This window comes from Aphelocoma coerulescens, unplaced genomic scaffold (assembly GCF_041296385.1).
Source record: "Aphelocoma coerulescens isolate FSJ_1873_10779 unplaced genomic scaffold, UR_Acoe_1.0 HiC_scaffold_39, whole genome shotgun sequence".
Lineage (NCBI taxonomy): Eukaryota > Metazoa > Chordata > Aves > Passeriformes > Corvidae > Aphelocoma > Aphelocoma coerulescens.
Genome location: NW_027183733.1, coordinates 4,514,082 through 4,585,236, shown reverse-complemented (window position 1 = coordinate 4,585,236; position 71,155 = coordinate 4,514,082).

Genomic DNA, 71,155 nt, shown 5'->3' with positions numbered 1-71,155 from the left:
TCCACCAGGTCCTGCTGTGTCACAATGGGTCCTGTGGTCCCTGAGGCCCTCCAAAGTCATTGTGGAGGCTTGCTTCCATGAGGTTCCATTATGTGCCAGTGGTCATCTTGGTTCCAGGAGTTTCCTTAGTGTCACAATGCTCTCCATGCTTCCATTAGGCCCTGCTTTGCCACAATGGTCCCCTTGTTTCCATGAGGCCCCGCTGTGTCACAATGGACCTATGGTTCCATGATGTTGCGTGGTGTCACCGTGCTCTTCTTGAATCCGCAGTGTAACCATGGACCATTGGTTCCATGCAGCGTGTCACAATGGGCTCCTTGATTCCATGATTCCCCACGGTGTCACAATGGAGCCTTGTTTCTAGGAGGTTCTGTACTGTCACAATTGCCTCCTTGATGCCATCAGCCCCTGCAGTGTCACAATGGCTCCTTGGTTCCATGAGGAACACAATAGCTTGGCATAAGCATTGAGCAACAGCTGCTGAACACACCTGGCAACATCTGCTTGCATCAAAAGAGGGCTTCAAGCTGACAATGGCACCAGCAGCTTCCATCTGCAACAGAGACCCAGGAAAGGACAGGCTGTGCCGGTTTGGACAAATGTGGAGGAAAATATCCTCTGATAGAAGGCAGGTTACACCCAGCCCTCCCCCACCAGGTTTTTGGAAAAAAGAACTTTCCTGGGAAGAAAGTGAAAGAGATAAAACCTATTTTTTTAACAAACACACAGGAAAAGGATAGCAATGCTAAATATTAAAAGCTCTCGCTGTGCAGAGAAAGCTGGGATAATTTGAGAGTCCTTCCGTGTTTCGGTGGGGTCTCCTGAAACATCCATAGACAGCGAGGCCCGTGCAAAGAAACAGGGAGTGATTCTTGAGAGAAGTTTCAGAGCTCTTTCTTCTCCAGCCACATGGGCGGGGCACTGCCAAAGAACTGAGCAATCACAGCACAACCAGGGCCCTCCTCGCACAAGGCAACACAAAATAAGCAGTGCTGAACAGGGTTAGGGCACATGTGAGCAGGGAGCAGGGAGACCCCCGTGCCCAGGCCATGCCTCTACCCCAGGGTCCCCTCTCCCATGACCTCATGGCAGGGGGGAGGAACCCCAACACTTCCGTAGGTGTAGTCTCTCTCCTCCTCCTTGCAGCTGGCTCATGGGCCCACATTCAGGGCCCCCACCTCGGGAGAAAATTCTCCCAATGTGCTCTGATGTTGAAAGAGTCAAGAAGAGAAGAAGGGAAAAAAAACCCCCGAAGTCCCAGGAAAACAAAGTTCAACTCTCCATCTCCTCCCAGAGAAAAGGAGCTGAAAACTGGCTAAAAAGAAACCAAGTTGCTTCCTCTGCTCTTGCTGCAAGCAGGATGCAGAGGAGTGTGTATGTGTGTCCTTGAACAAACGCTCTGAGAAGTTTGTCCGGTTTTTTTTCCTCTCCCCCCTCTCAGGCTCAGTTGAAAGGCACAGAAACGCACAAAGTTCACTTCTGGGCATAGAGCAGCAATAGGGGATACACACAATAAAGTCACCCCAAGACACAGGGACAGAGAATTCAGTGGAAAGACTCCAAGAATTCTGCTCCCAGAGATCATTCATTCCTGCTCACACTGACCCTTGTAGAAAGGGGACATCGTTCCAGGCAGCCTGTACTGAGCATGTGGCTCCTGAGTGGGGTTTGTTGTTTAGGAAACCTGCTCCGGCTTTTCCATTCTTTCCTTGCAAACAGGAAAACTTCTCCTGGGGCTGTGTGCAGGCAGAGCCCTGAGGAGAGCAGGTGGCACATGGTGCGCTGGGCTGGGACAGCCAGCTGCAGAGCTCAAGGGAAGAAGCCCAAAGTGTCACAATGGCTCCTTGCCTTCACATGCAACACCTGGGTCACAATGGTCTCCTTGATTCCATGAGGCCCCACTGTGTCACAATGGCTCCTTGGTTCCATCAGGTTCCGCAGTGTCACCATGGTCTCCTTTGATCCACACTGTCATCATGGACAATTGGTTCCATGAGGCCCCGCAGTGTCACAATGGTCCCTTGCTTCCATAGCTTTTACGTTGTAACAATGGACTCCTTGCTTCTATGAGCTAGCCTGCTTTTTGCAGAGGTGTCTTTGGTTCCAACAAGGCCCCGCTGTGTCTCAGTGCACCCTGGCTTCCATGTGGATGTGGAGTATCACAAAGGCTCCTTGGTTCCACCAGGTCCTGCTGTGTCACAATGGGTCCTGTGGTCCCTGAGGCCCTCCAAAGTCATTGTGGAGGCTTGCTTCCATGAGGTTCCATTATGTGCCAGTGGTCATCTTGGTTCCAGGAGTTTCCTTAGTGTCACAATGCTCTCCATGCTTCCATTAGGCCCTGCTTTGCCACAATGGTCCCCTTGTTTCCATGAGGCCCCGCTGTGTCACAATGGACCTATGGTTCCATGATGTTGCGTGGTGTCACCATGCTCTTCTTGAATCCGCCGTGTAACCATGGACCATTGGTTCCATGCGGCGTGTCACAATGGGCTCCTTGATTCCATGATTCCCCACGGTGTCACAATGGAGCCTTGTTTCTAGGAGGTTCTGTACTGTCACAATTGCCTCCTTGATGCCATCAGCCCCTGCAGTGTCACAATGGCTCCTTGGTTCCATGAGGAACACAATAGCTTGGCATAAGCATTGAGCAACAGCTGCTGAACACACCTGGCAACATCTGCTTGCATCAAAAGAGGGCTTCAAGCTGACAATGGCACCAGCAGCTTCCATCTGCAACAGAGACCCAGGAAAGGACAGGCTGTGCCGGTTTGGACAAATGTGGAGGAAAATATCCTCTGATAGAAGGCAGGTTACACCCAGCCCTCCCCCACCAGGTTTTTGGAAAAAAGAACTTTCCAGGGAAGAAAGTGAAAGAGATAAAAACTATTTTTTTAACAAACACACAGGAAAAGGATAGCAATGCTAAATATTAAAAGCTCTCGCTGTGCAGAGAAAGCTGGGATAATTTGAGAGTCCTTCCGTGTTTCGGTGGGGTCTCCTGAAACATCCATAGACAGCGAGGCCCGTGCAAAGAAACAGGGAGCGATTCTTGAGAGAAGTTTCAGAGCTCTTTCTTCTCCAGCCACATGGGCGGGGCACTGCCAAAGAACTGAGCAATCACAGCACAACCAGGGCCCTCCTCGCACAAGGCAACACAAAATAAGCAGTGCTGAACAGGGTTAGGGCACATGTGAGCAGGGAGCAGGGAGACCCCCGTGCCCAGGCCATGCCTCTACCCCAGGGTCCCCTCTCCCATGACCTCATGGCAGGGGGGAGGAACCCCAACACTTCCGTAGGTGTAGTCTCTCTCCTCCTCCTTGCAGCTGGCTCATGGGCCCACATTCAGGGCCCCCACCTCGGGAGAAAATTCTCCCAATGTGCTCTGATGTTGAAAGAGTCAAGAAGAGAAGAAGGGAAAAAAAACCCCCGAAGTCCCAGGAAAACAAAGTTCAACTCTCCATCTCCTCCCAGAGAAAAGGAGCTGAAAACTGGCTAAAAAGAAACAAAGTTGCTTCCTCTGCTCTTGCTGCAAGCAGGATGCAGAGGAGTGTGTATGTGTGTCCTTGAACAAACGCTCTGAGAAGTTTGTCCGGTTTTTTTTTCCTCTCCCCCCTCTCAGGCTCAGTTGAAAGGCACAGAAACGCACAAAGTTCACTTCTGGGCATAGAGCAGCAATAGGGGATACACACAATAAAGTCACCCCAAGACACAGGGACAGAGAATTCAGTGGAAAGACTCAGAGAATTCTGCTCCCAGAGATCATTCATTCCTGCTCACACTGACCCTTGTAGAAAGGGGACATCGTTCCAGGCAGCCTGTACTGAGCATGTGGCTCCTGAGTGGGGTTTGTTGTTTAGGAAACCTGCTCCGGCTTTTCCATTCTTTCCTTGCAAACAGGAAAACTTCTCCTGGGGCTGTGTGCAGGCAGAGCCCTGAGGAGAGCAGGTGGCACATGGTGCGCTGGGCTGGGACAGCCAGCTGCAGAGCTCAAGGGAAGAAGCCCAAAGTGTCACAATGGCTCCTTGCCTTCCCATGCAACACCTGGGTCACAATGGTCTCCTTGATTCCATGAGGCCCCACTGTGTCACAATGGCTCCTTGGTTCCATCAGGTTCCGCAGTGTCACCATGGTCTCCTTTGATCCGCACTGTCATCATGGACAATTGGTTCCATGAGGCCCCGCAGTGTCACAATGGTCCCTTGCTTCCATAGCTTTTACGTTGTAACAATGGACTCCTTGCTTCTATGAGCTAGCCTGCTTTTTGCAGAGGTGTCTTTGGTTCCAACAAGGCCCCGCTGTGTCTCAGTGCACCCTGGCTTCCATGTGGATGTGGAGTATCACAAAGGCTCCTTGGTTCCACCAGGTCCTGCTGTGTCACAATGGGTCCTGTGGTCCCTGAGGCCCTCCAAAGTCATTGTGGAGGCTTGCTTCCATGAGGTTCCATTATGTGCCAGTGGTCATCTTGGTTCCAGGAGTTTCCTTAGTGTCACAATGCTCTCCATGCTTCCATTAGGCCCTGCTTTGCCACAATGGTCCCCTTGTTTCCATGAGGCCCCGCTGTGTCACAATGGACCTATGGTTCCATGATGTTGCGTGGTGTCACCGTGCTCTTCTTGAATCCGCAGTGTAACCATGGACCATTGGTTCCATGCAGCGTGTCACAATGGGCTCCTTGATTCCATGATTCCCCACGGTGTCACAATGGAGCCTTGTTTCTAGGAGGTTCTGTACTGTCACAATTGCCTCCTTGATGCCATCAGCCCCTGCAGTGTCACAATGGCTCCTTGGTTCCATGAGGAACACAATAGCTTGGCATAAGCATTGAGCAACAGCTGCTGAACACACCTGGCAACATCTGCTTGCATCAAAAGAGGGCTTCAAGCTGACAATGGCACCAGCAGCTTCCATCTGCAACAGAGACCCAGGAAAGGACAGGCTGTGCCGGTTTGGACAAATGTGGAGGAAAATATCCTCTGATAGAAGGCAGGTTACACCCAGCCCTCCCCCACCAGGTTTTTGGAAAAAAGAACTTTCCTGGGAAGAAAGTGAAAGAGATAAAACCTATTTTTTTAACAAACACACAGGAAAAGGATAGCAATGCTAAATATTAAAAGCTCTCGCTGTGCAGAGAAAGCTGGGATAATTTGAGAGTCCTTCCGTGTTTCGGTGGGGTCTCCTGAAACATCCATAGACAGCGAGGCCCGTGCAAAGAAACAGGGAGTGATTCTTGAGAGAAGTTTCAGAGCTCTTTCTTCTCCAGCCACATGGGCGGGGCACTGCCAAAGAACTGAGCAATCACAGCACAACCAGGGCCCTCCTCGCACAAGGCAACACAAAATAAGCAGTGCTGAACAGGGTTAGGGCACATGTGAGCAGGGAGCAGGGAGACCCCCGTGCCCAGGCCATGCCTCTACCCCAGGGTCCCCTCTCCCATGACCTCATGGCAGGGGGGAGGAACCCCAACACTTCCGTAGGTGTAGTCTCTCTCCTCCTCCTTGCAGCTGGCTCATGGGCCCACATTCAGGGCCCCCACCTCGGGAGAAAATTCTCCCAATGTGCTCTGATGTTGAAAGAGTCAAGAAGAGAAGAAGGGAAAAAAAACCCCCGAAGTCCCAGGAAAACAAAGTTCAACTCTCCATCTCCTCCCAGAGAAAAGGAGCTGAAAACTGGCTAAAAAGAAACCAAGTTGCTTCCTCTGCTCTTGCTGCAAGCAGGATGCAGAGGAGTGTGTATGTGTGTCCTTGAACAAACGCTCTGAGAAGTTTGTCCGGTTTTTTTTCCTCTCCCCCCTCTCAGGCTCAGTTGAAAGGCACAGAAACGCACAAAGTTCACTTCTGGGCATAGAGCAGCAATAGGGGATACACACAATAAAGTCACCCCAAGACACAGGGACAGAGAATTCAGTGGAAAGACTCCGAGAATTCTGCTCCCAGAGATCATTCATTCCTGCTCACACTGACCCTTGTAGAAAGGGGACATCGTTCCAGGCAGCCTGTACTGAGCATGTGGCTCCTGAGTGGGGTTTGTTGTTTAGGAAACCTGCTCCGGCTTTTCCATTCTTTCCTTGCAAACAGGAAAACTTCTCCTGGGGCTGTGTGCAGGCAGAGCCCTGAGGAGAGCAGGTGGCACATGGTGCGCTGGGCTGGGACAGCCAGCTGCAGAGCTCAAGGGAAGAAGCCCAAAGTGTCACAATGGCTCCTTGCCTTCCCATGCAACACCTGGGTCACAATGGTCTCCTTGATTCCATGAGGCCCCACTGTGTCACAATGGCTCCTTGGTTCCATCAGGTTCCGCAGTGTCACCATGGTCTCCTTTGATCCGCATTGTCATCATGGACAATTGGTTCCATGAGGCCCCGCAGTGTCACAATGGTCCCTTGCTTCCATAGCTTTTACGTTGTAACAATGGACTCCTTGCTTCTATGAGCTAGCCTGCTTTTTGCAGAGGTGTCTTTGGTTCCAACAAGGCCCCGCTGTGTCTCAGTGCACCCTGGCTTCCATGTGGATGTGGAGTATCACAAAGGCTCCTTGGTTCCACCAGGTCCTGCTGTGTCACAATGGGTCCTGTGGTCCCTGAGGCCCTCCAAAGTCATTGTGGAGGCTTGCTTCCATGAGGTTCCATTATGTGCCAGTGGTCATCTTGGTTCCAGGAGTTTCCTTAGTGTCACAATGCTCTCCATGCTTCCATTAGGCCCTGCTTTGCCACAATGGTCCCCTTGTTTCCATGAGGCCCCGCTGTGTCACAATGGACCTATGGTTCCATGATGTTGCGTGGTGTCACCGTGCTCTTCTTGAATCCGCAGTGTAACCATGGACCATTGGTTCCATGCAGCCGTGTCACAATGGGCTCCTTGATTCCATGATTCCCCACGGTGTCACAATGGAGCCTTGTTTCTAGGAGGTTCTGTACTGTCACAATTGCCTCCTTGATGCCATCAGCCCCTGCAGTGTCACAATGGCTCCTTGGTTCCATGAGGAACACAATAGCTTGGCATAAGCATTGAGCAACAGCTGCTGAACACACCTGGCAACATCTGCTTGCATCAAAAGAGGGCTTCAAGCTGACAATGGCACCAGCAGCTTCCATCTGCAACAGAGACCCAGGAAAGGACAGGCTGTGCCGGTTTGGACAAATGTGGAGGAAAATATCCTCTGATAGAAGGCAGGTTACACCCAGCCCTCCCCCACCAGGTTTTTGGAAAAAAGAACTTTCCTGGGAAGAAAGTGAAAGAGATAAAAACTATTTTTTTAACAAACACACAGGAAAAGGATAGCAATGCTAAATATTAAAAGCTCTCGCTGTGCAGAGAAAGCTGGGATAATTTGAGAGTCCTTCCGTGTTTCGGTGGGGTCTCCTGAAACATCCATAGACAGCGAGGCCCGTGCAAAGAAACAGGGAGCGATTCTTGAGAGAAGTTTCAGAGCTCTTTCTTCTCCAGCCACATGGGCGGGGCACTGCCAAAGAACTGAGCAATCACAGCACAACCAGGGCCCTCCTCGCACAAGGCAACACAAAATAAGCAGTGCTGAACAGGGTTAGGGCACATGTGAGCAGGGAGCAGGGAGACCCCCGTGCCCAGGCCATGCCTCTACCCCAGGGTCCCCTCTCCCATGACCTCATGGCAGGGGGGAGGAACCCCAACACTTCCGTAGGTGTAGTCTCTCTCCTCCTCCTTGCAGCTGGCTCATGGGCCCACATTCAGGGCCCCCACCTCGGGAGAAAATTCTCCCAATGTGCTCTGATGTTGAAAGAGTCAAGAAGAGAAGAAGGGAAAAAAAACCCCCGAAGTCCCAGGAAAACAAAGTTCAACTCTCCATCTCCCCCCAGAGAAAAGGAGCTGAAAACTGGCTAAAAAGAAACAAAGTTGCTTCCTCTGCTCTTGCTGCAAGCAGGATGCAGAGGAGTGTGTATGTGTGTCCTTGAACAAACGCTCTGAGAAGTTTGTCCGGTTTTTTTTCCTCTCCCCCCTCTCAGGCTCAGTTGAAAGGCACAGAAACGCACAAAGTTCACTTCTGGGCATAGAGCAGCAATAGGGGATACACACAATAAAGTCACCCCAAGACACAGGGACAGAGAATTCAGTGGAAAGACTCCGAGAATTCTGCTCCCAGAGATCATTCATTCCTGCTCACACTGACCCTTGTAGAAAGGGGACATCGTTCCAGGCAGCCTGTACTGAGCATGTGGCTCCTGAGTGGGGTTTGTTGTTTAGGAAACCTGCTCCGGCTTTTCCATTCTTTCCTTGCAAACAGGAAAACTTCTCCTGGGGCTGTGTGCAGGCAGAGCCCTGAGGAGAGCAGGTGGCACATGGTGCGCTGGGCTGGGACAGCCAGCTGCAGAGCTCAAGGGAAGAAGCCCAAAGTGTCACAATGGCTCCTTGCCTTCCCATGCAACACCTGGGTCACAATGGTCTCCTTGATTCCATGAGGCCCCACTGTGTCACAATGGCTCCTTGGTTCCATCAGGTTCCGCAGTGTCACCATGGTCTCCTTTGATCCGCACTGTCATCATGGACAATTGGTTCCATGAGGCCCCGCAGTGTCACAATGGTCCCTTGCTTCCATAGCTTTTACGTTGTAACAATGGACTCCTTGCTTCTATGAGCTAGCCTGCTTTTTGCAGAGGTGTCTTTGGTTCCAACAAGGCCCCGCTGTGTCTCAGTGCACCCTGGCTTCCATGTGGATGTGGAGTATCACAAAGGCTCCTTGGTTCCACCAGGTCCTGCTGTGTCACAATGGGTCCTGTGGTCCCTGAGGCCCTCCAAAGTCATTGTGGAGGCTTGCTTCCATGAGGTTCCATTATGTGCCAGTGGTCATCTTGGTTCCAGGAGTTTCCTTAGTGTCACAATGCTCTCCATGCTTCCATTAGGCCCTGCTTTGCCACAATGGTCCCCTTGTTTCCATGAGGCCCCGCTGTGTCACAATGGACCTATGGTTCCATGATGTTGCGTGGTGTCACCGTGCTCTTCTTGAATCCGCAGTGTAACCATGGACCATTGGTTCCATGCAGCCGTGTCACAATGGGCTCCTTGATTCCATGATTCCCCACGGTGTCACAATGGAGCCTTGTTTCTAGGAGGTTCTGTACTGTCACAATTGCCTCCTTGATGCCATCAGCCCCTGCAGTGTCACAATGGCTCCTTGGTTCCATGAGGAACACAATAGCTTGGCATAAGCATTGAGCAACAGCTGCTGAACACACCTGGCAACATCTGCTTGCATCAAAAGAGGGCTTCAAGCTGACAATGGCACCAGCAGCTTCCATCTGCAACAGAGACCCAGGAAAGGACAGGCTGTGCCGGTTTGGACAAATGTGGAGGAAAATATCCTCTGATAGAAGGCAGGTTACACTCAGCCCTCCCCCACCAGGTTTTTGGAAAAAAGAACTTTCCTGGGAAGAAAGTGAAAGAGATAAAAACTATTTTTTTAACAAACACACAGGAAAAGGATAGCAATGCTAAATATTAAAAGCTCTCGCTGTGCAGAGAAACCTGGGATAATTTGAGAGTCCTTCCGTGTTTCGGTGGGGTCTCCTGAAACATCCATAGACAGCGAGGCCCGTGCAAAGAAACAGGGAGCGATTCTTGAGAGAAGTTTCAGAGCTCTTTCTTCTCCAGCCACATGGGCGGGGCACTGCCAAAGAACTGAGCAATCACAGCACAACCAGGGCCCTCCTCGCACAAGGCAACACAAAATAAGCAGTGCTGAACAGGGTTAGGGCACATGTGAGCAGGGAGCAGGGAGACCCCCGTGCCCAGGCCATGCCTCTACCCCAGGGTCCCCTCTCCCATGACCGCATGGCAGGGGGGAGGAACCCCAACACTTCCGTAGGTGTAGTCTCTCTCCTCCTCCTTGCAGCTGGCTCATGGGCCCACATTCAGGGCCCCCACCTCGGGAGAAAATTCTCCCAATGTGCTCTGATGTTGAAAGAGTCAAGAAGAGAAGAAGGGAAAAAAAACCCCCGAAGCCCCAGGAAAACAAAGTTCAACTCTCCATCTCCTCCCAGAGAAAAGGAGCTGAAAACTGGCTAAAAAGAAACAAAGTTGCTTCCTCTGCTCTTGCTGCAAGCAGGATGCAGAGGAGTGTGTATGTGTGTCCTTGAACAAACGCTCTGAGAAGTTTGTCCGGTTTTTTTTCCTCTCCCCCCTCTCAGGCTCAGTTGAAAGGCACAGAAACGCACAAAGTTCACTTCTGGGCATAGAGCAGCAATAGGGGATACACACAATAAAGTCACCCCAAGACACAGGGACAGAGAATTCAGTGGAAAGACTCCGAGAATTCTGCTCCCAGAGATCATTCATTCCTGCTCACACTGACCCTTGTAGAAAGGGGACATCGTTCCAGGCAGCCTGTACTGAGCATGTGGCTCCTGAGTGGGGTTTGTTGTTTAGGAAACCTGCTCCGGCTTTTCCATTCTTTCCTTGCAAACAGGAAAACTTCTCCTGGGGCTGTGTGCAGGCAGAGCCCTGAGGAGAGCAGGTGGCACATGGTGCGCTGGGCTGGGACAGCCAGCTGCAGAGCTCAAGGGAAGAAGCCCAAAGTGTCACAATGGCTCCTTGCCTTCACATGCAACACCTGGGTCACAATGGTCTCCTTGATTCCATGAGGCCCCACTGTGTCACAATGGCTCCTTGGTTCCATCAGGTTCCGCAGTGTCACCATGGTCTCCTTTGATCCGCACTGTCATCATGGACAATTGGTTCCATGAGGCCCCGCAGTGTCACAATGGTCCCTTGCTTCCATAGGTTTGATGTTGTAACAATGGACTCCTTGCTTCTATGAGCTAGCCTGCTTTTTGCAGAGGTGTCTTTGGTTCCAACAAGGCCCCGCTGTGTCTCAGTGCACCCTGGCTTCCATGTGGATCTGGAGTATCACAAAGGCTCCTTGGTTCCACCAGGTCCTGCTGTGTCACAATGGGTCCTGTGGTCCCTGAGGCCCTCCAAAGTCATTGTGGAGGCTTGCTTCCATGAGGTTCCATTATGTGCCAGTGGTCATCTTGGTTCCAGGAGTTTCCTTAGTGTCACAATGCTCTCCATGCTTCCATTAGGCCCTGCTTTGCCACAATGGTCCCCTTGTTTCCATGAGGCCCCGCTGTGTCACAATGGACCTATGGTTCCATGATGTTGCGTGGTGTCACCGTGCTCTTCTTGAATCCGCCGTGTAACCATGGACCATTGGTTCCATGCGGCGTGTCACAATGGGCTCCTTGATTCCATGATTCCCCACGGTGTCACAATGGAGCCTTGTTTCTAGGAGGTTCTGTACTGTCACAATTGCCTCCTTGATGCCATCAGCCCCTGCAGTGTCACAATGGCTCCTTGGTTCCATGAGGAACACAATAGCTTGGCATAAGCATTGAGCAACAGCTGCTGAACACACCTGGCAACATCTGCTTGCATCAAAAGAGGGCTTCAAGCTGACAATGGCACCAGCAGCTTCCATCTGCAACAGAGACCCAGGAAAGGACAGGCTGTGCCGGTTTGGACAAATGTGGAGGAAAATATCCTCTGATAGAAGGCAGGTTACACCCAGCCCTCCCCCACCAGGTTTTTGGAAAAAAGAACTTTCCTGGGAAGAAAGTGAAAGAGATAAAAACTATTTTTTTAACAAACACACAGGAAAAGGATAGCAATGCTAAATATTAAAAGCTCTCGCTGTGCAGAGAAAGCTGGGATAATTTGAGAGTCCTTCCGTGTTTCGGTGGGGTCTCCTGAAACATCCATAGACAGCGAGGCCCGTGCAAAGAAACAGGGAGCGATTCTTGAGAGAAGTTTCAGAGCTCTTTCTTCTCCAGCCACATGGGCGGGGCACTGCCAAAGAACTGAGCAATCACAGCACAACCAGGGCCCTCCTCGCACAAGGCAACACAAAATAACCAGTGCTGAACAGGGTTAGGGCACATGTGAGCAGGGAGCAGGGAGACCCCCGTGCCCAGGCCATGCCTCTACCCCAGGGTCCCCTCTCCCATGACCTCATGGCAGGGGGGAGGAACCCCAACACTTCCGTAGGTGTAGTCTCTCTCCTCCTCCTTGCAGCTGGCTCATGGGCCCACATTCAGGGCCCCCACCTCGGGAGAAAATTCTCCCAATGTGCTCTGATGTTGAAAGAGTCAAGAAGAGAAGAAGGGAAAAAAAACCCCCGAAGTCCCAGGAAAACAAAGTTCAACTCTCCATCTCCTCCCAGAGAAAAGGAGCTGAAAACTGGCTAAAAAGAAACCAAGTTGCTTCCTCTGCTCTTGCTGCAAGCAGGATGCAGAGGAGTGTGTATGTGTGTCCTTGAACAAACGCTCTGAGAAGTTTGTCCGGTTTTTTTTCCTCTCCCCCCTCTCAGGCTCAGTTGAAAGGCACAGAAACGCACAAAGTTCACTTCTGGGCATAGAGCAGCAATAGGGGATACACACAATAAAGTCACCCCAAGACACAGGGACAGAGAATTCAGTGGAAAGACTCCGAGAATTCTGCTCCCAGAGATCATTCATTCCTGCTCACACTGACCCTTGTAGAAAGGGGACATCGTTCCAGGCAGCCTGTACTGAGCATGTGGCTCCTGAGTGGGGTTTGTTGTTTAGGAAACCTGCTCCGGCTTTTCCATTCTTTCCTTGCAAACAGGAAAACTTCTCCTGGGGCTGTGTGCAGGCAGAGCCCTGAGGAGAGCAGGTGGCACATGGTGCGCTGGGCTGGGACAGCCAGCTGCAGAGCTCAAGGGAAGAAGCCCAAAGTGTCACAATGGCTCCTTGCCTTCCCATGCAACACCTGGGTCACAATGGTCTCCTTGATTCCATGAGGCCCCACTGTGTCACAATGGCTCCTTGGTTCCATCAGGTTCCGCAGTGTCACCATGGTCTCCTTTGATCCGCATTGTCATCATGGACAATTGGTTCCATGAGGCCCCGCAGTGTCACAATGGTCCCTTGGTTCCATAGCTTTTACGTTGTAACAATGGACTCCTTGCTTCTATGAGCTAGCCTGCTTTTTGCAGAGGTGTCTTTGGTTCCAACAAGGCCCCGCTGTGTCTCAGTGCACCCTGGCTTCCATGTGGATGTGGAGTATCACAAAGGCTCCTTGGTTCCACCAGGTCCTGCTGTGTCACAATGGGTCCTGTGGTCCCTGAGGCCCTCCAAAGTCATTGTGGAGGCTTGCTTCCATGAGGTTCCATTATGTGCCAGTGGTCATCTTGGTTCCAGGAGTTTCCTTAGTGTCACAATGCTCTCCATGCTTCCATTAGGCCCTGCTTTGCCACAATGGTCCCCTTGTTTCCATGAGGCCCCGCTGTGTCACAATGGACCTATGGTTCCATGATGTTGCGTGGTGTCACCGTGCTCTTCTTGAATCCGCAGTGTAACCATGGACCATTGGTTCCATGCAGCCGTGTCACAATGGGCTCCTTGATTCCATGATTCCCCACGGTGTCACAATGGAGCCTTGTTTCTAGGAGGTTCTGTACTGTCACAATTGCCTCCTTGATGCCATCAGCCCCTGCAGTGTCACAATGGCTCCTTGGTTCCATGAGGAACACAATAGCTTGGCATAAGCATTGAGCAACAGCTGCTGAACACACCTGGCAACATCTGCTTGCATCAAAAGAGGGCTTCAAGCTGACAATGGCACCAGCAGCTTCCATCTGCAACAGAGACCCAGGAAAGGACAGGCTGTGCCGGTTTGGACAAATGTGGAGGAAAATATCCTCTGATAGAAGGCAGGTTACACTCAGCCCTCCCCCACCAGGTTTTTGGAAAAAAGAACTTTCCTGGGAAGAAAGTGAAAGAGATAAAAACTATTTTTTTAACAAACACACAGGAAAAGGATAGCAATGCTAAATATTAAAAGCTCTCGCTGTGCAGAGAAACCTGGGATAATTTGAGAGTCCTTCCGTGTTTCGGTGGGGTCTCCTGAAACATCCATAGACAGCGAGGCCCGTGCAAAGAAACAGGGAGCGATTCTTGAGAGAAGTTTCAGAGCTCTTTCTTCTCCAGCCACATGGGCGGGGCACTGCCAAAGAACTGAGCAATCACAGCACAACCAGGGCCCTCCTCGCACAAGGCAACACAAAATAAGCAGTGCTGAACAGGGTTAGGGCACATGTGAGCAGGGAGCAGGGAGACCCCCGTGCCCAGGCCATGCCTCTACCCCAGGGTCCCCTCTCCCATGACCGCATGGCAGGGGGGAGGAACCCCAACACTTCCGTAGGTGTAGTCTCTCTCCTCCTCCTTGCAGCTGGCTCATGGGCCCACATTCAGGGCCCCCACCTCGGGAGAAAATTCTCCCAATGTGCTCTGATGTTGAAAGAGTCAAGAAGAGAAGAAGGGAAAAAAAACCCCCGAAGCCCCAGGAAAACAAAGTTCAACTCTCCATCTCCTCCCAGAGAAAAGGAGCTGAAAACTGGCTAAAAAGAAACAAAGTTGCTTCCTCTGCTCTTGCTGCAAGCAGGATGCAGAGGAGTGTGTATGTGTGTCCTTGAACAAACGCTCTGAGAAGTTTGTCCGGTTTTTTTTCCTCTCCCCCCTCTCAGGCTCAGTTGAAAGGCACAGAAACGCACAAAGTTCACTTCTGGGCATAGAGCAGCAATAGGGGATACACACAATAAAGTCACCCCAAGACACAGGGACAGAGAATTCAGTGGAAAGACTCCGAGAATTCTGCTCCCAGAGATCATTCATTCCTGCTCACACTGACCCTTGTAGAAAGGGGACATCGTTCCAGGCAGCCTGTACTGAGCATGTGGCTCCTGAGTGGGGTTTGTTGTTTAGGAAACCTGCTCCGGCTTTTCCATTCTTTCCTTGCAAACAGGAAAACTTCTCCTGGGGCTGTGTGCAGGCAGAGCCCTGAGGAGAGCAGGTGGCACATGGTGCGCTGGGCTGGGACAGCCAGCTGCAGAGCTCAAGGGAAGAAGCCCAAAGTGTCACAATGGCTCCTTGCCTTCACATGCAACACCTGGGTCACAATGGTCTCCTTGATTCCATGAGGCCCCACTGTGTCACAATGGCTCCTTGGTTCCATCAGGTTCCGCAGTGTCACCATGGTCTCCTTTGATCCGCACTGTCATCATGGACAATTGGTTCCATGAGGCCCCGCAGTGTCACAATGGTCCCTTGGTTCCATAGGTTTGATGTTGTAACAATGGACTCCTTGCTTCTATGAGCTAGCCTGCTTTTTGCAGAGGTGTCTTTGGTTCCAACAAGGCCCCGCTGTGTCTCAGTGCACCCTGGCTTCCATGTGGATCTGGAGTATCACAAAGGCTCCTTGGTTCCACCAGGTCCTGCTGTGTCACAATGGGTCCTGTGGTCCCTGAGGCCCTCCAAAGTCATTGTGGAGGCTTGCTTCCATGAGGTTCCATTATGTGCCAGTGGTCATCTTGGTTCCAGGAGTTTCCTTAGTGTCACAATGCTCTCCATGCTTCCATTAGGCCCTGCTTTGCCACAATGGTCCCCTTGTTTCCATGAGGCCCCGCTGTGTCACAATGGACCTATGGTTCCATGATGTTGCGTGGTGTCACCATGCTCTTCTTGAATCCGCCGTGTAACCATGGACCATTGGTTCCATGCGGCGTGTCACAATGGGCTCCTTGATTCCATGATTCCCCACGGTGTCACAATGGAGCCTTGTTTCTAGGAGGTTCTGTACTGTCACAATTGCCTCCTTGATGCCATCAGCCCCTGCAGTGTCACAATGGCTCCTTGGTTCCATGAGGAACACAATAGCTTGGCATAAGCATTGAGCAACAGCTGCTGAACACACCTGGCAACATCTGCTTGCATCAAAAGAGGGCTTCAAGCTGACAATGGCACCAGCAGCTTCCATCTGCAACAGAGACCCAGGAAAGGACAGGCTGTGCCGGTTTGGACAAATGTGGAGGAAAATATCCTCTGATAGAAGGCAGGTTACACCCAGCCCTCCCCCACCAGGTTTTTGGAAAAAAGAACTTTCCTGGGAAGAAAGTGAAAGAGATAAAAACTATTTTTTTAACAAACACACAGGAAAAGGATAGCAATGCTAAATATTAAAAGCTCTCGCTGTGCAGAGAAAGCTGGGATAATTTGAGAGTCCTTCCGTGTTTCGGTGGGGTCTCCTGAAACATCCATAGACAGCGAGGCCCGTGCAAAGAAACAGGGAGCGATTCTTGAGAGAAGTTTCAGAGCTCTTTCTTCTCCAGCCACATGGGCGGGGCACTGCCAAAGAACTGAGCAATCACAGCACAACCAGGGCCCTCCTCGCACAAGGCAACACAAAATAACCAGTGCTGAACAGGGTTAGGGCACATGTGAGCAGGGAGCAGGGAGACCCCCGTGCCCAGGCCATGCCTCTACCCCAGGGTCCCCTCTCCCATGACCTCATGGCAGGGGGGAGGAACCCCAACACTTCCGTAGGTGTAGTCTCTCTCCTCCTCCTTGCAGCTGGCTCATGGGCCCACATTCAGGGCCCCCACCTCGGGAGAAAATTCTCCCAATGTGCTCTGATGTTGAAAGAGTCAAGAAGAGAAGAAGGGAAAAAAAACCCCCGAAGTCCCAGGAAAACAAAGTTCAACTCTCCATCTCCTCCCAGAGAAAAGGAGCTGAAAACTGGCTAAAAAGAAACCAAGTTGCTTCCTCTGCTCTTGCTGCAAGCAGGATGCAGAGGAGTGTGTATGTGTGTCCTTGAACAAACGCTCTGAGAAGTTTGTCCGGTTTTTTTTCCTCTCCCCCCTCTCAGGCTCAGTTGAAAGGCACAGAAACGCACAAAGTTCACTTCTGGGCATAGAGCAGCAATAGGGGATACACACAATAAAGTCACCCCAAGACACAGGGACAGAGAATTCAGTGGAAAGACTCCGAGAATTCTGCTCCCAGAGATCATTCATTCCTGCTCACACTGACCCTTGTAGAAAGGGGACATCGTTCCAGGCAGCCTGTACTGAGCATGTGGCTCCTGAGTGGGGTTTGTTGTTTAGGAAACCTGCTCCGGCTTTTCCATTCTTTCCTTGCAAACAGGAAAACTTCTCCTGGGGCTGTGTGCAGGCAGAGCCCTGAGGAGAGCAGGTGGCACATGGTGCGCTGGGCTGGGACAGCCAGCTGCAGAGCTCAAGGGAAGAAGCCCAAAGTGTCACAATGGCTCCTTGCCTTCCCATGCAACACCTGGGTCACAATGGTCTCCTTGATTCCATGAGGCCCCACTGTGTCACAATGGCTCCTTGGTTCCATCAGGTTCCGCAGTGTCACCATGGTCTCCTTTGATCCGCATTGTCATCATGGACAATTGGTTCCATGAGGCCCCGCAGTGTCACAATGGTCCCTTGGTTCCATAGCTTTTACGTTGTAACAATGGACTCCTTGCTTCTATGAGCTAGCCTGCTTTTTGCAGAGGTGTCTTTGGTTCCAACAAGGCCCCGCTGTGTCTCAGTGCACCCTGGCTTCCATGTGGATGTGGAGTATCACAAAGGCTCCTTGGTTCCACCAGGTCCTGCTGTGTCACAATGGGTCCTGTGGTCCCTGAGGCCCTCCAAAGTCATTGTGGAGGCTTGCTTCCATGAGGTTCCATTATGTGCCAGTGGTCATCTTGGTTCCAGGAGTTTCCTTAGTGTCACAATGCTCTCCATGCTTCCATTAGGCCCTGCTTTGCCACAATGGTCCCCTTGTTTCCATGAGGCCCCGCTGTGTCACAATGGACCTATGGTTCCATGATGTTGCGTGGTGTCACCGTGCTCTTCTTGAATCCGCCGTGTAACCATGGACCATTGGTTCCATGCGGCCTGGCTGTGTCACAATGGGCTCCTTGATTCCATGATTCCCCACGGTGTCACAATGGAGCCTTGTTTCTAGGAGGTTCTGTACTGTCACAATTGCCTCCTTGATGCCATCAGCCCCTGCAGTGTCACAATGGCTCCTTGGTTCCATGAGGAACACAATAGCTTGGCATAAGCATTGAGCAACAGCTGCTGAACACACCTGGCAACATCTGCTTGCATCAAAAGAGGGCTTCAAGCTGACAATGGCACCAGCAGCTTCCATCTGCAACAGAGACCCAGGAAAGGACAGGCTGTGCCGGTTTGGACAAATGTGGAGGAAAATATCCTCTGATAGAAGGCAGGTTACACCCAGCCCTCCCCCACCAGGTTTTTGGAAAAAAGAACTTTCCTGGGAAGAAAGTGAAAGAGATAAAAACTATTTTTTTAACAAACACACAGGAAAAGGATAGCAATGCTAAATATTAAAAGCTCTCGCTGTGCAGAGAAAGCTGGGATAATTTGAGAGTCCTTCCGTGTTTCGGTGGGGTCTCCTGAAACATCCATAGACAGCGAGGCCCGTGCAAAGAAACAGGGAGCGATTCTTGAGAGAAGTTTCAGAGCTCTTTCTTCTCCAGCCACATGGGCGGGGCACTGCCAAAGAACTGAGCAATCACAGCACAACCAGGGCCCTCCTCGCACAAGGCAACACAAAATAACCAGTGCTGAACAGGGTTAGGGCACATGTGAGCAGGGAGCAGGGAGACCCCCGTGCCCAGGCCATGCCTCTACCCCAGGGTCCCCTCTCCCATGACCTCATGGCAGGGGGGAGGAACCCCAACACTTCCGTAGGTGTAGTCTCTCTCCTCCTCCTTGCAGCTGGCTCATGGGCCCACATTCAGGGCCCCCACCTCGGGAGAAAATTCTCCCAATGTGCTCTGATGTTGAAAGAGTCAAGAAGAGAAGAAGGGAAAAAAAACCCCCGAAGTCCCAGGAAAACAAAGTTCAACTCTCCATCTCCTCCCAGAGAAAAGGAGCTGAAAACTGGCTAAAAAGAAACCAAGTTGCTTCCTCTGCTCTTGCTGCAAGCAGGATGCAGAGGAGTGTGTATGTGTGTCCTTGAACAAACGCTCTGAGAAGTTTGTCCGGTTTTTTTTCCTCTCCCCCCTCTCAGGCTCAGTTGAAAGGCACAGAAACGCACAAAGTTCACTTCTGGGCATAGAGCAGCAATAGGGGATACACACAATAAAGTCACCCCAAGACACAGGGACAGAGAATTCAGTGGAAAGACTCCGAGAATTCTGCTCCCAGAGATCATTCATTCCTGCTCACACTGACCCTTGTAGAAAGGGGACATCGTTCCAGGCAGCCTGTACTGAGCATGTGGCTCCTGAGTGGGGTTTGTTGTTTAGGAAACCTGCTCCGGCTTTTCCATTCTTTCCTTGCAAACAGGAAAACTTCTCCTGGGGCTGTGTGCAGGCAGAGCCCTGAGGAGAGCAGGTGGCACATGGTGCGCTGGGCTGGGACAGCCAGCTGCAGAGCTCAAGGGAAGAAGCCCAAAGTGTCACAATGGCTCCTTGCCTTCCCATGCAACACCTGGGTCACAATGGTCTCCTTGATTCCATGAGGCCCCACTGTGTCACAATGGCTCCTTGGTTCCATCAGGTTCCGCAGTGTCACCATGGTCTCCTTTGATCCGCATTGTCATCATGGACAATTGGTTCCATGAGGCCCCGCAGTGTCACAATGGTCCCTTGCTTCCATAGCTTTTACGTTGTAACAATGGACTCCTTGCTTCTATGAGCTAGCCTGCTTTTTGCAGAGGTGTCTTTGGTTCCAACAAGGCCCCGCTGTGTCTCAGTGCACCCTGGCTTCCATGTGGATGTGGAGTATCACAAAGGCTCCTTGGTTCCACCAGGTCCTGCTGTGTCACAATGGGTCCTGTGGTCCCTGAGGCCCTCCAAAGTCATTGTGGAGGCTTGCTTCCATGAGGTTCCATTATGTGCCAGTGGTCATCTTGGTTCCAGGAGTTTCCTTAGTGTCACAATGCTCTCCATGCTTCCATTAGGCCCTGCTTTGCCACAATGGTCCCCTTGTTTCCATGAGGCCCCGCTGTGTCACAATGGACCTATGGTTCCATGATGTTGCGTGGTGTCACCGTGCTCTTCTTGAATCCGCAGTGTAACCATGGACCATTGGTTCCATGCAGCCGTGTCACAATGGGCTCCTTGATTCCATGATTCCCCACGGTGTCACAATGGAGCCTTGTTTCTAGGAGGTTCTGTACTGTCACAATTGCCTCCTTGATGCCATCAGCCCCTGCAGTGTCACAATGGCTCCTTGGTTCCATGAGGAACACAATAGCTTGGCATAAGCATTGAGCAACAGCTGCTGAACACACCTGGCAACATCTGCTTGCATCAAAAGAGGGCTTCAAGCTGACAATGGCACCAGCAGCTTCCATCTGCAACAGAGACCCAGGAAAGGACAGGCTGTGCCGGTTTGGACAAATGTGGAGGAAAATATCCTCTGATAGAAGGCAGGTTACACCCAGCCCTCCCCCACCAGGTTTTTGGAAAAAAGAACTTTCCTGGGAAGAAAGTGAAAGAGATAAAAACTATTTTTTTAACAAACACACAGGAAAAGGATAGCAATGCTAAATATTAAAAGCTCTCGCTGTGCAGAGAAAGCTGGGATAATTTGAGAGTCCTTCCGTGTTTCGGTGGGGTCTCCTGAAACATCCATAGACAGCGAGGCCCGTGCAAAGAAACAGGGAGCGATTCTTGAGAGAAGTTTCAGAGCTCTTTCTTCTCCAGCCACATGGGCGGGGCACTGCCAAAGAACTGAGCAATCACAGCACAACCAGGGCCCTCCTGGCACAAGGCAACACAAAATAAGCAGTGCTGAACAGGGTTAGGGCACATGTGAGCAGGGAGCAGGGAGACCCCCGTGCCCAGGCCATGCCTCTACCCCAGGGTCCCCTCTCCCATGACCTCATGGCAGGGGGGAGGAACCCCAACACTTCCGTAGGTGTAGTCTCTCTCCTCCTCCTTGCAGCTGGCTCATGGGCCCACATTCAGGGCCCCCACCTCGGGAGAAAATTCTCCCAATGTGCTCTGATGTTGAAAGAGTCAAGAAGAGAAGAAGGGAAAAAAAACCCCCGAAGTCCCAGGAAAACAAAGTTCAACTCTCCATCTCCCCCCAGAGAAAAGGAGCTGAAAACTGGCTAAAAAGAAACAAAGTTGCTTCCTCTGCTCTTGCTGCAAGCAGGATGCAGAGGAGTGTGTATGTGTGTCCTTGAACAAACGCTCTGAGAAGTTTGTCCGGTTTTTTTTTCCTCTCCCCCCTCTCAGGCTCAGTTGAAAGGCACAGAAACGCACAAAGTTCACTTCTGGGCATAGAGCAGCAATAGGGGATACACACAATAAAGTCACCCCAAGACACAGGGACAGAGAATTCAGTGGAAAGACTCCGAGAATTCTGCTCCCAGAGATCATTCATTCCTGCTCACACTGACCCTTGTAGAAAGGGGACATCGTTCCAGGCAGCCTGTACTGAGCATGTGGCTCCTGAGTGGGGTTTGTTGTTTAGGAAACCTGCTCCGGCTTTTCCATTCTTTCCTTGCAAACAGGAAAACTTCTCCTGGGGCTGTGTGCAGGCAGAGCCCTGAGGAGAGCAGGTGGCACATGGTGCGCTGGGCTGGGACAGCCAGCTGCAGAGCTCAAGGGAAGAAGCCCAAAGTGTCACAATGGCTCCTTGCCTTCCCATGCAACACCTGGGTCACAATGGTCTCCTTGATTCCATGAGGCCCCACTGTGTCACAATGGCTCCTTGGTTCCATCAGGTTCCGCAGTGTCACCATGGTCTCCTTTGATCCGCACTGTCATCATGGACAATTGGTTCCATGAGGCCCCGCAGTGTCACAATGGTCCCTTGCTTCCATAGGTTTGATGTTGTAACAATGGACTCCTTGCTTCTATGAGCTAGCCTGCTTTTTGCAGAGGTGTCTTTGGTTCCAACAAGGCCCCGCTGTGTCTCAGTGCACCCTGGCTTCCATGTGGATCTGGAGTATCACAAAGGCTCCTTGGTTCCACCAGGTCCTGCTGTGTCACAATGGGTCCTGTGGTCCCTGAGGCCCTCCAAAGTCATTGTGGAGGCTTGCTTCCATGAGGTTCCATTATGTGCCAGTGGTCATCTTGGTTCCAGGAGTTTCCTTAGTGTCACAATGCTCTCCATGCTTCCATTAGGCCCTGCTTTGCCACAATGGTCCCCTTGTTTCCATGAGGCCCCGCTGTGTCACAATGGACCTATGGTTCCATGATGTTGCGTGGTGTCACCGTGCTCTTCTTGAATCCGCAGTGTAACCATGGACCATTGGTTCCATGCAGCCGTGTCACAATGGGCTCCTTGATTCCATGATTCCCCACGGTGTCACAATGGAGCCTTGTTTCTAGGAGGTTCTGTACTGTCACAATTGCCTCCTTGATGCCATCAGCCCCTGCAGTGTCACAATGGCTCCTTGGTTCCATGAGGAACACAATAGCTTGGCATAAGCATTGAGCAACAGCTGCTGAACACACCTGGCAACATCTGCTTGCATCAAAAGAGGGCTTCAAGCTGACAATGGCACCAGCAGCTTCCATCTGCAACAGAGACCCAGGAAAGGACAGGCTGTGCCGGTTTGGACAAATGTGGAGGAAAATATCCTCTGATAGAAGGCAGGTTACACTCAGCCCTCCCCCACCAGGTTTTTGGAAAAAAGAACTTTCCTGGGAAGAAAGTGAAAGAGATAAAAACTATTTTTTTAACAAACACACAGGAAAAGGATAGCAATGCTAAATATTAAAAGCTCTCGCTGTGCAGAGAAACCTGGGATAATTTGAGAGTCCTTCCGTGTTTCGGTGGGGTCTCCTGAAACATCCATAGACAGCGAGGCCCGTGCAAAGAAACAGGGAGCGATTCTTGAGAGAAGTTTCAGAGCTCTTTCTTCTCCAGCCACATGGGCGGGGCACTGCCAAAGAACTGAGCAATCACAGCACAACCAGGGCCCTCCTCGCACAAGGCAACACAAAATAAGCAGTGCTGAACAGGGTTAGGGCACATGTGAGCAGGGAGCAGGGAGACCCCCGTGCCCAGGCCATGCCTCTACCCCAGGGTCCCCTCTCCCATGACCTTATGGCAGGGGGGAGGAACCCCAACACTTCCGTAGGTGTAGTCTCTCTCCTCCTCCTTGCAGCTGGCTCATGGGCCCACATTCAGGGCCCCCACCTCGGGAGAAAATTCTCCCAATGTGCTCTGATGTTGAAAGAGTCAAGAAGAGAAGAAGGGAAAAAAAACCCCCGAAGCCCCAGGAAAACAAAGTTCAACTCTCCATCTCCTCCCAGAGAAAAGGAGCTGAAAACTGGCTAAAAAGAAACAAAGTTGCTTCCTCTGCTCTTGCTGCAAGCAGGATGCAGAGGAGTGTGTATGTGTGTCCTTGAACAAACGCTCTGAGAAGTTTGTCCGGTTTTTTTTCCTCTCCCCCCTCTCAGGCTCAGTTGAAAGGCACAGAAACGCACAAAGTTCACTTCTGGGCATAGAGCAGCAATAGGGGATACACACAATAAAGTCACCCCAAGACACAGGGACAGAGAATTCAGTGGAAAGACTCCGAGAATTCTGCTCCCAGAGATCATTCATTCCTGCTCACACTGACCCTTGTAGAAAGGGGACATCGTTCCAGGCAGCCTGTACTGAGCATGTGGCTCCTGAGTGGGGTTTGTTGTTTAGGAAACCTGCTCCGGCTTTTCCATTCTTTCCTTGCAAACAGGAAAACTTCTCCTGGGGCTGTGTGCAGGCAGAGCCCTGAGGAGAGCAGGTGGCACATGGTGCGCTGGGCTGGGACAGCCAGCTGCAGAGCTCAAGGGAAGAAGCCCAAAGTGTCACAATGGCTCCTTGCCTTCACATGCAACACCTGGGTCACAATGGTCTCCTTGATTCCATGAGGCCCCACTGTGTCACAATGGCTCCTTGGTTCCATCAGGTTCCGCAGTGTCACCATGGTCTCCTTTGATCCGCACTGTCATCATGGACAATTGGTTCCATGAGGCCCCGCAGTGTCACAATGGTCCCTTGCTTCCATAGGTTTGATGTTGTAACAATGGACTCCTTGCTTCTATGAGCTAGCCTGCTTTTTGCAGAGGTGTCTTTGGTTCCAACAAGGCCCCGCTGTGTCTCAGTGCACCCTGGCTTCCATGTGGATCTGGAGTATCACAAAGGCTCCTTGGTTCCACCAGGTCCTGCTGTGTCACAATGGGTCCTGTGGTCCCTGAGGCCCTCCAAAGTCATTGTGGAGGCTTGCTTCCATGAGGTTCCATTATGTGCCAGTGGTCATCTTGGTTCCAGGAGTTTCCTTAGTGTCACAATGCTCTCCATGCTTCCATTAGGCCCTGCTTTGCCACAATGGTCCCCTTGTTTCCATGAGGCCCCGCTGTGTCACAATGGACCTATGGTTCCATGATGTTGCGTGGTGTCACCATGCTCTTCTTGAATCCGCCGTGTAACCATGGACCATTGGTTCCATGCGGCGTGTCACAATGGGCTCCTTGATTCCATGATTCCCCACGGTGTCACAATGGAGCCTTGTTTCTAGGAGGTTCTGTACTGTCACAATTGCCTCCTTGATGCCATCAGCCCCTGCAGTGTCACAATGGCTCCTTGGTTCCATGAGGAACACAATAGCTTGGCATAAGCATTGAGCAACAGCTGCTGAACACACCTGGCAACATCTGCTTGCATCAAAAGAGGGCTTCAAGCTGACAATGGCACCAGCAGCTTCCATCTGCAACAGAGACCCAGGAAAGGACAGGCTGTGCCGGTTTGGACAAATGTGGAGGAAAATATCCTCTGATAGAAGGCAGGTTACACCCAGCCCTCCCCCACCAGGTTTTTGGAAAAAAGAACTTTCCAGGGAAGAAAGTGAAAGAGATAAAAACTATTTTTTTAACAAACACACAGGAAAAGGATAGCAATGCTAAATATTAAAAGCTCTCGCTGTGCAGAGAAAGCTGGGATAATTTGAGAGTCCTTCCGTGTTTCGGTGGGGTCTCCTGAAACATCCATAGACAGCGAGGCCCGTGCAAAGAAACAGGGAGCTATTCTTGAGAGAAGTTTCAGAGCTCTTTCTTCTCCAGCCACACGGGCGGGGCACTGCCAAAGAACTGAGCAATCACAGCACAACCAGGGCCCTCCTCGCACAAGGCAACACAAAATAAGCAGTGCTGAACAGGGTTAGGGCACATGTGAGCAGGGAGCAGGGAGACCCCCGTGCCCAGGCCATGCCTCTACCCCAGGGTCCCCTCTCCCATGACCTCATGGCAGGGGGGAGGAACCCCAACACTTCCGTAGGTGTAGTCTCTCTCCTCCTCCTTGCAGCTGGCTCATGGGCCCACATTCAGGGCCCCCACCTCGGGAGAAAATTCTCCCAATGTGCTCTGATGTTGAAAGAGTCAAGAAGAGAAGAAGGGAAAAAAAACCCCCGAAGTCCCAGGAAAACAAAGTTCAACTCTCCATCTCCTCCCAGAGAAAAGGAGCTGAAAACTGGCTAAAAAGAAACAAAGTTGCTTCCTCTGCTCTTGCTGCAAGCAGGATGCAGAGGAGTGTGTATGTGTGTCCTTGAACAAACGCTCTGAGAAGTTTGTCCGGTTTTTTTTCCTCTCCCCCCTCTCAGGCTCAGTTGAAAGGCACAGAAACGCACAAAGTTCACTTCTGGGCATAGAGCAGCAATAGGGGATACACACAATAAAGTCACCCCAAGACACAGGGACAGAGAATTCAGTGGAAAGACTCCGAGAATTCTGCTCCCAGAGATCATTCATTCCTGCTCACACTGACCCTTGTAGAAAGGGGACATCGTTCCAGGCAGCCTGTACTGAGCATGTGGCTCCTGAGTGGGGTTTGTTGTTTAGGAAACCTGCTCCGGCTTTTCCATTCTTTCCTTGCAAACAGGAAAACTTCTCCTGGGGCTGTGTGCAGGCAGAGCCCTGAGGAGAGCAGGTGGCACATGGTGCGCTGGGCTGGGACAGCCAGCTGCAGAGCTCAAGGGAAGAAGCCCAAAGTGTCACAATGGCTCCTTGCCTTCACATGCAACACCTGGGTCACAATGGTCTCCTTGATTCCATGAGGCCCCACTGTGTCACAATGGCTCCTTGGTTCCATCAGGTTCCGCAGTGTCACCATGGTCTCCTTTGATCCGCACTGTCATCATGGACAATTGGTTCCATGAGGCCCCGCAGTGTCACAATGGTCCCTTGGTTCCATAGGTTTGATGTTGTAACAATGGACTCCTTGCTTCTATGAGCTAGCCTGCTTTTTGCAGAGGTGTCTTTGGTTCCAACAAGGCCCCGCTGTGTCTCAGTGCACCCTGGCTTCCATGTGGATCTGGAGTATCACAAAGGCTCCTTGGTTCCACCAGGTCCTGCTGTGTCACAATGGGTCCTGTGGTCCCTGAGGCCCTCCAAAGTCATTGTGGAGGCTTGCTTCCATGAGGTTCCATTATGTGCCAGTGGTCATCTTGGTTCCAGGAGTTTCCTTAGTGTCACAATGCTCTCCATGCTTCCATTAGGCCCTGCTTTGCCACAATGGTCCCCTTGTTTCCATGAGGCCCCGCTGTGTCACAATGGACCTATGGTTCCATGATGTTGCGTGGTGTCACCGTGCTCTTCTTGAATCCGCCGTGTAACCATGGACCATTGGTTCCATGCGGCGTGTCACAATGGGCTCCTTGATTCCATGATTCCCCACGGTGTCACAATGGAGCCTTGTTTCTAGGAGGTTCTGTACTGTCACAATTGCCTCCTTGATGCCATCAGCCCCTGCAGTGTCACAATGGCTCCTTGGTTCCATGAGGAACACAATAGCTTGGCATAAGCATTGAGCAACAGCTGCTGAACACACCTGGCAACATCTGCTTGCATCAAAAGAGGGCTTCAAGCTGACAATGGCACCAGCAGCTTCCATCTGCAACAGAGACCCAGGAAAGGACAGGCTGTGCCGGTTTGGACAAATGTGGAGGAAAATATCCTCTGATAGAAGGCAGGTTACACCCAGCCCTCCCCCACCAGGTTTTTGGAAAAAAGAACTTTCCTGGGAAGAAAGTGAAAGAGATAAAAACTATTTTTTTAACAAACACACAGGAAAAGGATAGCAATGCTAAATATTAAAAGCTCTCGCTGTGCAGAGAAAGCTGGGATAATTTGAGAGTCCTTCCGTGTTTCGGTGGGGTCTCCTGAAACATCCATAGACAGCGAGGCCCGTGCAAAGAAACAGGGAGCGATTCTTGAGAGAAGTTTCAGAGCTCTTTCTTCTCCAGCCACACGGGCGGGGCACTGCCAAAGAACTGAGCAATCACAGCACAACCAGGGCCCTCCTCGCACAAGGCAACACAAAATAAGCAGTGCTGAACAGGGTTAGGGCACATGTGAGCAGGGAGCAGGGAGACCCCCGTGCCCAGGCCATGCCTCTACCCCAGGGTCCCCTCTCCCATGACCTCATGGCAGGGGGGAGGAACCCCAACACTTCTGTAGGTGTAGTCTCTCTCCTCCTCCTTGCAGCTGGCTCATGGGCCCACATTCAGGGCCCCCACCTCGGGAGAAAATTCTCCCAATGTGCTCTGATGTTGAAAGAGTCAAGAAGAGAAGAAGGGAAAAAAAACCCCCGAAGTCCCAGGAAAACAAAGTTCAACTCTCCATCTCCTCCCAGAGAAAAGGAGCTGAAAACTGGCTAAAAAGAAACAAAGTTGCTTCCTCTGCTCTTGCTGCAAGCAGGATGCAGAGGAGTGTGTATGTGTGTCCTTGAACAAACGCTCTGAGAAGTTTGTCCGGTTTTTTTTCCTCTCCCCCCTCTCAGGCTCAGTTGAAAGGCACAGAAACGCACAAAGTTCACTTCTGGGCATAGAGCAGCAATAGGGGATACACACAATAAAGTCACCCCAAGACACAGGGACAGAGAATTCAGTGGAAAGACTCCGAGAATTCTGCTCCCAGAGATCATTCATTCCTGCTCACACTGACCCTTGTAGAAAGGGGACATCGTTCCAGGCAGCCTGTACTGAGCATGTGGCTCCTGAGTGGGGTTTGTTGTTTAGGAAACCTGCTCCGGCTTTTCCATTCTTTCCTTGCAAACAGGAAAACTTCTCCTGGGGCTGTGTGCAGGCAGAGCCCTGAGGAGAGCAGGTGGCACATGGTGCGCTGGGCTGGGACAGCCAGCTGCAGAGCTCAAGGGAAGAAGCCCAAAGTGTCACAATGGCTCCTTGCCTTCACATGCAACACCTGGGTCACAATGGTCTCCTTGATTCCATGAGGCCCCACTGTGTCACAATGGCTCCTTGGTTCCATCAGGTTCCGCAGTGTCACCATGGTCTCCTTTGATCCGCACTGTCATCATGGACAATTGGTTCCATGAGGCCCCGCAGTGTCACAATGGTCCCTTGGTTCCATAGGTTTGATGTTGTAACAATGGACTCCTTGCTTCTATGAGCTAGCCTGCTTTTTGCAGAGGTGTCTTTGGTTCCAACAAGGCCCCGCTGTGTCTCAGTGCACCCTGGCTTCCATGTGGATCTGGAGTATCACAAAGGCTCCTTGGTTCCACCAGGTCCTGCTGTGTCACAATGGGTCCTGTGGTCCCTGAGGCCCTCCAAAGTCATTGTGGAGGCTTGCTTCCATGAGGTTCCATTATGTGCCAGTGGTCATCTTGGTTCCAGGAGTTTCCTTAGTGTCACAATGCTCTCCATGCTTCCATTAGGCCCTGCTTTGCCACAATGGTCCCCTTGTTTCCATGAGGCCCCGCTGTGTCACAATGGACCTATGGTTCCATGATGTTGCGTGGTGTCACCGTGCTCTTCTTGAATCCGCCGTGTAACCATGGACCATTGGTTCCATGCGGCGTGTCACAATGGGCTCCTTGATTCCATGATTCCCCACGGTGTCACAATGGAGCCTTGTTTCTAGGAGGTTCTGTACTGTCACAATTGCCTCCTTGATGCCATCAGCCCCTGCAGTGTCACAATGGCTCCTTGGTTCCATGAGGAACACAATAGCTTGGCATAAGCATTGAGCAACAGCTGCTGAACACACCTGGCAACATCTGCTTGCATCAAAAGAGGGCTTCAAGCTGACAATGGCACCAGCAGCTTCCGTCTGCAACAGAGACCCAGGAAAGGACAGGCTGTGCCGGTTTGGACAAATGTGGAGGAAAATATCCTCTGATAGAAGGCAGGTTACACCCAGCCCTCCCCCACCAGGTTTTTGGAAAAAAGAACTTTCCTGGGAAGAAAGTGAAAGAGATAAAAACTATTTTTTTAACAAACACACAGGAAAAGGATAGCAATGCTAAATATTAAAAGCTCTCGCTGTGCAGAGAAAGCTGGGATAATTTGAGAGTCCTTCCGTGTTTCGGTGGGGTCTCCTGAAACATCCATAGACAGCGAGGCCCGTGCAAAGAAACAGGGAGCGATTCTTGAGAGAAGTTTCAGAGCTCTTTCTTCTCCAGCCACATGGGCGGGGCACTGCCAAAGAACTGAGCAATCACAGCACAACCAGGGCCCTCCTCGCACAAGGCAACACAAAATAACCAGTGCTGAACAGGGTTAGGGCACATGTGAGCAGGGAGCAGGGAGACCCCCGTGCCCAGGCCATGCCTCTACCCCAGGGTCCCCTCTCCCATGACCTCATGGCAGGGGGGAGGAACCCCAACACTTCCGTAGGTGTAGTCTCTCTCCTCCTCCTTGCAGCTGGCTCATGGGCCCACATTCAGGGCCCCCACCTCGGGAGAAAATTCTCCCAATGTGCTCTGATGTTGAAAGAGTCAAGAAGAGAAGAAGGGAAAAAAAACCCCCGAAGTCCCAGGAAAACAAAGTTCAACTCTCCATCTCCCCCCAGAGAAAAGGAGCTGAAAACTGGCTAAAAAGAAACAAAGTTGCTTCCTCTGCTCTTGCTGCAAGCAGGATGCAGAGGAGTGTGTATGTGTGTCCTTGAACAAACGCTCTGAGAAGTTTGTCCGGTTTTTTTTTCCTCTCCCCCCTCTCAGGCTCAGTTGAAAGGCACAGAAACGCACAAAGTTCACTTCTGGGCATAGAGCAGCAATAGGGGATACACACAATAAAGTCACCCCAAGACACAGGGACAGAGAATTCAGTGGAAAGACTCCGAGAATTCTGCTCCCAGAGATCATTCATTCCTGCTCACACTGACCCTTGTAGAAAGGGGACATCGTTCCAGGCAGCCTGTACTGAGCATGTGGCTCCTGAGTGGGGTTTGTTGTTTAGGAAACCTGCTCCGGCTTTTCCATTCTTTCCTTGCAAACAGGAAAACTTCTCCTGGGGCTGTGTGCAGGCAGAGCCCTGAGGAGAGCAGGTGGCACATGGTGCGCTGGGCTGGGACAGCCAGCTGCAGAGCTCAAGGGAAGAAGCCCAAAGTGTCACAATGGCTCCTTGCCTTCCCATGCAACACCTGGGTCACAATGGTCTCCTTGATTCCATGAGGCCCCACTGTGTCACAATGGCTCCTTGGTTCCATCAGGTTCCGCAGTGTCACCATGGTCTCCTTTGATCCGCACTGTCATCATGGACAATTGGTTCCATGAGGCCCCGCAGTGTCACAATGGTCCCTTGCTTCCATAGCTTTTACGTTGTAACAATGGACTCCTTGCTTCTATGAGCTAGCCTGCTTTTTGCAGAGGTGTCTTTGGTTCCAACAAGGCCCCGCTGTGTCTCAGTGCACCCTGGCTTCCATGTGGATCTGGAGTATCACAAAGGCTCCTTGGTTCCACCAGGTCCTGCTGTGTCACAATGGGTCCTGTGGTCCCTGAGGCCCTCCAAAGTCATTGTGGAGGCTTGCTTCCATGAGGTTCCATTATGTGCCAGTGGTCATCTTGGTTCCAGGAGTTTCCTTAGTGTCACAATGCTCTCCATGCTTCCATTAGGCCCTGCTTTGCCACAATGGTCCCCTTGTTTCCATGAGGCCCCGCTGTGTCACAATGGACCTATGGTTCCATGATGTTGCGTGGTGTCACCGTGCTCTTCTTGAATCCGCCGTGTAACCATGGACCATTGGTTCCATGCGGCGTGTCACAATGGGCTCCTTGATTCCATGATTCCCCACGGTGTCACAATGGAGCCTTGTTTCTAGGAGGTTCTGTACTGTCACAATTGCCTCCTTGATGCCATCAGCCCCTGCAGTGTCACAATGGCTCCTTGGTTCCATGAGGAACACAATAGCTTGGCATAAGCATTGAGCAACAGCTGCTGAACACACCTGGCAACATCTGCTTGCATCAAAAGAGGGCTTCAAGCTGACAATGGCACCAGCAGCTTCCATCTGCAACAGAGACCCAGGAAAGGACAGGCTGTGCCGGTTTGGACAAATGTGGAGGAAAATATCCTCTGATAGAAGGCAGGTTACACCCAGCCCTCCCCCACCAGGTTTTTGGAAAAAAGAACTTTCCTGGGAAGAAAGTGAAAGAGATAAAAACTATTTTTTTAACAAACACACAGGAAAAGGATAGCAATGCTAAATATTAAAAGCTCTCGCTGTGCAGAGAAAGCTGGGATAATTTGAGAGTCCTTCCGTGTTTCGGTGGGGTCTCCTGAAACATCCATAGACAGCGAGGCCCGTGCAAAGAAACAGGGAGCGATTCTTGAGAGAAGTTTCAGAGCTCTTTCTTCTCCAGCCACACGGGCGGGGCACTGCCAAAGAACTGAGCAATCACAGCACAACCAGGGCCCTCCTCGCACAAGGCAACACAAAATAAGCAGTGCTGAACAGGGTTAGGGCACATGTGAGCAGGGAGCAGGGAGACCCCCGTGCCCAGGCCATGCCTCTACCCCAGGGTCCCCTCTCCCATGACCTCATGGCAGGGGGGAGGAACCCCAACACTTCCGTAGGTGTAGTCTCTCTCCTCCTCCTTGCAGCTGGCTCATGGGCCCACATTCAGGGCCCCCACCTCGGGAGAAAATTCTCCCAATGTGCTCTGATGTTGAAAGAGTCAAGAAGAGAAGAAGGGAAAAAAAACCCCCGAAGTCCCAGGAAAACAAAGTTCAACTCTCCATCTCCTCCCAGAGAAAAGGAGCTGAAAACTGGCTAAAAAGAAACAAAGTTGCTTCCTCTGCTCTTGCTGCAAGCAGGATGCAGAGGAGTGTGTATGTGTGTCCTTGAACAAACGCTCTGAGAAGTTTGTCCGGTTTTTTTTCCTCTCCCCCCTCTCAGGCTCAGTTGAAAGGCACAGAAACGCACAAAGTTCACTTCTGGGCATAGAGCAGCAATAGGGGATACACACAATAAAGTCACCCCAAGACACAGGGACAGAGAATTCAGTGGAAAGACTCCGAGAATTCTGCTCCCAGAGATCATTCATTCCTGCTCACACTGACCCTTGTAGAAAGGGGACATCGTTCCAGGCAGCCTGTACTGAGCATGTGGCTCCTGAGTGGGGTTTGTTGTTTAGGAAACCTGCTCCGGCTTTTCCATTCTTTCCTTGCAAACAGGAAAACTTCTCCTGGGGCTGTGTGCAGGCAGAGCCCTGAGGAGAGCAGGTGGCACATGGTGCGCTGGGCTGGGACAGCCAGCTGCAGAGCTCAAGGGAAGAAGCCCAAAGTGTCACAATGGCTCCTTGCCTTCACATGCAACACCTGGGTCACAATGGTCTCCTTGATTCCATGAGGCCCCACTGTGTCACAATGGCTCCTTGGTTCCATCAGGTTCCGCAGTGTCACCATGGTCTCCTTTGATCCGCACTGTCATCATGGACAATTGGTTCCATGAGGCCCCGCAGTGTCACAATGGTCCCTTGCTTCCATAGGTTTGATGTTGTAACAATGGACTCCTTGCTTCTATGAGCTAGCCTGCTTTTTGCAGAGGTGTCTTTGGTTCCAACAAGGCCCCGCTGTGTCTCAGTGCACCCTGGCTTCCATGTGGATCTGGAGTATCACAAAGGCTCCTTGGTTCCACCAGGTCCTGCTGTGTCACAATGGGTCCTGTGGTCCCTGAGGCCCTCCAAAGTCATTGTGGAGGCTTGCTTCCATGAGGTTCCATTATGTGCCAGTGGTCATCTTGGTTCCAGGAGTTTCCTTAGTGTCACAATGCTCTCCATGCTTCCATTAGGCCCTGCTTTGCCACAATGGTCCCCTTGTTTCCATGAGGCCCCGCTGTGTCACAATGGACCTATGGTTCCATGATGTTGCGTGGTGTCACCGTGCTCTTCTTGAATCCGCCGTGTAACCATGGACCATTGGTTCCATGCGGCGTGTCACAATGGGCTCCTTGATTCCATGATTCCCCACGGTGTCACAATGGAGCCTTGTTTCTAGGAGGTTCTGTACTGTCACAATTGCCTCCTTGATGCCATCAGCCCCTGCAGTGTCACAATGGCTCCTTGGTTCCATGAGGAACACAATAGCTTGGCATAAGCATTGAGCAACAGCTGCTGAACACACCTGGCAACATCTGCTTGCATCAAAAGAGGGCTTCAAGCTGACAATGGCACCAGCAGCTTCCATCTGCAACAGAGACCCAGGAAAGGACAGGCTGTGCCGGTTTGGACAAATGTGGAGGAAAATATCCTCTGATAGAAGGCAGGTTACACCCAGCCCTCCCCCACCAGGTTTTTGGAAAAAAGAACTTTCCTGGGAAGAAAGTGAAAGAGATAAAAACTATTTTTTTAACAAACACACAGGAAAAGGATAGCAATGCTAAATATTAAAAGCTCTCGCTGTGCAGAGAAAGCTGGGATAATTTGAGAGTCCTTCCGTGTTTCGGTGGGGTCTCCTGAAACATCCATAGACAGCGAGGCCCGTGCAAAGAAACAGGGAGCGATTCTTGAGAGAAGTTTCAGAGCTCTTTCTTCTCCAGCCACACGGGCGGGGCACTGCCAAAGAACTGAGCAATCACAGCACAACCAGGGCCCTCCTCGCACAAGGCAACACAAAATAAGCAGTGCTGAACAGGGTTAGGGCACATGTGAGCAGGGAGCAGGGAGACCCCCGTGCCCAGGCCATGCCTCTACCCCAGGGTCCCCTCTCCCATGACCTCATGGCAGGGGGGAGGAACCCCAACACTTCCGTAGGTGTAGTCTCTCTCCTCCTCCTTGCAGCTGGCTCATGGGCCCACATTCAGGGCCCCCACCTCGGGAGAAAATTCTCCCAATGTGCTCTGATGTTGAAAGAGTCAAGAAGAGAAGAAGGGAAAAAAAACCCCCGAAGTCCCAGGAAAACAAAGTTCAACTCTCCATCTCCTCCCAGAGAAAAGGAGCTGAAAACTGGCTAAAAAGAAACAAAGTTGCTTCCTCTGCTCTTGCTGCAAGCAGGATGCAGAGGAGTGTGTATGTGTGTCCTTGAACAAACGCTCTGAGAAGTTTGTCCGGTTTTTTTTCCTCTCCCCCCTCTCAGGCTCAGTTGAAAGGCACAGAAACGCACAAAGTTCACTTCTGGGCATAGAGCAGCAATAGGGGATACACACAATAAAGTCACCCCAAGACACAGGGACAGAGAATTCAGTGGAAAGACTCCGAGAATTCTGCTCCCAGAGATCATTCATTCCTGCTCACACTGACCCTTGTAGAAAGGGGACATCGTTCCAGGCAGCCTGTACTGAGCATGTGGCTCCTGAGTGGGGTTTGTTGTTTAGGAAACCTGCTCCGGCTTTTCCATTCTTTCCTTGCAAACAGGAAAACTTCTCCTGGGGCTGTGTGCAGGCAGAGCCCTGAGGAGAGCAGGTGGCACATGGTGCGCTGGGCTGGGACAGCCAGCTGCAGAGCTCAAGGGAAGAAGCCCAAAGTGTCACAATGGCTCCTTGCCTTCACATGCAACACCTGGGTCACAATGGTCTCCTTGATTCCATGAGGCCCCACTGTGTCACAATGGCTCCTTGGTTCCATCAGGTTCCGCAGTGTCACCATGGTCTCCTTTGATCCGCACTGTCATCATGGACAATTGGTTCCATGAGGCCCCGCAGTGTCACAATGGTCCCTTGGTTCCATAGGTTTGATGTTGTAACAATGGACTCCTTGCTTCTATGAGCTAGCCTGCTTTTTGCAGAGGTGTCTTTGGTTCCAACAAGGCCCCGCTGTGTCTCAGTGCACCCTGGCTTCCATGTGGATCTGGAGTATCACAAAGGCTCCTTGGTTCCACCAGGTCCTGCTGTGTCACAATGGGTCCTGTGGTCCCTGAGGCCCTCCAAAGTCATTGTGGAGGCTTGCTTCCATGAGGTTCCATTATGTGCCAGTGGTCATCTTGGTTCCAGGAGTTTCCTTAGTGTCACAATGCTCTCCATGCTTCCATTAGGCCCTGCTTTGCCACAATGGTCCCCTTGTTTCCATGAGGCCCCGCTGTGTCACAATGGACCTATGGTTCCATGATGTTGCGTGGTGTCACCGTGCTCTTCTTGAATCCGCCGTGTAACCATGGACCATTGGTTCCATGCGGCGTGTCACAATGGGCTCCTTGATTCCATGATTCCCCACGGTGTCACAATGGAGCCTTGTTTCTAGGAGGTTCTGTACTGTCACAATTGCCTCCTTGATGCCATCAGCCCCTGCAGTGTCACAATGGCTCCTTGGTTCCATGAGGAACACAATAGCTTGGCATAAGCATTGAGCAACAGCTGCTGAACACACCTGGCAACATCTGCTTGCATCAAAAGAGGGCTTCAAGCTGACAATGGCACCAGCAGCTTCCATCTGCAACAGAGACCCAGGAAAGGACAGGCTGTGCCGGTTTGGACAAATGTGGAGGAAAATATCCTCTGATAGAAGGCAGGTTACACCCAGCCCTCCCCCACCAGGTTTTTGGAAAAAAGAACTTTCCTGGGAAGAAAGTGAAAGAGATAAAAACTATTTTTTTAACAAACACACAGGAAAAGGATAGCAATGCTAAATATTAAAAGCTCTCGCTGTGCAGAGAAAGCTGGGATAATTTGAGAGTCCTTCCGTGTTTCGGTGGGGTCTCCTGAAACATCCATAGACAGCGAGGCCCGTGCAAAGAAACAGGGAGCGATTCTTGAGAGAAGTTTCAGAGCTCTTTCTTCTCCAGCCACATGGGCGGGGCACTGCCAAAGAACTGAGCAATCACAGCACAACCAGGGCCCTCCTGGCACAAGGCAACACAAAATAAGCAGTGCTGAACAGGGTTAGGGCACATGTGAGCAGGGAGCAGGGAGACCCCCGTGCCCAGGCCATGCCTCTACCCCAGGGTCCCCTCTCCCATGACCTCATGGCAGGGGGGAGGAACCCCAACACTTCCGTAGGTGTAGTCTCTCTCCTCCTCCTTGCAGCTGGCTCATGGGCCCACATTCAGGGCCCCCACCTCGGGAGAAAATTCTCCCAATGTGCTCTGATGTTGAAAGAGTCAAGAAGAGAAGAAGGGAAAAAAAACCCCCGAAGTCCCAGGAAAACAAAGTTCAACTCTCCATCTCCCCCCAGAGAAAAGGAGCTGAAAACTGGCTAAAAAGAAACAAAGTTGCTTCCTCTGCTCTTGCTGCAAGCAGGATGCAGAGGAGTGTGTATGTGTGTCCTTGAACAAACGCTCTGAGAAGTTTGTCCGGTTTTTTTTTCCTCTCCCCCCTCTCAGGCTCAGTTGAAAGGCACAGAAACGCACAAAGTTCACTTCTGGGCATAGAGCAGCAATAGGGGATACACACAATAAAGTCACCCCAAGACACAGGGACAGAGAATTCAGTGGAAAGACTCCGAGAATTCTGCTCCCAGAGATCATTCATTCCTGCTCACACTGACCCTTGTAGAAAGGGGACATCGTTCCAGGCAGCCTGTACTGAGCATGTGGCTCCTGAGTGGGGTTTGTTGTTTAGGAAACCTGCTCCGGCTTTTCCATTCTTTCCTTGCAAACAGGAAAACTTCTCCTGGGGCTGTGTGCAGGCAGAGCCCTGAGGAGAGCAGGTGGCACATGGTGCGCTGGGCTGGGACAGCCAGCTGCAGAGCTCAAGGGAAGAAGCCCAAAGTGTCACAATGGCTCCTTGCCTTCCCATGCAACACCTGGGTCACAATGGTCTCCTTGATTCCATGAGGCCCCACTGTGTCACAATGGCTCCTTGGTTCCATCAGGTTCCGCAGTGTCACCATGGTCTCCTTTGATCCGCACTGTCATCATGGACAATTGGTTCCATGAGGCCCCGCAGTGTCACAATGGTCCCTTGCTTCCATAGCTTTTACGTTGTAACAATGGACTCCTTGCTTCTATGAGCTAGCCTGCTTTTTGCAGAGGTGTCTTTGGTTCCAACAAGGCCCCGCTGTGTCTCAGTGCACCCTGGCTTCCATGTGGATCTGGAGTATCACAAAGGCTCCTTGGTTCCACCAGGTCCTGCTGTGTCACAATGGGTCCTGTGGTCCCTGAGGCCCTCCAAAGTCATTGTGGAGGCTTGCTTCCATGAGGTTCCATTATGTGCCAGTGGTCATCTTGGTTCCAGGAGTTTCCTTAGTGTCACAATGCTCTCCATGCTTCCATTAGGCCCTGCTTTGCCACAATGGTCCCCTTGTTTCCATGAGGCCCCGCTGTGTCACAATGGACCTATGGTTCCATGATGTTGCGTGGTGTCACCGTGCTCTTCTTGAATCCGCCGTGTAACCATGGACCATTGGTTCCATGCGGCGTGTCACAATGGGCTCCTTGATTCCATGATTCCCCACGGTGTCACAATGGAGCCTTGTTTCTAGGAGGTTCTGTACTGTCACAATTGCCTCCTTGATGCCATCAGCCCCTGCAGTGTCACAATGGCTCCTTGGTTCCATGAGGAACACAATAGCTTGGCATAAGCATTGAGCAACAGCTGCTGAACACACCTGGCAACATCTGCTTGCATCAAAAGAGGGCTTCAAGCTGACAATGGCACCAGCAGCTTCCATCTGCAACAGAGACCCAGGAAAGGACAGGCTGTGCCGGTTTGGACAAATGTGGAGGAAAATATCCTCTGATAGAAGGCAGGTTACACCCAGCCCTCCCCCACCAGGTTTTTGGAAAAAAGAACTTTCCAGGGAAGAAAGTGAAAGAGATAAAAACTATTTTTTTAACAAACACACAGGAAAAGGATAGCAATGCTAAATATTAAAAGCTCTCGCTGTGCAGAGAAAGCTGGGATAATTTGAGAGTCCTTCCGTGTTTCGGTGGGGTCTCCTGAAACATCCATAGACAGCGAGGCCCGTGCAAAGAAACAGGGAGCGATTCTTGAGAGAAGTTTCAGAGCTCTTTCTTCTCCAGCCACACGGGCGGGGCACTGCCAAAGAACTGAGCAATCACAGCACAACCAGGGCCCTCCTCGCACAAGGCAACACAAAATAAGCAGTGCTGAACAGGGTTAGGGCACATGTGAGCAGGGAGCAGGGAGACCCCCGTGCCCAGGCCATGCCTCTACCCCAGGGTCCCCTCTCCCATGACCTCATGGCAGGGGGGAGGAACCCCAACACTTCCGTAGGTGTAGTCTCTCTCCTCCTCCTTGCAGCTGGCTCATGGGCCCACATTCAGGGCCCCCACCTCGGGAGAAAATTCTCCCAATGTGCTCTGATGTTGAAAGAGTCAAGAAGAGAAGAAGGGAAAAAAAACCCCCGAAGTCCCAGGAAAACAAAGTTCAACTCTCCATCTCCTCCCAGAGAAAAGGAGCTGAAAACTGGCTAAAAAGAAACAAAGTTGCTTCCTCTGCTCTTGCTGCAAGCAGGATGCAGAGGAGTGTGTATGTGTGTCCTTGAACAAACGCTCTGAGAAGTTTGTCCGGTTTTTTTTCCTCTCCCCCCTCTCAGGCTCAGTTGAAAGGCACAGAAACGCACAAAGTTCACTTCTGGGCATAGAGCAGCAATAGGGGATACACACAATAAAGTCACCCCAAGACACAGGGACAGAGAATTCAGTGGAAAGACTCCGAGAATTCTGCTCCCAGAGATCATTCATTCCTGCTCACACTGACCCTTGTAGAAAGGGGACATCGTTCCAGGCAGCCTGTACTGAGCATGTGGCTCCTGAGTGGGGTTTGTTGTTTAGGAAACCTGCTCCGGCTTTTCCATTCTTTCCTTGCAAACAGGAAAACTTCTCCTGGGGCTGTGTGCAGGCAGAGCCCTGAGGAGAGCAGGTGGCACATGGTGCGCTGGGCTGGGACAGCCAGCTGCAGAGCTCAAGGGAAGAAGCCCAAAGTGTCACAATGGCTCCTTGCCTTCACATGCAACACCTGGGTCACAATGGTCTCCTTGATTCCATGAGGCCCCACTGTGTCACAATGGCTCCTTGGTTCCATCAGGTTCCGCAGTGTCACCATGGTCTCCTTTGATCCGCACTGTCATCATGGACAATTGGTTCCATGAGGCCCCGCAGTGTCACAATGGTCCCTTGGTTCCATAGGTTTGATGTTGTAACAATGGACTCCTTGCTTCTATGAGCTAGCCTGCTTTTTGCAGAGGTGTCTTTGGTTCCAACAAGGCCCCGCTGTGTCTCAGTGCACCCTGGCTTCCATGTGGATCTGGAGTATCACAAAGGCTCCTTGGTTCCACCAGGTCCTGCTGTGTCACAATGGGTCCTGTGGTCCCTGAGGCCCTCCAAAGTCATTGTGGAGGCTTGCTTCCATGAGGTTCCATTATGTGCCAGTGGTCATCTTGGTTCCAGGAGTTTCCTTAGTGTCACAATGCTCTCCATGCTTCCATTAGGCCCTGCTTTGCCACAATGGTCCCCTTGTTTCCATGAGGCCCCGCTGTGTCACAATGGACCTATGGTTCCATGATGTTGCGTGGTGTCACCGTGCTCTTCTTGAATCCGCCGTGTAACCATGGACCATTGGTTCCATGCGGCGTGTCACAATGGGCTCCTTGATTCCATGATTCCCCACGGTGTCACAATGGAGCCTTGTTTCTAGGAGGTTCTGTACTGTCACAATTGCCTCCTTGATGCCATCAGCCCCTGCAGTGTCACAATGGCTCCTTGGTTCCATGAGGAACACAATAGCTTGGCATAAGCATTGAGCAACAGCTGCTGAACACACCTGGCAACATCTGCTTGCATCAAAAGAGGGCTTCAAGCTGACAATGGCACCAGCAGCTTCCATCTGCAACAGAGACCCAGGAAAGGACAGGCTGTGCCGGTTTGGACAAATGTGGAGGAAAATATCCTCTGATAGAAGGCAGGTTACACCCAGCCCTCCCCCACCAGGTTTTTGGAAAAAAGAACTTTCCTGGGAAGAAAGTGAAAGAGATAAAAACTATTTTTTTAACAAACACACAGGAAAAGGATAGCAATGCTAAATATTAAAAGCTCTCGCTGTGCAGAGAAAGCTGGGATAATTTGAGAGTCCTTCCGTGTTTCGGTGGGGTCTCCTGAAACATCCATAGACAGCGAGGCCCGTGCAAAGAAACAGGGAGCGATTCTTGAGAGAAGTTTCAGAGCTCTTTCTTCTCCAGCCACACGGGCGGGGCACTGCCAAAGAACTGAGCAATCACAGCACAACCAGGGCCCTCCTCGCACAAGGCAACACAAAATAAGCAGTGCTGAACAGGGTTAGGGCACATGTGAGCAGGGAGCAGGGAGACCCCCGTGCCCAGGCCATGCCTCTACCCCAGGGTCCCCTCTCCCATGACCTCATGGCAGGGGGGAGGAACCCCAACACTTCCGTAGGTGTAGTCTCTCTCCTCCTCCTTGCAGCTGGCTCATGGGCCCACATTCAGGGCCCCCACCTCGGGAGAAAATTCTCCCAATGTGCTCTGATGTTGAAAGAGTCAAGAAGAGAAGAAGGGAAAAAAAACCCCCGAAGTCCCAGGAAAACAAAGTTCAACTCTCCATCTCCCCCCAGAGAAAAGGAGCTGAAAACTGGCTAAAAAGAAACAAAGTTGCTTCCTCTGCTCTTGCTGCAAGCAGGATGCAGAGGAGTGTGTATGTGTGTCCTTGAACAAACGCTCTGAGAAGTTTGTCCGGTTTTTTTTTCCTCTCCCCCCTCTCAGGCTCAGTTGAAAGGCACAGAAACGCACAAAGTTCACTTCTGGGCATAGAGCAGCAATAGGGGATACACACAATAAAGTCACCCCAAGACACAGGGACAGAGAATTCAGTGGAAAGACTCCGAGAATTCTGCTCCCAGAGATCATTCATTCCTGCTCACACTGACCCTTGTAGAAAGGGGACATCGTTCCAGGCAGCCTGTACTGAGCATGTGGCTCCTGAGTGGGGTTTGTTGTTTAGGAAACCTGCTCCGGCTTTTCCATTCTTTCCTTGCAAACAGGAAAACTTCTCCTGGGGCTGTGTGCAGGCAGAGCCCTGAGGAGAGCAGGTGGCACATGGTGCGCTGGGCTGGGACAGCCAGCTGCAGAGCTCAAGGGAAGAAGCCCAAAGTGTCACAATGGCTCCTTGCCTTCCCATGCAACACCTGGGTCACAATGGTCTCCTTGATTCCATGAGGCCCCACTGTGTCACAATGGCTCCTTGGTTCCATCAGGTTCCGCAGTGTCACCATGGTCTCCTTTGATCCGCACTGTCATCATGGACAATTGGTTCCATGAGGCCCCGCAGTGTCACAATGGTCCCTTGCTTCCATAGCTTTTACGTTGTAACAATGGACTCCTTGCTTCTATGAGCTAGCCTGCTTTTTGCAGAGGTGTCTTTGGTTCCAACAAGGCCCCGCTGTGTCTCAGTGCACCCTGGCTTCCATGTGGATCTGGAGTATCACAAAGGCTCCTTGGTTCCACCAGGTCCTGCTGTGTCACAATGGGTCCTGTGGTCCCTGAGGCCCTCCAAAGTCATTGTGGAGGCTTGCTTCCATGAGGTTCCATTATGTGCCAGTGGTCATCTTGGTTCCAGGAGTTTCCTTAGTGTCACAATGCTCTCCATGCTTCCATTAGGCCCTGCTTTGCCACAATGGTCCCCTTGTTTCCATGAGGCCCCGCTGTGTCACAATGGACCTATGGTTCCATGATGTTGCGTGGTGTCACCGTGCTCTTCTTGAATCCGCCGTGTAACCATGGACCATTGGTTCCATGCGGCGTGTCACAATGGGCTCCTTGATTCCATGATTCCCCACGGTGTCACAATGGAGCCTTGTTTCTAGGAGGTTCTGTACTGTCACAATTGCCTCCTTGATGCCATCAGCCCCTGCAGTGTCACAATGGCTCCTTGGTTCCATGAGGAACACAATAGCTTGGCATAAGCATTGAGCAACAGCTGCTGAACACACCTGGCAACATCTGCTTGCATCAAAAGAGGGCTTCAAGCTGACAATGGCACCAGCAGCTTCCATCTGCAACAGAGACCCAGGAAAGGACAGGCTGTGCCGGTTTGGACAAATGTGGAGGAAAATATCCTCTGATAGAAGGCAGGTTACACCCAGCCCTCCCCCACCAGGTTTTTGGAAAAAAGAACTTTCCTGGGAAGAAAGTGAAAGAGATAAAAACTATTTTTTTAACAAACACACAGGAAAAGGATAACAATGCTAAATATTAAAAGCTCTCGCTGTGCAGAGAAAGCTGGGATAATTTGAGAGTCCTTCTGTGTTTCGGTGGGGTCTCCTGAAACATCCATAGACAGCGAGGCCCGTGCAAAGAAACAGGGAGCGATTCTTGAGAGAAGTTTCAGAGCTCTTTCTTCTCCAGCCACATGGGCGGGGCACTGCCAAAGAACTGAGCAATCACAGCACAACCAGGGCCCTCCTCGCACAGGGCAACACAAAATAACCAGTGCTGAACAGGATTAGGGCACATGTGAGCAGGGAGCAGGGAGACCCCCGTGCCCAGGCCATGCCTCTACCCCAGGGTCCCCTCTCCCATGACCGCATGGCAGGGGGGAGGAACCCCAACACTTCCGTAGGTGTAGTCTCTCTCCTCCTCCTTGCAGCTGGCTCATGGGCCCACATTCAGGGCCCCCACCTCGGGAGAAAATTCTCCCAATGTGCTCTGATGTTGAAAGAGTCAAGAAGAGAAGAAGGGAAAAAAAACCCCCGAAGTCCCAGGAAAACAAAGTTCAACTCTCCATCTCCTCCCAGAGAAAAGGAGCTGAAAACTGGCTAAAAAGAAACAAAGTTGCTTCCTCTGCTCTTGCTGCAAGCAGGATGCAGAGGAGTGTGTATGTGTGTCCTTGAACAAACGCTCTGAGAAGTTTGTCCGGTTTTTTTTCCTCTCCCCCCTCTCAGGCTCAGTTGAAAGGCACAGAAACGCACAAAGTTCACTTCTGGGCATAGAGCAGCAATAGGGGATACACACAATAAAGTCACCCCAAGACACAGGGACAGAGAATTCAGTGGAAAGACTCCGAGAATTCTGCTCCCAGAGATCATTCATTCCTGCTCACACTGACCCTTGTAGAAAGGGGACATCGTTCCAGGCAGCCTGTACTGAGCATGTGGCTCCTGAGTGGGGTTTGTTGTTTAGGAAACCTGCTCCGGCTTTTCCATTCTTTCCTTGCAAACAGGAAAACTTCTCCTGGGGCTGTGTGCAGGCAGAGCCCTGAGGAGAGCAGGTGGCACATGGTGCGCTGGGCTGGGACAGCCAGCTGCAGAGCTCAAGGGAAGAAGCCCAAAGTGTCACAATGGCTCCTTGCCTTCACATGCAACACCTGGGTCACAATGGTCTCCTTGATTCCATGAGGCCCCACTGTGTCACAATGGCTCCTTGGTTCCATCAGGTTCCGCAGTGTCACCATGGTCTCCTTTGATCCGCACTGTCATCATGGACAATTGGTTCCATGAGGCCCCGCAGTGTCACAATGGTCCCTTGCTTCCATAGGTTTGATGTTGTAACAATGGACTCCTTGCTTCTATGAGCTAGCCTGCTTTTTGCAGAGGTGTCTTTGGTTCCAACAAGGCCCCGCTGTGTCTCAGTGCACCCTGGCTTCCATGTGGATCTGGAGTATCACAAAGGCTCCTTGGTTCCACCAGGTCCTGCTGTGTCACAATGGGTCCTGTGGTCCCTGAGGCCCTCCAAAGTCATTGTGGAGGCTTGCTTCCATGAGGTTCCATTATGTGCCAGTGGTCATCTTGGTTCCAGGAGTTTCCTTAGTGTCACAATGCTCTCCATGCTTCCATTAGGCCCTGCTTTGCCACAATGGTCCCCTTGTTTCCATGAGGCCCCGCTGTGTCACAATGGACCTATGGTTCCATGATGTTGCGTGGTGTCACCGTGCTCTTCTTGAATCCGCAGTGTAACCATGGACCATTGGTTCCATGCAGCCGTGTCACAATGGGCTCCTTGATTCCATGATTCCCCACGGTGTCACAATGGAGCCTTGTTTCTAGGAGGTTCTGTACTGTCACAATTGCCTCCTTGATGCCATCAGCCCCTGCAGTGTCACAATGGCTCCTTGGTTCCATGAGGAACACAATAGCTTGGCATAAGCATTGAGCAACAGCTGCTGAACACACCTGGCAACATCTGCTTGCATCAAAAGAGGGCTTCAAGCTGACAATGGCACCAGCAGCTTCCATCTGCAACAGAGACCCAGGAAAGGACAGGCTGTGCCGGTTTGGACAAATGTGGAGGAAAATATCCTCTGATAGAAGGCAGGTTACACCCAGCCCTCCCCCACCAGGTTTTTGGAAAAAAGAACTTTCCTGGGAAGAAAGTGAAAGAGATAAAAACTATTTTTTTAACAAACACACAGGAAAAGGATAGCAATGCTAAATATTAAAAGCTCTCGCTGTGCAGAGAAAGCTGGGATAATTTGTGAGTCCTTCTGTGTTTCGGTGGGGTCTCCTGAAACATCCATAGACAGCGAGGCCCGTGCAAAGAAACAGGGAGCGATTCTTGAGAGAAGTTTCAGAGCTCTTTCTTCTCCAGCCACATGGGCGGGGCACTGCCAAAGAACTGAGCAATCACAGCACAACCAGGGCCCTCCTCGCACAAGGCAACACAAAATAAGCAGTGCTGAACAGGGTTAGGGCACATGTGAGCAGGGAGCAGGGAGACCCCCGTGCCCAGGCCATGCCTCTACCCCAGGGTCCCCTCTCCCATGACCTCATGGCAGGGGGGAGGAACCCCAACACTTCCGTAGGTGTAGTCTCTCTCCTCCTCCTTGCAGCTGGCTCATGGGCCCACATTCAGGGCCCCCACCTCGGGAGAAAATTCTCCCAATGTGCTCTGATGTTGAAAGAGTCAAGAAGAGAAGAAGGGAAAAAAAACCCCCGAAGCCCCAGGAAAACAAAGTTCAACTCTCCATCTCCTCCCAGAGAAAAGGAGCTGAAAACTGGCTAAAAAGAAACAAAGTTGCTTCCTCTGCTCTTGCTGCAAGCAGGATGCAGAGGAGTGTGTATGTGTGTCCTTGAACAAACGCTCTGAGAAGTTTGTCCGGTTTTTTTTTCCTCTCCCCCCTCTCAGGCTCAGTTGAAAGGCACAGAAACGCACAAAGTTCACTTCTGGGCATAGAGCAGCAATAGGGGATACGCACAATAAAGTCACCCCAAGACACAGGGACAGAGAATTCAGTGGAAAGACTCCGAGAATTCTGCTCCCAGAGATCATTCATTCCTGCTCACACTGACCCTTGTAGAAAGGGGACATCGTTCCAGGCAGCCTGTACTGAGCATGTGGCTCCTGAGTGGGGTTTGTTGTTTAGGAAACCTGCTCCGGCTTTTCCATTCTTTCCTTGCAAACAGGAAAACTTCTCCTGGGGCTGTGTGCAGGCAGAGCCCTGAGGAGAGCAGGTGGCACATGGTGCGCTGGGCTGGGACAGCCAGCTGCAGAGCTCAAGGGAAGAAGCCCAAAGTGTCACAATGGCTCCTTGCCTTCACATGCAACACCTGGGTCACAATGGTCTCCTTGATTCCATGAGGCCCCACTGTGTCACAATGGCTCCTTGGTTCCATCAGGTTCCGCAGTGTCACCATGGTCTCCTTTGATCCGCACTGTCATCATGGACAATTGGTTCCATGAGGCCCCGCAGTGTCACAATGGTCCCTTGGTTCCATAGGTTTGATGTTGTAACAATGGACTCCTTGCTTCTATGAGCTAGCCTGCTTTTTGCAGAGGTGTCTTTGGTTCCAACAAGGCCCCGCTGTGTCTCAGTGCACCCTGGCTTCCATGTGGATCTGGAGTATCACAAAGGCTCCTTGGTTCCACCAGGTCCTGCTGTGTCACAATGGGTCCTGTGGTCCCTGAGGCCCTCCAAAGTCATTGTGGAGGCTTGCTTCCATGAGGTTCCATTATGTGCCAGTGGTCATCTTGGTTCCAGGAGTTTCCTTAGTGTCACAATGCTCTCCATGCTTCCATTAGGCCCTGCTTTGCCACAATGGTCCCCTTGTTTCCATGAGGCCCCGCTGTGTCACAATGGACCTATGGTTCCATGATGTTGCGTGGTGTCACCGTGCTCTTCTTGAATCCGCCGTGTAACCATGGACCATTGGTTCCATGCGGCGTGTCACAATGGGCTCCTTGATTCCATGATTCCCCACGGTGTCACAATGGAGCCTTGTTTCTAGGAGGTTCTGTACTGTCACAATTGCCTCCTTGATGCCATCAGCCCCTGCAGTGTCACAATGGCTCCTTGGTTCCATGAGGAACACAATAGCTTGGCATAAGCATTGAGCAACAGCTGCTGAACACACCTGGCAACATCTGCTTGCATCAAAAGAGGGCTTCAAGCTGACAATGGCACCAGCAGCTTCCATCTGCAACAGAGACCCAGGAAAGGACAGGCTGTGCCGGTTTGGACAAATGTGGAGGAAAATATCCTCTGATAGAAGGCAGGTTACACCCAGCCCTCCCCCACCAGGTTTTTGGAAAAAAGAACTTTCCTGGGAAGAAAGTGAAAGAGATAAAAACTATTTTTTTAACAAACACACAGGAAAAGGATAGCAATGCTAAATATTAAAAGCTCTCGCTGTGCAGAGAAAGCTGGGATAATTTGAGAGTCCTTCCGTGTTTCGGTGGGGTCTCCTGAAACATCCATAGACAGCGAGGCCCGTGCAAAGAAACAGGGAGCGATTCTTGAGAGAAGTTTCAGAGCTCTTTCTTCTCCAGCCACACGGGCGGGGCACTGCCAAAGAACTGAGCAATCACAGCACAACCAGGGCCCTCCTCGCACAAGGCAACACAAAATAAGCAGTGCTGAACAGGGTTAGGGCACATGTGAGCAGGGAGCAGGGAGACCCCCGTGCCCAGGCCATGCCTCTACCCCAGGGTCCCCTCTCCCATGACCTCATGGCAGGGGGGAGGAACCCCAACACTTCCGTAGGTGTAGTCTCTCTCCTCCTCCTTGCAGCTGGCTCATGGGCCCACATTCAGGGCCCCCACCTCGGGAGAAAATTCTCCCAATGTGCTCTGATGTTGAAAGAGTCAAGAAGAGAAGAAGGGAAAAAAAACCCCCGAAGTCCCAGGAAAACAAAGTTCAACTCTCCATCTCCCCCCAGAGAAAAGGAGCTGAAAACTGGCTAAAAAGAAACAAAGTTGCTTCCTCTGCTCTTGCTGCAAGCAGGATGCAGAGGAGTGTGTATGTGTGTCCTTGAACAAACGCTCTGAGAAGTTTGTCCGGTTTTTTTTTCCTCTCCCCCCTCTCAGGCTCAGTTGAAAGGCACAGAAACGCACAAAGTTCACTTCTGGGCATAGAGCAGCAATAGGGGATACACACAATAAAGTCACCCCAAGACACAGGGACAGAGAATTCAGTGGAAAGACTCCGAGAATTCTGCTCCCAGAGATCATTCATTCCTGCTCACACTGACCCTTGTAGAAAGGGGACATCGTTCCAGGCAGCCTGTACTGAGCATGTGGCTCCTGAGTGGGGTTTGTTGTTTAGGAAACCTGCTCCGGCTTTTCCATTCTTTCCTTGCAAACAGGAAAACTTCTCCTGGGGCTGTGTGCAGGCAGAGCCCTGAGGAGAGCAGGTGGCACATGGTGCGCTGGGCTGGGACAGCCAGCTGCAGAGCTCAAGGGAAGAAGCCCAAAGTGTCACAATGGCTCCTTGCCTTCCCATGCAACACCTGGGTCACAATGGTCTCCTTGATTCCATGAGGCCCCACTGTGTCACAATGGCTCCTTGGTTCCATCAGGTTCCGCAGTGTCACCATGGTCTCCTTTGATCCGCACTGTCATCATGGACAATTGGTTCCATGAGGCCCCGCAGTGTCACAATGGTCCCTTGCTTCCATAGCTTTTACGTTGTAACAATGGACTCCTTGCTTCTATGAGCTAGCCTGCTTTTTGCAGAGGTGTCTTTGGTTCCAACAAGGCCCCGCTGTGTCTCAGTGCACCCTGGCTTCCATGTGGATCTGGAGTATCACAAAGGCTCCTTGGTTCCACCAGGTCCTGCTGTGTCACAATGGGTCCTGTGGTCCCTGAGGCCCTCCAAAGTCATTGTGGAGGCTTGCTTCCATGAGGTTCCATTATGTGCCAGTGGTCATCTTGGTTCCAGGAGTTTCCTTAGTGTCACAATGCTCTCCATGCTTCCATTAGGCCCTGCTTTGCCACAATGGTCCCCTTGTTTCCATGAGGCCCCGCTGTGTCACAATGGACCTATGGTTCCATGATGTTGCGTGGTGTCACCGTGCTCTTCTTGAATCCGCCGTGTAACCATGGACCATTGGTTCCATGCGGCGTGTCACAATGGGCTCCTTGATTCCATGATTCCCCACGGTGTCACAATGGAGCCTTGTTTCTAGGAGGTTCTGTACTGTCACAATTGCCTCCTTGATGCCATCAGCCCCTGCAGTGTCACAATGGCTCCTTGGTTCCATGAGGAACACAATAGCTTGGCATAAGCATTGAGCAACAGCTGCTGAACACACCTGGCAACATCTGCTTGCATCAAAAGAGGGCTTCAAGCTGACAATGGCACCAGCAGCTTCCATCTGCAACAGAGACCCAGGAAAGGACAGGCTGTGCCGGTTTGGACAAATGTGGAGGAAAATATCCTCTGATAGAAGGCAGGTTACACCCAGCCCTCCCCCACCAGGTTTTTGGAAAAAAGAACTTTCCTGGGAAGAAAGTGAAAGAGATAAAAACTATTTTTTTAACAAACACACAGGAAAAGGATAACAATGCTAAATATTAAAAGCTCTCGCTGTGCAGAGAAAGCTGGGATAATTTGAGAGTCCTTCTGTGTTTCGGTGGGGTCTCCTGAAACATCCATAGACAGCGAGGCCCGTGCAAAGAAACAGGGAGCGATTCTTGAGAGAAGTTTCAGAGCTCTTTCTTCTCCAGCCACATGGGCGGGGCACTGCCAAAGAACTGAGCAATCACAGCACAACCAGGGCCCTCCTCGCACAGGGCAACACAAAATAACCAGTGCTGAACAGGATTAGGGCACATGTGAGCAGGGAGCAGGGAGACCCCCGTGCCCAGGCCATGCCTCTACCCCAGGGTCCCCTCTCCCATGACCGCATGGCAGGGGGGAGGAACCCCAACACTTCCGTAGGTGTAGTCTCTCTCCTCCTCCTTGCAGCTGGCTCATGGGCCCACATTCAGGGCCCCCACCTCGGGAGAAAATTCTCCCAATGTGCTCTGATGTTGAAAGAGTCAAGAAGAGAAGAAGGGAAAAAAAACCCCCGAAGTCCCAGGAAAACAAAGTTCAACTCTCCATCTCCTCCCAGAGAAAAGGAGCTGAAAACTGGCTAAAAAGAAACAAAGTTGCTTCCTCTGCTCTTGCTGCAAGCAGGATGCAGAGGAGTGTGTATGTGTGTCCTTGAACAAACGCTCTGAGAAGTTTGTCCGGTTTTTTTTCCTCTCCCCCCTCTCAGGCTCAGTTGAAAGGCACAGAAACGCACAAAGTTCACTTCTGGGCATAGAGCAGCAATAGGGGATACACACAATAAAGTCACCCCAAGACACAGGGACAGAGAATTCAGTGGAAAGACTCCGAGAATTCTGCTCCCAGAGATCATTCATTCCTGCTCACACTGACCCTTGTAGAAAGGGGACATCGTTCCAGGCAGCCTGTACTGAGCATGTGGCTCCTGAGTGGGGTTTGTTGTTTAGGAAACCTGCTCCGGCTTTTCCATTCTTTCCTTGCAAACAGGAAAACTTCTCCTGGGGCTGTGTGCAGGCAGAGCCCTGAGGAGAGCAGGTGGCACATGGTGCGCTGGGCTGGGACAGCCAGCTGCAGAGCTCAAGGGAAGAAGCCCAAAGTGTCACAATGGCTCCTTGCCTTCACATGCAACACCTGGGTCACAATGGTCTCCTTGATTCCATGAGGCCCCACTGTGTCACAATGGCTCCTTGGTTCCATCAGGTTCCGCAGTGTCACCATGGTCTCCTTTGATCCGCACTGTCATCATGGACAATTGGTTCCATGAGGCCCCGCAGTGTCACAATGGTCCCTTGCTTCCATAGGTTTGATGTTGTAACAATGGACTCCTTGCTTCTATGAGCTAGCCTGCTTTTTGCAGAGGTGTCTTTGGTTCCAACAAGGCCCCGCTGTGTCTCAGTGCACCCTGGCTTCCATGTGGATCTGGAGTATCACAAAGGCTCCTTGGTTCCACCAGGTCCTGCTGTGTCACAATGGGTCCTGTGGTCCCTGAGGCCCTCCAAAGTCATTGTGGAGGCTTGCTTCCATGAGGTTCCATTATGTGCCAGTGGTCATCTTGGTTCCAGGAGTTTCCTTAGTGTCACAATGCTCTCCATGCTTCCATTAGGCCCTGCTTTGCCACAATGGTCCCCTTGTTTCCATGAGGCCCCGCTGTGTCACAATGGACCTATGGTTCCATGATGTTGCGTGGTGTCACCGTGCTCTTCTTGAATCCGCAGTGTAACCATGGACCATTGGTTCCATGCAGCCGTGTCACAATGGGCTCCTTGATTCCATGATTCCCCACGGTGTCACAATGGAGCCTTGTTTCTAGGAGGTTCTGTACTGTCACAATTGCCTCCTTGATGCCATCAGCCCCTGCAGTGTCACAATGGCTCCTTGGTTCCATGAGGAACACAATAGCTTGGCATAAGCATTGAGCAACAGCTGCTGAACACACCTGGCAACATCTGCTTGCATCAAAAGAGGGCTTCAAGCTGACAATGGCACCAGCAGCTTCCATCTGCAACAGAGACCCAGGAAAGGACAGGCTGTGCCGGTTTGGACAAATGTGGAGGAAAATATCCTCTGATAGAAGGCAGGTTACACCCAGCCCTCCCCCACCAGGTTTTTGGAAAAAAGAACTTTCCTGGGAAGAAAGTGAAAGAGATAAAAACTATTTTTTTAACAAACACACAGGAAAAGGATAGCAATGCTAAATATTAAAAGCTCTCGCTGTGCAGAGAAAGCTGGGATAATTTGTGAGTCCTTCTGTGTTTCGGTGGGGTCTCCTGAAACATCCATAGACAGCGAGGCCCGTGCAAAGAAACAGGGAGCGATTCTTGAGAGAAGTTTCAGAGCTCTTTCTTCTCCAGCCACATGGGCGGGGCACTGCCAAAGAACTGAGCAATCACAGCACAACCAGGGCCCTCCTCGCACAAGGCAACACAAAATAAGCAGTGCTGAACAGGGTTAGGGCACATGTGAGCAGGGAGCAGGGAGACCCCCGTGCCCAGGCCATGCCTCTACCCCAGGGTCCCCTCTCCCATGACCTCATGGCAGGGGGGAGGAACCCCAACACTTCCGTAGGTGTAGTCTCTCTCCTCCTCCTTGCAGCTGGCTCATGGGCCCACATTCAGGGCCCCCACCTCGGGAGAAAATTCTCCCAATGTGCTCTGATGTTGAAAGAGTCAAGAAGAGAAGAAGGGAAAAAAAACCCCCGAAGCCCCAGGAAAACAAAGTTCAACTCTCCATCTCCTCCCAGAGAAAAGGAGCTGAAAACTGGCTAAAAAGAAACAAAGTTGCTTCCTCTGCTCTTGCTGCAAGCAGGATGCAGAGGAGTGTGTATGTGTGTCCTTGAACAAACGCTCTGAGAAGTTTGTCCGGTTTTTTTTTCCTCTCCCCCCTCTCAGGCTCAGTTGAAAGGCACAGAAACGCACAAAGTTCACTTCTGGGCATAGAGCAGCAATAGGGGATACGCACAATAAAGTCACCCCAAGACACAGGGACAGAGAATTCAGTGGAAAGACTCCGAGAATTCTGCTCCCAGAGATCATTCATTCCTGCTCACACTGACCCTTGTAGAAAGGGGACATCGTTCCAGGCAGCCTGTACTGAGCATGTGGCTCCTGAGTGGGGTTTGTTGTTTAGGAAACCTGCTCCGGCTTTTCCATTCTTTCCTTGCAAACAGGAAAACTTCTCCTGGGGCTGTGTGCAGGCAGAGCCCTGAGGAGAGCAGGTGGCACATGGTGCGCTGGGCTGGGACAGCCAGCTGCAGAGCTCAAGGGAAGAAGCCCAAAGTGTCACAATGGCTCCTTGCCTTCCCATGCAACACCTGGGTCACAATGGTCTCCTTGATTCCATGAGGCCCCACTGTGTCACAATGGCTCCTTGGTTCCATCAGGTTCCGCAGTGTCACCATGGTCTCCTTTGATCCGCATTGTCATCATGGACAATTGGTTCCATGAGGCCCCGCAGTGTCACAATGGTCCCTTGCTTCCATAGCTTTTACGTTGTAACAATGGACTCCTTGCTTCTATGAGCTAGCCTGCTTTTTGCAGAGGTGTCTTTGGTTCCAACAAGGCCCCGCTGTGTCTCAGTGCACCCTGGCTTCCATGTGGATGTGGAGTATCACAAAGGCTCCTTGGTTCCACCAGGTCCTGCTGTGTCACAATGGGTCCTGTGGTCCCTGAGGCCCTCCAAAGTCATTGTGGAGGCTTGCTTCCATGAGGTTCCATTATGTGCCAGTGGTCATCTTGGTTCCAGGAGTTTCCTTAGTGTCACAATGCTCTCCATGCTTCCATTAGGCCCTGCTTTGCCACAATGGTCCCCTTGTTTCCATGAGGCCCCGCTGTGTCACAATGGACCTATGGTTCCATGATGTTGCGTGGTGTCACCGTGCTCTTCTTGAATCCGCAGTGTAACCATGGACCATTGGTTCCATGCGGCCTGGCTGTGTCACAATGGGCTCCTTGATTCCATGATTCCCCACGGTGTCACAATGGAGCCTTGTTTCTAGGAGGTTCTGTACTGTCACAATTGCCTCCTTGATGCCATCAGCCCCTGCAGTGTCACAATGGCTCCTTGCTTCCATGAGGAACACAATAGCTTGGCATAAGCATTGAGCAACAGCTGCTGAACACACCTGGCAACATCTGCTTGCATCAAAAGAGGGCTTCAAGCTGACAATGGCACCAGCAGCTTCCATCTGCAACAGAGACCCAGGAAAGGACAGGCTGTGCCGGTTTGGACAAATGTGGAGGAAAATATCCTCTGATAGAAGGCAGGTTACACCCAGCCCTCCCCCACCAGGTTTTTGGAAAAAAGAACTTTCCTGGGAAGAAAGTGAAAGAGATAAAAACTATTTTTTTAACAAACACACAGGAAAAGGATAACAATGCTAAATATTAAAAGCTCTCGCTGTGCAGAGAAAGCTGGGATAATTTGAGAGTCCTTCTGTGTTTCGGTGGGGTCTCCTGAAACATCCATAGACAGCGAGGCCCGTGCAAAGAAACAGGGAGCTATTCTTGAGAGAAGTTTCAGAGCTCTTTCTTCTCCAGCCACACGGGCGGGGCACTGCCAAAGAACTGAGCAATCACAGCACAACCAGGGCCCTCCTCGCACAGGGCAACACAAAATAACCAGTGCTGAACAGGATTAGGGCACATGTGAGCAGGGAGCAGGGAGACCCCCGTGCCCAGGCCATGCCTCTACCCCAGGGTCCCCTCTCCCATGACCGCATGGCAGGGGGGAGGAACCCCAACACTTCCGTAGGTGTAGTCTCTCTCCTCCTCCTTGCAGCTGGCTCATGGGCCCACATTCAGGGCCCCCACCTCGGGAGAAAATTCTCCCAATGTGCTCTGATGTTGAAAGAGTCAAGAAGAGAAGAAGGGAAAAAAAACCCCCGAAGTCCCAGGAAAACAAAGTTCAACTCTCCATCTCCTCCCAGAGAAAAGGAGCTGAAAACTGGCTAAAAAGAAACAAAGTTGCTTCCTCTGCTCTTGCTGCAAGCAGGATGCAGAGGAGTGTGTATGTGTGTCCTTGAACAAACGCTCTGAGAAGTTTGTCGGGTTTTTTTTTCCTCTCCCCCCTCTCAGGCTCAGTTGAAAGGCACAGAAACGCACAAAGTTCACTTCTGGGCATAGAGCAGCAATAGGGGATACACACAATAAAGTCACCCCAAGACACAGGGACAGAGAATTCAGTGGAAAGACTCCGAGAATTCTGCTCCCAGAGATCATTCATTCCTGCTCACCCTGACCCTTGTAGAAAGGGGACATCGTTCCAGGCAGCCTGTACTGAGCATGTGGCTCCTGAGTGGGGTTTGTTGTTTAGGAAACCTGCTCCGGCTTTTCCATTCTTTCCTTGCAAACAGGAAAACTTCTCCTGGGGCTGTGTGCAGGCAGAGCCCTGAGGAGAGCAGGTGGCACATGGTGCGCTGGGCTGGGACAGCCAGCTGCAGAGCTCAAGGGAAGAAGCCCAAAGTGTCACAATGGCTCCTTGCCTTCACATGCAACACCTGGGTCACAATGGTCTCCTTGATTCCATGAGGCCCCACTGTGTCACAATGGCTCCTTGGTTCCATCAGGTTCCGCAGTGTCACCATGGTCTCCTTTGATCCGCACTGTCATCATGGACAATTGGTTCCATGAGGCCCCGCAGTGTCACAATGGTCCCTTGCTTCCATAGGTTTGATGTTGTAACAATGGACTCCTTGCTTCTATGAGCTAGCCTGCTTTTTGCAGAGGTGTCTTTGGTTCCAACAAGGCCCCGCTGTGTCTCAGTGCACCCTGGCTTCCATGTGGATCTGGAGTATCACAAAGGCTCCTTGGTTCCACCAGGTCCTGCTGTGTCACAATGGGTCCTGTGGTCCCTGAGGCCCTCCAAAGTCATTGTGGAGGCTTGCTTCCATGAGGTTCCATTATGTGCCAGTGGTCATCTTGGTTCCAGGAGTTTCCTTAGTGTCACAATGCTCTCCATGCTTCCATTAGGCCCTGCTTTGCCACAATGGTCCCCTTGTTTCCATGAGGCCCCGCTGTGTCACAATGGACCTATGGTTCCATGATGTTGCGTGGTGTCACCGTGCTCTTCTTGAATCCGCAGTGTAACCATGGACCATTGGTTCCATGCAGCCGTGTCACAATGGGCTCCTTGATTCCATGATTCCCCACGGTGTCACAATGGAGCCTTGTTTCTAGGAGGTTCTGTACTGTCACAATTGCCTCCTTGATGCCATCAGCCCCTGCAGTGTCACAATGGCTCCTTGGTTCCATGAGGAACACAATAGCTTGGCATAAGCATTGAGCAACAGCTGCTGAACACACCTGGCAACATCTGCTTGCATCAAAAGAGGGCTTCAAGCTGACAATGGCACCAGCAGCTTCCATCTGCAACAGAGACCCAGGAAAGGACAGGCTGTGCCGGTTTGGACAAATGTGGAGGAAAATATCCTCTGATAGAAGGCAGGTTACACCCAGCCCTCCCCCACCAGGTTTTTGGAAAAAAGAACTTTCCTGGGAAGAAAGTGAAAGAGATAAAAACTATTTTTTTAACAAACACACAGGAAAAGGATAGCAATGCTAAATATTAAAAGCTCTCGCTGTGCAGAGAAAGCTGGGATAATTTGAGAGTCCTTCCGTGTTTCGGTGGGGTCTCCTGAAACATCCATAGACAGCGAGGCCCGTGCAAAGAAACAGGGAGCGATTCTTGAGAGAAGTTTCAGAGCTCTTTCTTCTCCAGCCACATGGGCGGGGCACTGCCAAAGAACTGAGCAATCACAGCACAACCAGGGCCCTCCTCGCACAAGGCAACACAAAATAAGCAGTGCTGAACAGGGTTAGGGCACATGTGAGCAGGGAGCAGGGAGACCCCCGTGCCCAGGCCATGCCTCTACCCCAGGGTCCCCTCTCCCATGACCTCATGGCAGGGGGGAGGAACCCCAACACTTCCGTAGGTGTAGTCTCTCTCCTCCTCCTTGCAGCTGGCTCATGGGCCCACATTCAGGGCCCCCACCTCGGGAGAAAATTCTCCCAATGTGCTCTGATGTTGAAAGAGTCAAGAAGAGAAGAAGGGAAAAAAAACCCCCGAAGCCCCAGGAAAACAAAGTTCAACTCTCCATCTCCTCCCAGAGAAAAGGAGCTGAAAACTGGCTAAAAAGAAACAAAGTTGCTTCCTCTGCTCTTGCTGCAAGCAGGATGCAGAGGAGTGTGTATGTGTGTCCTTGAACAAACGCTCTGAGAAGTTTGTCCGGTTTTTTTTCCCTCTCCCCCCTCTCAGGCTCAGTTGAAAGGCACAGAAACGCACAAAGTTCACTTCTGGGCATAGAGCAGCAATAGGGGATACACACAATAAAGTCACCCCAAGACACAGGGACAGAGAATTCAGTGGAAAGACTCCGAGAATTCTGCTCCCAGAGATCATTCATTCCTGCTCACACTGACCCTTGTAGAAAGGGGACATCGTTCCAGGCAGCCTGTACTGAGCATGTGGCTCCTGAGTGGGGTTTGTTGTTTAGGAAACCTGCTCCGGCTTTTCCATTCTTTCCTTGCAAACAGGAAAACTTCTCCTGGGGCTGTGTGCAGGCAGAGCCCTGAGGAGAGCAGGTGGCACATGGTGCGCTGGGCTGGGACAGCCAGCTGCAGAGCTCAAGGGAAGAAGCCCAAAGTGTCACAATGGCTCCTTGCCTTCACATGCAACACCTGGGTCACAATGGTCTCCTTGATTCCATGAGGCCCCACTGTGTCACAATGGCTCCTTGGTTCCATCAGGTTCCGCAGTGTCACCATGGTCTCCTTTGATCCGCACTGTCATCATGGACAATTGGTTCCATGAGGCCCCGCAGTGTCACAATGGTCCCTTGCTTCCATAGGTTTGATGTTGTAACAAAGGACTCCTTGCTTCTATGAGCTAGCCTGCTTTTTGCAGAGGTGTCTTTGGTTCCAACAAGGCCCCGCTGTGTCTCAGTGCACCCTGGCTTCCATGTGGATGTGGAGTATCACAAAGGCTCCTTGGTTCCACCAGGTCCTGCTGTGTCACAATGGGTCCTGTGGTCCCTGAGGCCCTCCAAAACCATCGTGGAGGCTTGCTTCCATGAGGTTCCATTATGTGCCAGTGGTCATCTTGGTTCCAGGAGTTTCCTTAGTGTCACAATGCTCTCCATGCTTCCATTAGGCCCTGCTTTGCCACAATGGTCCCCTTGTTTCCATGAGGCCCCGCTGTGTCACAATGGACCTATGGTTCCGTGATGTTGCGTGGTGTCACCGTGCTCTTCTTGAATCCGCCGTGTAACCATGGACCATTGGTTCCATGCAGCCGTGTCACAATGGGCTCCTTGATTCCATGATTCCCCACGGTGTCACAATGGAGCCTTGTTTCTAGGAGGTTCTGTACTGTCACAATTGCCTCCTTGATGCCATCAGCCCCTGCAGTGTCACAATGGCTCCTTGGTTCCATGAGGAACACAATAGCTTGGCATAAGCATTGAGCAACAGCTGCTGAACACACCTGGCAACATCTGCTTGCATCAAAAGAGTGCTTCAAGCTGACAATGGCACCAGCAGCTTCCATCTGCAACAGAGACCCAGGAAAGGACAGGCTGTGCCGGTTTGGACAAATGTGGAGGAAAATATCCTCTGATAGAAGGCAGGTTACACCCAGCCCTCCCTCACCAGGTTTTTGGAAAAAAGAACTTTCCTGGGAAGAAAGTGAAAGAGATAAAAACTATTTTTTTAACAAACACACAGGAAAAGGATAACAATGCTAAATATTAAAAGCTCTCGCTGTGCAGAGAAAGCTGGGATAATTTGAGAGTCCTTCTGTGTTTCGGTGGGGTCTCCTGAAACATCCATAGACAGCGAGGCCCGTGCAAAGAAACAGGGAGCGATTCTTGAGAGAAGTTTCAGAGCTCTTTCTTCTCCAGCCACACGGGCGGGGCACTGCCAAAGAACTGAGCAATCACAGCACAACCAGGGCCCTCCTCGCACAGGGCAACACAAAATAAGCAGTGCTGAACAGGGTTAGGGCACATGTGAGCAGGGAGCAGGGAGACCCCGTGCCCAGGCCATGCCTCTACCCCAGGGTCCCCTCTCCCATGACCGCATGGCAGGAGGGAGGAACCCCAACACTTCCGTAGGTGTAGTCTCTCTCCTCCTCCTTGCAGCTGGCTCATGGGCCCACATTCAGGGCCCCCACCTCGGGAGAAAATTCTCCCAATGTGCTCTGATGTTGAAAGAGTCAAGAAGAGAAGAAGGGAAAAAAACCCCCGAAGTCCCAGGAAAACAAAGTTCAACTCTCCATCTCCCCCCAGAGAAAAGGAGCTGAAAACTGGCTAAAAAGAAACAAAGTTGCTTCCTCTGCTCTTGCTGCAAGCAGGATGCAGAGGAGTGTGTATGTGTGTCCTTGAACAAACGCTCTGAGAAGTTTGTCCGGTTTTTTTTCCTCTCCCCCCTCTCAGGCTCAGTTGAAAGGCACAGAAATGCACAAAGTTCACTTCTGGGCATAGAGCAGCAATAGGGGATACACATGATAAAGTCACCCCAAGACACAGGGACAGAGAATTCAGTGGAAAGACTCCGAGAATTCTGCTCCCAGAGATCATTCATTCCTGCTCACCCTGACCCTTGTAGAAAGGGGACATCGTTCCAGGCAGCCTGTACTGAGCATGTGGCTCCTGAGTGGGGTTTGTTGTTTAGGAAACCTGCTCCGGCTTTTCCATTCTTTCCTTGCAAACAGGAAAACTTCTCCTGGGGCTGTGTGCAGGCAGAGCCCTGAGGAGAGCAGGTGGCACATGGTGCGCTGGGCTGGGACAGCCAGCTGCAGAGCTCAAGGGAAGAAGCCCAAAGTGTCACAATGGCTCCTTGCCTTCACATGCAACACCTGGGTCACAATGGTCTCCTTGATTCCATGAGGCCCCACTGTGTCACAATGGCTCCTTGGTTCCATCAGGTTCCGCAGTGTCACCATGGTCTCCTTTGATCCGCATTGTCATCATGGACAATTGGTTCCATGAGGCCCCGCAGTGTCACAATGGTCCCTTGCTTCCATAGCTTTTACGTTGTAACAATGGACTCCTTGCTTCTATGAGCTAGCCTGCTTTTTGCAGAGGTGTCTTTGGTTCCAACAAGGCCCCGCTGTGTCTCAGTGCACCCTGGCTTCCATGTGGATGTGGAGTATCACAAAGGCTCCTTGGTTCCACCAGGTCCTGCTGTGTCACAATGGGTCCTGTGGTCCCTGAGGCCCTCCAAAACCATCGTGGAGGCTTGCTTCCATGAGGTTCCATTATGTGCCAGTGGTCATCTTGGTTCCAGGAGTTTCCTTAGTGTCACAATGCTCTCCATGCTTCCATTAGGCCCTGCTTTGCCACAATGGTCCCCTTGTTTCCATGAGGCCCCGCTGTGTCACAATGGACCTATGGTTCCATGATGTTGCGTGGTGTCACCGTGCTCTTCTTGAATCCGCCGTGTAACCATGGACCATTGGTTCCATGCAGCCGTGTCACAATGGGCTCCTTGATTCCATGATTCCCCACGGTGTCACAATGGAGCCTTGTTTCTAGGAGGTTCTGTACTGTCACAATTGCCTCCTTGATGCCATCAGCCCCTGCAGTGTCACAATGGCTCCTTGGTTCCATGAGGAACACAATAGCTTGGCATAAGCATTGAGCAACAGCTGCTGAACACACCTGGCAACATCTGCTTGCATCAAAAGAGTGCTTCAAGCTGACAATGGCACCAGCAGCTTCCATCTGCAACAGAGACCCAGGAAAGGACAGGCTGTGCCGGTTTGGACAAATGTGGAGGAAAATATCCTCTGATAGAAGGCAGGTTACACCCAGCCCTCCCTCACCAGGTTTTTGGAAAAAAGAACTTTCCTGGGAAGAAAGTGAAAGAGATAAAAACTATTTTTTTAACAAACACACAGGAAAAGGATAACAATGCTAAATATTAAAAGCTCTCGCTGTGCAGAGAAAGCTGGGATAATTTGAGAGTCCTTCTGTGTTTCGGTGGGGTCTCCTGAAACATCCATAGACAGCGAGGCCCGTGCAAAGAAACAGGGAGCGATTCTTGAGAGAAGTTTCAGAGCTCTTTCTTCTCCAGCCACACGGGCGGGGCACTGCCAAAGAACTGAGCAATCACAGCACAACCAGGGCCCTCCTCGCACAGGGCAACACAAAATAAGCAGTGCTGAACAGGGTTAGGGCACATGTGAGCAGGGAGCAGGGAGACCCCGTGCCCAGGCCATGCCTCTACCCCAGGGTCCCCTCTCCCATGACCGCATGGCAGGAGGGAGGAACCCCAACACTTCCGTAGGTGTAGTCTCTCTCCTCCTCCTTGCAGCTGGCTCATGGGCCCACATTCAGGGCCCCCACCTCGGGAGAAAATTCTCCCAATGTGCTCTGATGTTGAAAGAGTCAAGAAGAGAAGAAGGGAAAAAAACCCCCGAAGTCCCAGGAAAACAAAGTTCAACTCTCCATCTCCCCCCAGAGAAAAGGAGCTGAAAACTGGCTAAAAAGAAACAAAGTTGCTTCCTCTGCTCTTGCTGCAAGCAGGATGCAGAGGAGTGTGTATGTGTGTCCTTGAACAAACGCTCTGAGAAGTTTGTCCGGTTTTTTTTCCTCTCCCCCCTCTCAGGCTCAGTTGAAAGGCACAGAAATGCACAAAGTTCACTTCTGGGCATAGAGCAGCAATAGGGGATACACATGATAAAGTCACCCCAAGACACAGGGACAGAGAATTCAGTGGAAAGACTCCGAGAATTCTGCTCCCAGAGATCATTCATTCCTGCTCACCCTGACCCTTGTAGAAAGGGGACATCGTTCCAGGCAGCCTGTACTGAGCATGTGGCTCCTGAGTGGGGTTTGTTGTTTAGGAAACCTGCTCCGGCTTTTCCATTCTTTCCTTGCAAACAGGAAAACTTCTCCTGGGGCTGTGTGCAGGCAGAGCCCTGAGGAGAGCAGGTGGCACATGGTGCGCTGGGCTGGGACAGCCAGCTGCAGAGCTCAAGGGAAGAAGCCCAAAGTGTCACAATGGCTCCTTGCCTTCACATGCAACACCTGGGTCACAATGGTCTCCTTGATTCCATGAGGCCCCACTGTGTCACAATGGCTCCTTGGTTCCATCAGGTTCCGCAGTGTCACCATGGTCTCCTTTGATCCGCATTGTCATCATGGACAATTGGTTCCATGAGGCCCCGCAGTGTCACAATGGTCCCTTGCTTCCATAGCTTTTACGTTGTAACAATGGACTCCTTGCTTCTATGAGCTAGCCTGCTTTTTGCAGAGGTGTCTTTGGTTCCAACAAGGCCCCGCTGTGTCTCAGTGCACCCTGGCTTCCATGTGGATGTGGAGTATCACAAAGGCTCCTTGGTTCCACCAGGTCCTGCTGTGTCACAATGGGTCCTGTGGTCCCTGAGGCCCTCCAAAACCATCGTGGAGGCTTGCTTCCATGAGGTTCCATTATGTGCCAGTGGTCATCTTGGTTCCAGGAGTTTCCTTAGTGTCACAATGCTCTCCATGCTTCCATTAGGCCCTGCTTTGCCACAATGGTCCCCTTGTTTCCATGAGGCCCCGCTGTGTCACAATGGACCTATGGTTCCATGATGTTGCGTGGTGTCACCGTGCTCTTCTTGAATCCGCCGTGTAACCATGGACCATTGGTTCCATGCAGCCGTGTCACAATGGGCTCCTTGATTCCATGATTCCCCACGGTGTCACAATGGAGCCTTGTTTCTAGGAGGTTCTGTACTGTCACAATTGCCTCCTTGATGCCATCAGCCCCTGCAGTGTCACAATGGCTCCTTGGTTCCATGAGGAACACAATAGCTTGGCATAAGCATTGAGCAACAGCTGCTGAACACACCTGGCAACATCTGCTTGCATCAAAAGAGTGCTTCAAGCTGACAATGGCACCAGCAGCTTCCATCTGCAACAGAGACCCAGGAAAGGACAGGCTGTGCCGGTTTGGACAAATGTGGAGGAAAATATCCTCTGATAGAAGGCAGGTTACACCCAGCCCTCCCTCACCAGGTTTTTGGAAAAAAGAACTTTCCTGGGAAGAAAGTGAAAGAGATAAAAACTATTTTTTTAACAAACACACAGGAAAAGGATAACAATGCTAAATATTAAAAGCTCTCGCTGTGCAGAGAAAGCTGGGATAATTTGAGAGTCCTTCTGTGTTTCGGTGGGGTCTCCTGAAACATCCATAGACAGCGAGGCCCGTGCAAAGAAACAGGGAGCGATTCTTGAGAGAAGTTTCAGAGCTCTTTCTTCTCCAGCCACACGGGCGGGGCACTGCCAAAGAACTGAGCAATCACAGCACAACCAGGGCCCTCCTCGCACAGGGCAACACAAAATAAGCAGTGCTGAACAGGGTTAGGGCACATGTGAGCAGGGAGCAGGGAGACCCCGTGCCCAGGCCATGCCTCTACCCCAGGGTCCCCTCTCCCATGACCGCATGGCAGGAGGGAGGAACCCCAACACTTCCGTAGGTGTAGTCTCTCTCCTCCTCCTTGCAGCTGGCTCATGGGCCCACATTCAGGGCCCCCACCTCGGGAGAAAATTCTCCCAATGTGCTCTGATGTTGAAAGAGTCAAGAAGAGAAGAAGGGAAAAAAACCCCCGAAGTCCCAGGAAAACAAAGTTCAACTCTCCATCTCCCCCCAGAGAAAAGGAGCTGAAAACTGGCTAAAAAGAAACAAAGTTGCTTCCTCTGCTCTTGCTGCAAGCAGGATGCAGAGGAGTGTGTATGTGTGTCCTTGAACAAACGCTCTGAGAAGTTTGTCCGGTTTTTTTTCCTCTCCCCCCTCTCAGGCTCAGTTGAAAGGCACAGAAATGCACAAAGTTCACTTCTGGGCATAGAGCAGCAATAGGGGATACACATGATAAAGTCACCCCAAGACACAGGGACAGAGAATTCAGTGGAAAGACTCCGAGAATTCTGCTCCCAGAGATCATTCATTCCTGCTCACCCTGACCCTTGTAGAAAGGGGACATCGTTCCAGGCAGCCTGTACTGAGCATGTGGCTCCTGAGTGGGGTTTGTTGTTTAGGAAACCTGCTCCGGCTTTTCCATTCTTTCCTTGCAAACAGGAAAACTTCTCCTGGGGCTGTGTGCAGGCAGAGCCCTGAGGAGAGCAGGTGGCACATGGTGCGCTGGGCTGGGACAGCCAGCTGCAGAGCTCAAGGGAAGAAGCCCAAAGTGTCACAATGGCTCCTTGCCTTCACATGCAACACCTGGGTCACAATGGTCTCCTTGATTCCATGAGGCCCCACTGTGTCACAATGGCTCCTTGGTTCCATCAGGTTCCGCAGTGTCACCATGGTCTCCTTTGATCCGCATTGTCATCATGGACAATTGGTTCCATGAGGCCCCGCAGTGTCACAATGGTCCCTTGGTTCCATAGCTTTTACGTTGTAACAATGGACTCCTTGCTTCTATGAGCTAGCCTGCTTTTTGCAGAGGTGTCTTTGGTTCCAACAAGGCCCCGCTGTGTCTCAGTGCACCCTGGCTTCCATGTGGATGTGGAGTATCACAAAGGCTCCTTGGTTCCACCAGGTCCTGCTGTGTCACAATGGGTCCTGTGGTCCCTGAGGCCCTCCAAAACCATCGTGGAGGCTTGCTTCCATGAGGTTCCATTATGTGCCAGTGGTCATCTTGGTTCCAGGAGTTTCCTTAGTGTCACAATGCTCTCCATGCTTCCATTAGGCCCTGCTTTGCCACAATGGTCCCCTTGTTTCCATGAGGCCCCGCTGTGTCACAATGGACCTATGGTTCCGTGATGTTGCGTGGTGTCACCGTGCTCTTCTTGAATCCGCCGTGTAACCATGGACCATTGGTTCCATGCAGCCGTGTCACAATGGGCTCCTTGATTCCATGATTCCCCACGGTGTCACAATGGAGCCTTGTTTCTAGGAGGTTCTGTACTGTCACAATTGCCTCCTTGATGCCATCAGCCCCTGCAGTGTCACAATGGCTCCTTGGTTCCATGAGGAACACAATAGCTTGGCATAAGCATTGAGCAACAGCTGCTGAACACACCTGGCAACATCTGCTTGCATCAAAAGAGTGCTTCAAGCTGACAATGGCACCAGCAGCTTCCATCTGCAACAGAGACCCAGGAAAGGACAGGCTGTGCCGGTTTGGACAAATGTGGAGGAAAATATCCTCTGATAGAAGGCAGGTTACACCCAGCCCTCCCTCACCAGGTTTTTGGAAAAAAGAACTTTCCTGGGAAGAAAGTGAAAGAGATAAAAACTATTTTTTTAACAAACACACAGGAAAAGGATAACAATGCTAAATATTAAAAGCTCTCGCTGTGCAGAGAAAGCTGGGATAATTTGAGAGTCCTTCTGTGTTTCGGTGGGGTCTCCTGAAACATCCATAGACAGCGAGGCCCGTGCAAAGAAACAGGGAGCGATTCTTGAGAGAAGTTTCAGAGCTCTTTCTTCTCCAGCCACACGGGCGGGGCACTGCCAAAGAACTGAGCAATCACAGCACAACCAGGGCCCTCCTCGCACAGGGCAACACAAAATAAGCAGTGCTGAACAGGGTTAGGGCACATGTGAGCAGGGAGCAGGGAGACCCCGTGCCCAGGCCATGCCTCTACCCCAGGGTCCCCTCTCCCATGACCGCATGGCAGGAGGGAGGAACCCCAACACTTCCGTAGGTGTAGTCTCTCTCCTCCTCCTTGCAGCTGGCTCATGGGCCTACATTCAGGGCCCCCACCTCGGGAGAAAATTCTCCCAATGTGCTCTGATGTTGAAAGAGTCAAGAAGAGAAGAAGGGAAAAAAACCCCGAAGTCCCAGGAAAACAAAGTTCAACTCTCCATCTCCCCCCAGAGAAAAGGAGCTGAAAACTGGCTAAAAAGAAACAAAGTTGCTTCTTCTGCTCTTGCTGCAAGCAGGATGCAGAGGAGTGTGTATGTGTGTCCTTGAACAAACGCTCTGAGAAGTTTGTCCGGTTTTTTTTCCTCTCCCCCCTCTCAGGCTCAGTTGAAAGGCACAGAAATGCACAAAGTTCACTTCTGGGCATAGAGCAGCAATAGGGGATACACATGATAAAGTCACCCCAAGACACAGGGACAGAGAATTCAGTGGAAAGACTCCGAGAATTCTGCTCCCAGAGATCATTCATTCCTGCTCACACTGACCCTTGTAGAAAGGGGACATCGTTCCAGGCAGCCCGTACTGAGCATGTGGCTCCTGAGTGGGGTTTGTTGTTTAGGAAACCTGCTCCGGCTTTTCCATTCTTTCCTTGCAAACAGGAAAACTTCTCCTGGGGCTGTGTGCAGGCAGAGCCCTGAGGAGAGCAGGTGGCACATGGTGCACTGGGCTGGGACAGCCAGCTGCAGAGCTCAAGGGAAGAAGCCCAAAGTGTCACAATGGCTCCTTGCCTTCCCATGCAACACCTGGGTCACAATGGTCTCCTTGATTCCATGAGGCCCCACTGTGTCACAATGGCTCCTTGGTTCCATCAGGTTCCGCAGTGTCACCATGGTCTCCTTTGATCCGCACTGTCATCATGGACAATTGGTTCCATGAGGCCCCGCAGTGTCACAATGGTCCCTTGCTTCCATAGGTTTGATGTTGTAACAAAGGACTCCTTGCTTCTATGAGCTAGCCTGCTTTTTGCAGAGGTGTCTTTGGTTCCAACAAGGCCCCGCTGTGTCTCAGTGCACCCTGGCTTCCATGTGGATGTGGAGTATCACAAAGGCTCCTTGGTTCCACCAGGTCCTGCTGTGTCACAATGGGTCCTGTGGTCCCTGAGGCCCTCCAAAACCATCGTGGAGGCTTGCTTCCATGAGGTTCCATTATGTGCCAGTGGTCATCTTGGTTCCAGGAGTTTCCTTAGTGTCACAATGCTCTCCATGCTTCCATTAGGCCCTGCTTTGCCACAATGGTCCCCTTGTTTCCATGAGGCCCCGCTGTGTCACAATGGACCTATGGTTCCGTGATGTTGCGTGGTGTCACCGTGCTCTTCTTGAATCCGCCGTGTAACCATGGACCATTGGTTCCATGCAGCCGTGTCACAATGGGCTCCTTGATTCCATGATTCCCCACGGTGTCACAATGGAGCCTTGTTTCTAGGAGGTTCTGTACTGTCACAATTGCCTCCTTGATGCCATCAGCCCCTGCAGTGTCACAATGGCTCCTTGCTTCCATGAGGAACACAATAGCTTGGCATAAGCATTGAGCAACAGCTGCTGAACACACCTGGCAACATCTGCTTGCATCAAAAGAGTGCTTCAAGCTGACAATGGCACCAGCAGCTTCCATCTGCAACAGAGACCCAGGAAAGGACAGGCTGTGCCGGTTTGGACAAATGTGGAGGAAAATATCCTCTGATAGAAGGCAGGTTACACCCAGCCCTCCCTCACCAGGTTTTTGGAAAAAAGAACTTTCCTGGGAAGAAAGTGAAAGAGATAAAAACTATTTTTTTAACAAACACACAGGAAAAGGATAACAATGCTAAATATTAAAAGCTCTCGCTGTGCAGAGAAAGCTGGGATAATTTGAGAGTCCTTCTGTGTTTCGGTGGGGTCTCCTGAAACATCCATAGACAGCGAGGCCCGTGCAAAGAAACAGGGAGCGATTCTTGAGAGAAGTTTCAGAGCTCTTTCTTCTCCAGCCACACGGGCGGGGCACTGCCAAAGAACTGAGCAATCACAGCACAACCAGGGCCCTCCTCGCACAGGGCAACACAAAATAAGCAGTGCTGAACAGGGTTAGGGCACATGTGAGCAGGGAGCAGGGAGACCCCGTGCCCAGGCCATGCCTCTACCCCAGGGTCCCCTCTCCCATGACCGCATGGCAGGAGGGAGGAACCCCAACACTTCCGTAGGTGCAGTCTCTCTCCTCCTCCTTGCAGCTGGCTCATGGGCCCACATTCAGGGCCCCCACCTCGGGAGAAAATTCTCCCAATGTGCTCTGATGTTGAAAGAGTCAAGAAGAGAAGAAGGGAAAAAAACCCCCGAAGTCCCAGGAAAACAAAGTTCAACTCTCCATCTCCCCCCAGAGAAAAGGAGCTGAAAACTGGCTAAAAAGAAACAAAGTTGCTTCCTCTGCTCTTGCTGCAAGCAGGATGCAGAGGAGTGTGTATGTGTGTCCTTGAACAAACGCTCTGAGAAGTTTGTCCGGTTTTTTTTCCTCTCCCCCCTCTCAGGCTCAGTTGAAAGGCACAGAAATGCACAAAGTTCACTTCTGGGCATAGAGCAGCAATAGGGGATACACATGATAAAGTCACCCCAAGACACAGGGACAGAGAATTCAGTGGAAAGACTCCGAGAATTCTGCTCCCAGAGATCATTCATTCCTGCTCACCCTGACCCTTGTAGAAAGGGGACATCGTTCCAGGCAGCCTGTACTGAGCATGTGGCTCCTGAGTGGGGTTTGTTGTTTAGGAAACCTGCTCCGGCTTTTCCATTCTTTCCTTGCAAACAGGAAAACTTCTCCTGGGGCTGTGTGCAGGCAGAGCCCTGAGGAGAGCAGGTGGCACATGGTGCGCTGGGCTGGGACAGCCAGCTGCAGAGCTCAAGGGAAGAAGCCCAAAGTGTCACAATGGCTCCTTGCCTTCACATGCAACACCTGGGTCACAATGGTCTCCTTGATTCCATGAGGCCCCACTGTGTCACAATGGCTCCTTGGTTCCATCAGGTTCCGCAGTGTCACCATGGTCTCCTTTGATCCGCATTGTCATCATGGACAATTGGTTCCATGAGGCCCCGCAGTGTCACAATGGTCCCTTGCTTCCATAGCTTTTACGTTGTAACAATGGACTCCTTGCTTCTATGAGCTAGCCTGCTTTTTGCAGAGGTGTCTTTGGTTCCAACAAGGCCCCGCTGTGTCTCAGTGCACCCTGGCTTCCATGTGGATCTGGAGTATCACAAAGGCTCCTTGGTTCCACCAGGTCCTGCTGTGTCACAATGGGTCCTGTGGTCCCTGAGGCCCTCCAAAACCATCGTGGAGGCTTGCTTCCATGAGGTTCCATTATGTGCCAGTGGTCATCTTGGTTCCAGGAGTTTCCTTAGTGTCACAATGCTCTCCATGCTTCCATTAGGCCCTGCTTTGCCACAATGGTCCCCTTGTTTCCATGAGGCCCCGCTGTGTCACAATGGACCTATGGTTCCGTGATGTTGCGTGGTGTCACCGTGCTCTTCTTGAATCCGCCGTGTAACCATGGACCATTGGTTCCATGCAGCCGTGTCACAATGGGCTCCTTGATTCCATGATTCCCCACGGTGTCACAATGGAGCCTTGTTTCTAGGAGGTTCTGTACTGTCACAATTGCCTCCTTGATGCCATCAGCCCCTGCAGTGTCACAATGGCTCCTTGCTTCCATGAGGAACACAATAGCTTGGCATAAGCATTGAGCAACAGCTGCTGAACACACCTGGCAACATCTGCTTGCATCAAAAGAGTGCTTCAAGCTGACAATGGCACCAGCAGCTTCCATCTGCAACAGAGACCCAGGAAAGGACAGGCTGTGCCGGTTTGGACAAATGTGGAGGAAAATATCCTCTGATAGAAGGCAGGTTACACCCAGCCCTCCCTCACCAGGTTTTTGGAAAAAAGAACTTTCCTGGGAAGAAAGTGAAAGAGATAAAAACTATTTTTTTAACAAACACACAGGAAAAGGATAACAATGCTAAATATTAAAAGCTCTCGCTGTGCAGAGAAAGCTGGGATAATTTGAGAGTCCTTCTGTGTTTCGGTGGGGTCTCCTGAAACATCCATAGACAGCGAGGCTCGTGCAAAGAAACAGGGAGCGATTCTTGAGAGAAGTTTCAGAGCTCTTTCTTCTCCAGCCACACGGGCGGGGCACTGCCAAAGAACTGAGCAATCACAGCACAACCAGGGCCCTCCTGGCACAGGGCAACACAAAATAAGCAGTGCTGAACAGGGTTAGGGCACATGTGAGCAGGGAGCAGGGAGACCCCGTGCCCAGGCCATGCCTCTACCCCAGGGTCCCCTCTCCCATGACCTCATGGCAGGAGGGAGGAACCCCAACACTTCCGTAGGTGCAGTCTCTCTCCTCCTCCTTGCAGCTGGCTCATGGGCCCACATTCAGGGCCCCCACCTCGGGAGAAAATTCTCCCAATGTGCTCTGATGTTGAAAGAGTCAAGAAGAGAAGAAGGGAAAAAAACCCCCGAAGTCCCAGGAAAACAAAGTTCAACTCTCCATCTCCCCCCAGAGAAAAGGAGCTGAAAACTGGCTAAAAAGAAACAAAGTTGCTTCCTCTGCTCTTGCTGCAAGCAGGATGCAGAGGAGTGTGTATGTGTGTCCTTGAACAAACGCTCTGAGAAGTTTGTCCGGTTTTTTTTCCTCTCCCCCCTCTCAGGCTCAGTTGAAAGGCACAGAAATGCACAAAGTTCACTTCTGGGCATAGAGCAGCAATAGGGGATACACATGATAAAGTCACCCCAAGACACAGGGACAGAGAATTCAGTGGAAAGACTCCGAGAATTCTGCTCCCAGAGATCATTCATTCCTGCTCACCCTGACCCTTGTAGAAAGGGGACATCGTTCCAGGCAGCCTGTACTGAGCATGTGGCTCCTGAGTGGGGTTTGTTGTTTAGGAAACCTGCTCCGGCTTTTCCATTCTTTCCTTGCAAACAGGAAAACTTCTCCTGGGGCTGTGTGCAGGCAGAGCCCTGAGGAGAGCAGGTGGCACATGGTGCGCTGGGCTGGGACAGCCAGCTGCAGAGCTCAAGGGAAGAAGCCCAAAGTGTCACAATGGCTCCTTGCCTTCACATGCAACACCTGGGTCACAATGGTCTCCTTGATTCCATGAGGCCCCACTGTGTCACAATGGCTCCTTGGTTCCATCAGGTTCCGCAGTGTCACCATGGTCTCCTTTGATCCGCATTGTCATCATGGACAATTGGTTCCATGAGGCCCCGCAGTGTCACAATGGTCCCTTGCTTCCATAGCTTTTACGTTGTAACAATGGACTCCTTGCTTCTATGAGCTAGCCTGCTTTTTGCAGAGGTGTCTTTGGTTCCAACAAGGCCCCGCTGTGTCTCAGTGCACCCTGGCTTCCATGTGGATGTGGAGTATCACAAAGGCTCCTTGGTTCCACCAGGTCCTGCTGTGTCACAATGGGTCCTGTGGTCCCTGAGGCCCTCCAAAACCATCGTGGAGGCTTGCTTCCATGAGGTTCCATTATGTGCCAGTGGTCATCTTGGTTCCAGGAGTTTCCTTAGTGTCACAATGCTCTCCATGCTTCCATTAGGCCCTGCTTTGCCACAATGGTCCCCTTGTTTCCATGAGGCCCCGCTGTGTCACAATGGACCTATGGTTCCGTGATGTTGCGTGGTGTCACCGTGCTCTTCTTGAATCCGCCGTGTAACCATGGACCATTGGTTCCATGCAGCCGTGTCACAATGGGCTCCTTGATTCCATGATTCCCCACGGTGTCACAATGGAGCCTTGTTTCTAGGAGGTTCTGTACTGTCACAATTGCCTCCTTGATGCCATCAGCCCCTGCAGTGTCACAATGGCTCCTTGGTTCCATGAGGAACACAATAGCTTGGCATAAGCATTGAGCAACAGCTGCTGAACACACCTGGCAACATCTGCTTGCATCAAAAGAGTGCTTCAAGCTGACAATGGCACCAGCAGCTTCCATCTGCAACAGAGACCCAGGAAAGGACAGGCTGTGCCGGTTTGGACAAATGTGGAGGAAAATATCCTCTGATAGAAGGCAGGTTACACCCAGCCCTCCCTCACCAGGTTTTTGGAAAAAAGAACTTTCCTGGGAAGAAAGTGAAAGAGATAAAAACTATTTTTTTAACAAACACACAGGAAAAGGATAACAATGCTAAATATTAAAAGCTCTCGCTGTGCAGAGAAAGCTGGGATAATTTGAGAGTCCTTCTGTGTTTCGGTGGGGTCTCCTGAAACATCCATAGACAGCGAGGCCCGTGCAAAGAAACAGGGAGCGATTCTTGAGAGAAGTTTCAGAGCTCTTTCTTCTCCAGCCACACGGGCGGGGCACTGCCAAAGAACTGAGCAATCACAGCACAACCAGGGCCCTCCTCGCACAGGGCAACACAAAATAAGCAGTGCTGAACAGGGTTAGGGCACATGTGAGCAGGGAGCAGGGAGACCCCGTGCCCAGGCCATGCCTCTACCCCAGGGTCCCCTCTCCCATGACCGCATGGCAGGAGGGAGGAACCCCAACACTTCCGTAGGTGTAGTCTCTCTCCTCCTCCTTGCAGCTGGCTCATGGGCCCACATTCAGGGCCCCCACCTCGGGAGAAAATTCTCCCAATGTGCTCTGATGTTGAAAGAGTCAAGAAGAGAAGAAGGGAAAAAAACCCCGAAGTCCCAGGAAAACAAAGTTCAACTCTCCATCTCCCCCCAGAGAAAAGGAGCTGAAAACTGGCTAAAAAGAAACAAAGTTGCTTCTTCTGCTCTTGCTGCAAGCAGGATGCAGAGGAGTGTGTATGTGTGTCCTTGAACAAACGCTCTGAGAAGTTTGTCCGGTTTTTTTTCCTCTCCCCCCTCTCAGGCTCAGTTGAAAGGCACAGAAATGCACAA